The 64,764-nt window shown below is 40.2% G+C and overlaps 1 long non-coding RNA gene across 2 annotated transcripts; it reads left to right on the forward strand.

Annotated features, from left to right (window-relative positions):
- The first annotated feature begins 18,297 nt into the window (after positions 1–18,297).
- On the forward strand, positions 18,298–51,484 carry LOC120531396. Of its 2 annotated transcripts, none has more exons than XR_005634101.1 (7): positions 18,298–18,373; positions 31,232–31,313; positions 33,826–34,016; positions 36,224–36,402; positions 38,286–38,455; positions 38,591–38,709; positions 51,463–51,484. It is a non-coding gene; the product is annotated as an uncharacterized LOC120531396 (long non-coding RNA). The 2 variants fall into 2 exon arrangements; XR_005634100.1 differs by lacking the exon at positions 51,463–51,484 and adding an exon at positions 48,192–48,425.
- Positions 51,485–64,764: the final 13,280 nt, after the last annotated feature.

The raw sequence follows: 64,764 nt of genomic DNA on the forward strand, positions 1-64,764 counted from the left end.
GGTATCTTCTTAAAAAGCTGCAGAAAAGTGAATGCGATGTTTGTGCATGAACGATTTAGTGCTGTGTTGACACTGAAGGGAATTGGAATGAGTTGTGTCGAAGCATTGCTGGCAATGTTCACATGGCATAATTTGTTCAGTGGAGTGTGTTTTTAAATGCATGTTGAGAAATCTCTGCACTCGGAACGTTTTTGAACAAATCGTGCATTCAAAGATCTTTTTGGAATGCGTTCGTTCAGTGGAGTGGGTGTGTAAATGTGCTTTGAGATATTTCTGGTGTGTGAAGGTTTTGGAGCAGTGTTGACACTGAAAAGAATTCATCAGGGTATGTGTTTTGAGATGGTTAGTAAGGTATCTGCGTGCGTGAAAGTGTTTGTTGCAAATTTTGCATACAAATCTTTACGTTGAATGGATCTGCATATGGTTGTGGAGATCCATCTCACCTGTGAAGTCCTCGTTACAAAATGTGCAATTGAAGGTGAGAGTGGAATGAGTTTATAAGTGTTTTTTGAGAGCGCGAGTTGTCTCAAAGCATTGTTGGCAATGTTCACATTGCATCATTCGGTTAGTGTTGTGTTTTTTCAAATGTGCGTTCAGATATCTGTGCACTCTGAAGCTTTTGGAACAAAAGGTGCATTGAAAGTCCTGTGTGGAATGTGTGTGTTTAGGGGAAGGTGTCTTTAAATGTTTTTCAGGAAGAGGAGAGTGGGCAGGTGACATCACATTAGTGTGGCGAGCAAGTGGGTGTGCACTCTGTGTCACATACCGACAGAGTCAAAAGATGTCACCAGAAGGTAATCACATGGGTATTTGAGAGGCATGAGAACCTCGTAATGCCCATGATCCAAAGGACCGCAAAAGAGCAGGGATATGAAGAGACGCTGGACCGGATTGTAAACTCGATGAGAGGTATGAGGACGTTCTTGGAAGTAAATGCTGATAGTAGCTGGAAAGATTTGGGACATTGCCACAATTTCTGCCTCGCCACCATAGACTCCGGACGTATTCACGTAATCAGCGTATTGTTGAGCAGACTGTATAACAATGTCTCTGTGACTATGAACAACGGTCACCACGTCACCGAAGTTATCCCAATGTTGGCAAACAAAGCTAACAGCCATGTTACGAAGTTTGAGAGCAGCAGTTTCGTCAATGACATTTCTCCAAAAAAACCCGACTGACAGAAACAAACAGTTACCCGAAGCAGGAATTTCTGTAACATTGAAAGAAGTGTTGTTTCCATGAAATACATTTGAAGCGGTAGCCATGGAGGGCAAAAGAATAGTCAACGTGGCTCACAGCTGGGTTTGGACCGCGGCACAGACCAAAGTGAGTGAGTATGTGTTTGATGAGCTGTTTGATTTGGCGGGCAGTGGTCTGAGGTGCGTTCCTGAGCACGTGGGAGGAGGGGTAGAGTTTCTGGGCGGGGCCTCGTTCCTTTCGCATGGTTTTTCATGGTGGACGCGGTCGGGTGTCGAAACCGAAAAGAATAATGAAAAGTCAACGTGGCTTAGACGTGCATGTGGACTCCTAGCACAGACGAAAGGGGCTAACTGGGTGGTCGATGAGTTTTTGCGTCCGGGCACATGGGCAGGCAGTGTGAATGCCTAGAGAGCGAGGGTAGAAGCGGGCCGGTGAAAATGGAGTGTTAGTGGGCAGGGAAACGTCTTCCGTATTTCTGCAGGAGCATCTAAGAAGACGCATGTTTGTCGCAGATGCGAATTGCTGTATGTAGCATGTAAAACAGTTTGCTATGATGCACGCGGTCGTGCGTCGTAGCCAAAAACTTGTTTTTTTAAAGACTGCTTACTTCATAGTGTTTTAACCTCAGTTGTAAAGGATTGTTTTAAAGATCCCATGGGATACCCCTTGCAAACCATTTTACACGCTGCATATGGCGATTTACCTCCGCGAGAAACATGCCTCTATGAACAGTCAACGTGCAGGTGATTGTGGCCTCTACGACAGACGAATATAAATGATGCCGTTTCTTCTGTGTCGTTGCGTCCGAGATGGTGGTCGTGGCTCTGCGAGTTATCGTCGTATTCAATGGCCTTGGAGTTGGTGGGCGTGGCTCCTTCCTGCGTGCGCCATCGGTGTCTGTCTTGTCGGTGGCTTAGTGAATCCATGCCCCTTCCGGCGTGCTTTCCATGGTTGTCTTGCCTTAGTGAATTATATATATAGATGTTATTTCATGTATTATTTGAGCCGCAGTGCTTGCTTCTTCCATCCCAAAGACAAACTGCTCTTAAATATCTGCAGAAAAATGTTTACTACTTGTTTGTAGTCTCAATATATACGACTTGTGTAGCACAGACTGCCAATAGGACATCATGACTGGAGATTAAGAAAAAACAAATTGCTTTTCAACAACTTATGGAAACATGTGAATGGTAGTTCATGGTTAATTTTGTATTGCGTTATTAACAGTGCAGTGTCTTACAGCTGTGCACAGATCAACATCCCAATCTCAATTTGTGAATATACTGTAATATATATGATACATTTATTGTTTTTTTCATCATTTTTGTATTTGTTTACAAACAAGATGGTCACAAATAACTGCAATTGAAATCACAAGGAACAAATAATAAAAAAACAAGATGCTGTACTAGTAACTGTGAACAGTCTTGAAGAGGTATAAAACTTGTACCAGTATAATCAAATACAGTACTTTCAAACAGCCATCAGTACAATTTGGAAAAGCATGTAAAGGATACATTACCCTGGTGCAATCATTAAATATCTTATTAAATGGTGAAAACAAAATAGAATCATTGCACTTTTGGAAACAACACAATCTCTTCCAAAACTTAAACCAATATTCATAAATCTAACCTGCTTAACCAACATTGTTATTAATTAATATTTCTTTCATCTATTATTTAGCAACACAAGACCATCAAGATTTTTATGTGGACTTTATACAGTATATAAAATAAAGTCAATACGAGGTATAATTTGCTAATAGTAAGATGGTCGGACAATGCACAACTAAAATTTAAATAATGTTTGTTATTTTAATAAATAAATGTTAATTTCTAATTGGATATTTCATTTTGTTTCATCACATTTTGGACACAGCCAAAGGAAATTACCCTGATCATGACCACAAGCGCCATTTCTGAAGAGCTTAATGAAGGGACATTAATTACTTTAGTCTTTGTAAAAACAGTTCTAAAATATGATCAGATTTAGAGCAGATTATTTCAAATAAATGTTCAAGATTATATTACATGAAATAATCCATGTAATTATTTCTCCCGTTTCTTCCACTTAAAATTCTTGCAATGTGTGCCTGGAAATAGTAGAAAACCATGATCTTTCTGTACAGGACATCTTAGAACAGCTTTTGATGAACTGTGTGTTTACTTACCTCATTTCCTAACTGGCTGCAAAAACTTGTCAAGGATTCCAGATTAATTTTGTGAATAGTCAGCTGCATTACAAATGGGGGATGTGATCACACACACACACACAGTAAGGGTAGATAACGTTGTTGACTTTTGTCTACTGTGGTAATCTTGGTAAACACTGGCAGCATTTACCACTTCTTTTGTCTATCTGAAGGGTTTGCTGTGTGTCCTCTCTGTCAATAACATATCTATCATGTAAAGCTGATTTCTTAAGTCAAGTCTTGCAAATTCTGTTGTCACTGCTTACGAACTCCTTTTTCATGATGGGAATTCTTTGCCCAAAAAACCATACACACAACACTCTCTTCTTCAGACTTTGAAGCATGTTGTGTGACAAATGTATCTATTTGGATTTGACTCCTGAAATTTAGTTTACACTTTCCCATCACATCCTCAAATTCTGCCAAAGCAGCTTCAAGTTATTTTCAGATACACCCTGTGTGCGGTGGTTTAGCTGAATAAGAGACCAACTTGAAAAATGGTCATAATTATTAAGTTCTCTTGTGTTGTTGCAGTTCGATGTTTTTCCCATGTGTCTGTGATAAATATATTTTGTAATCAAAGTATTCTTCTCAAAAACAATATTACACATAAGCATTTATTTTTCTTTTGTCTATTGGTAATGCTGAATAACATACATTATATCAAGTAAATAACTCATTTAATCCAGTTCAAGGTCACTATGGTTTGGAACTTATCCCAGCAGTACTGGGCAGAAGCCAAGAATCTCAGTTGGCCATTGCAGTATACATTCTCATGCTCAGCTACACCATGAAATTTGCAGTCAGCCTAACCTACACATCCCTAAGATGTGAGAAGAAACATTATATCATAATAGAAGTTAAACTTTGTTGTTTCATTTCTAATAAAGCATATGAAAGAGTCATTTCAGGAAGACCTTTATTTATTCAGCAAATAGAGAAAGTGAAATCTGCTTATTTCCATATGTACTTTAAAAAAAAAAATCTGAATTACTGTATTCTTCAGTAATTTTGAAAGACATGAGCTGTATATTGAATGTATTTACAAAGCTCATTGCCTATATTACATTATAACAGTTGACATGGAAACCATAGAAAATGTTCAAAGCTATTGCTGTACTGGACAGATTTCTGGACAGGAGCAACTGGGACACCATGGCATGAATTTGTCACACAGTTCAGTACATATAGTTTTTGTCATTTTATGACTTAGAAAGCTTAACTAAATAGATGTTATATACTGTTCAATTCAATGTATCTGGTATTATGTGCATTAATAATATACAGTTGCACAGCGCCCCCCAGATTTTATGCATTTTGATTTTTCACCCACTAATAAGGAGGACTGTGCATAAACTAAGAAAGCCACCAAGGAGAAGCATACATGTGGTTCTTCCATGTCATGGAAAAAGCCAGCAGTGTGATACTCCTGTTTCAAAGAAGTGTTGAATAGGTATGTACTGTATGTCAAAAATATTTTTTTCAATTGTTTGATGGCCTTGTGCTGACCATCAGACACTGCCACTATAATTTTTATATTACTCAATAGTGGTAATATTAGTAGCAGTAATATTGCACTCTTTAATATCTTCCAAATACTGTACCTATCTATTCATTATATTTGTATCTGTTATAGGAAAAATAATAATAATTATCCATACATCTTCCCAACCTGCTATGCCAGAAAACGTAGGGTGCAAGGCAGGAACAACACCTGGATAATAATGTTCTAATAATAAAAATTGTAATTGTCTTCATAATCTTCTATCCATGAATATATTTACAGTACATAGTTTTCTGCTGTAGGCATAATAGTAACAATTATTTTTTTTATCTACCCATCTTTCTAGCCTGCTTTTCCAGGGCAGAGGGAGCCTGTTTCAGCAAGCATTGGATGCAATGCAGGAACAATTCCTGGACAGGGTGCTAGTCTATCACAGGGCGAACACACACACAGAAGGGCCCGATTTAGCAGTGCCATTTCACCTAAGTTTAACCAACGTGAAGTTTAGTAAGTCTTGTACAGATGTGTTAACATCGGCAGAGTGGGCCGTCGTTCCTGCCTTACAGCACCAGATATCCATGGAGTCTGAGTCATGTATTTACAGATGACTTGGCTTCAGTGTTAGTGAATTTACTCACTTAGAAACATTGTGCTCCATTCTTTTATGACCATGTCATCAGCAAGAGCAACTCATCATGCATTCTTAAAAACAAACTAATTGGTTTGTGGCACTTCCATCTACTCTGTCACACATTCTGCCTTTTCTGTTTTCTGAGTTTTTTTTTTTTCTTTTTTCCCAGATGCATGTATGTAAGGCACACCATGGAAACAGGTGCTTGGCTCTTTCCAAAATCTAGACTTTTATTAAAATATAATGCCATATCAGTTCAGTTCACATTTCTTCTTATTTGTGCCAAGTACAGTAAAACGTGTATGTTTTCTATTCACTGCACTGTAACTTGGTGCACATCTTGCTCTGTAGGCTGTGTAAAATAACACAAAATGTGGTGGGCTCTGTGGGGTTCGGTATTGGGTGGTCACAACTCCACCCACAATGGTTAGACAAGCAAGCAAGAAACCCTGAGAAAATAAGTACCAAGAATCTGTGATAAAATAATTATTTCTAGTTTCCTTTCATTATCACAGGGATGCCTCATGAACGTGGAAGGCATGTTTTCTTAAATCAAAACCTTTGCTACTTCAAAGTGGACGAATCTGGGAAATAGTAAGGCTTCACCTTTAGAGCCCTGTACCCCCATTGTAAACTGCAAGAACTATCTATAAGGTACTTTTAAAATCCATAAAGGAATGCTTAATTTCCAGTGGCAAATTAACATTTACCAGGACTGTAAACAAATAGAAATAAGAAACTTAATAAAGAGCATACTTTTTCTTTAAGTGTAGGTAAGGCACTGCACATCCAAAAACCCCCCCCCCCCATTCGCCAGTAGATGGCAATGTTGAATAAAAATTAAGTAGTACATTTGCCACAATACTTTAATGTAATGTTAAAATGTTTATGGCAAACTTAACATAGTTGTAATAATCATTTTTTCCCAATTATGGGCTCTATGCAATTTCTTGCCTAGAAAAATGTTTGTTTCTGTAGTAGGTGCAATTTTCTGTGCGTCTGCCACCTGATTTGCTGAGGTGTGTGCCTGGGCAGCTTGATACTGTAACCTCAAAAAGAACGGTAGGTTGTTTAAGCATAAGGTTGACATACTTTGGGCTATGTTACTTTAAATTATTTGTGTTTTGTGATTTAAGCATAGTAAAAGTCCTTCACTGTTACCTTACCAATAGCTTTAGATTGTGTGAAAAATAAGTAATAAAGCCTGTGTTTTTGCTGATATTTCTATTACTGAACATTTTCAGTGCAAGTTGTAGCTTGGGGAAAAAAGGGTTATGATTGTCAGCAGGAACTGTAAGCTGAGGCCAACTGCAATATACAGTCATATGAAAAAGTTTGGGAACCTGTCTTAATTCTTTCGATTTTTGTTTATCATTGGCTGAGCTTTCAAAGTAGCAACTTCCTTTTAATATATGACATGCCTAATGGAAACAGTATTTCAGCAGTGACATTAAGTTTATTGGATTAATTTGGGCACCCTAACAGTGATATTACATCAGTATTTAGTTGAACCTCCTTTTGCAAATATAACAGCCTCTAGATGCCTCCTATAGCTTTTGATGAGTGTCTGGATTCTGGATGGAGGTATTTTTGACCATTCTTCCATACGAAATCTCTCCAGTTAAATTTGATGGCTGCCAAACGTGGACAGCCTGCTTCAAATCATCCTATAGATTTTTGATGATATTCAAGTCAGGGAACTGTGACGGCCATTCCAGAACATTGTACTTCTCCCTCTGCATGAATGTCTTTGTAGATTTCGAACTGTTTTTGGGTCATAGTCTTTTTGGGATATCCAACCCCTGCATAACTTCAACTTTGTTACTGATGCTTGAACATTATCTTGGGTTGAATTCATCTGACCCTCGACTTTAACAAGGGCCCCCAGTCCCTGAACTAGCCACACAGCCCCACAGCATGATGGAACCTCCACCAAATTTGATAGTAGGTAGCAGGTGTTTTTCTTGGAATGCGCTGTTCTTCTTCTGCCATGCAAAGCGCTTTTTGTTATGACCAAATAACTCAGTTTTTGTCTCATCAGTCCAAAGCACTTTTTTGTTCCAAAATGAATCTGGCTTGTCTAAATTAGCATTTGCATACAACAAGCGACACTGTTTGTGGGGCGAGTGCAGAAAGGGCTTCTTTCTCATCACCCTGCCATACAGATGTTCTTTGTACAAATTTTGCTGAATTGTAGAACGATGTACAGATACACCATCTGCAGCAGGATGTTCTTGCAGGTCTTTGGAGGTGATCTGTGTGTTGTCTGTAACCATTCTAACAATCCTGCGCATATGCTGCTCCTATATTTTACTTGCCCTGCCAGACCTGGGTTTAACAGCAACTATGCCTGTGGCCTTCCACTTCCTGATTACATTCCTTACAATTGAAACAGACAGTTTAAACCTCTGAAATATCTTTTTGTAGCCTTCCCCTAAAAAATTAAACTGAACAATCTTTGTTTTCAGATCTTTTGGGAGTTGCTTTGAGGATCCCATGCTGTCACTTTTCAGAGGAGAGTCAAAGGGAAGCACAACTTGCAATTGACCACCTTAAATACCTTTTCTCATGATTGGACACACCTGTCTATGAAGTTCAAGGCTTAACGAGCTGACCCAACCAATTTGGTATTGCAAGTAATCCATATTGAGCAGTTACATGCACGCAAATCAGCAAAATTACAAGGGTACCCAAACTTTTGCGCAGCCACTTTTTCACATTTGATTTAATTTCATACAACTAAATACTGCTTCACTAAAAATATTTGTTCGGAAAACACCCCAGTACACACATGTTCCTATGAAATGAAAGACATACCACTAATATATTTTTTGTTGAAAGTAGAGTAAATTATTATGCAGGTTGAGAGGGGTTCTCAAACTTTTTCATATGACTGTAAAAATATAAAATGGAACATAGAAACGCTTGCATGATTTGAGCCTTGCAAACACCAAAGAGCTTCATTTATGTGATGTCTCCTGTTTTATGTATCATGATTGTGGCGGAATTTGCCATACCTTGAATGCATTTATGCAACAACAGAATGGTCAGAGTGCTCAGTATTGGCTGTCAGAAAATGGTGTGAGCTCACGATACTTTGGAAATGTGAAACCGGGCTGGTGGTCTGGGTCAGCACCACACTCTTGAACCTTCCTCTGTCTGTAACGTTACCGAGATGAGCCAGACAGATGAGGACACATCCATCCAGACAAGGGGTAGGTCTATCAAGTGATTAGTGCTTTTATTAAAATCAATCAAAATAAAGCAGTGTTCGAAAGTGCAATGTTGTCTTCCACATATAAATAAATAATCCACAAAAAACCAAGTGCAATCGTGGAGGTTAAAACAAGTCAAATAAATAATCGACACAAACGATGTTAAAACAAGGCAGTTGTCTCTTTAAAAATTCCAGTCCCCGGTGCTTCCCTTTACAACAGATGCAGCACGGAGACGCGTCAGCCAACAGGTGCAAATAGCCATGTTATATGTTCGCGTCTCCGCCACCAATCCCCTGGCGATCCACGAATCACTGCCAAGCCTCTACTCCCGCTGAACTCGCCAGAGTCCTCTGCGGTAATGCGTTATTCTTTCACCCGTGCTCAACAGGAGCAACCCTCAGCCCCCTCGAGCGCTGACCACACTCTCCTCGCCTGGGGCTCCTTTGTATCTGCCTGCTCCCTTCTTATTCCACTAGCTCTCCCACTCCTGCCCTTCGTTTCCGTCCTTTAACCTACAGAGTGTAATGACAGACTTCATGGGTTCAGGTGCGAGAAGCCCCACTGAGGTGCCTGAGTGGTCCGCAATTTCTGTTCCATTTTGGTTTGAATCAGTCGCTTACTTTGCATTGAATTTTAATTTCTCTGTGTTTTTTCTTACTTCAAAAAGAGCATAACGCTGGTTATTGAGTGGTATTGCGAACTTAATGGTGATGCAGTTGGACGGTTGTACATGTTGGCTTTTTCCAGTTTCGCAATCATTAAAAAGAGTAATCTAATAAGTTAATTTCAGATATATTGTCTCGTGACCTATCCATAATGAAATGAAGCGTATCACCGCGGCCCGAATCGCGTTTTGTAGATTATGGCAAATGGATCGTACATCATAAACAGTCATGCAGCAGCTGAGTCCACTTTACAATGCACGAGCTTTGCTTGCTTTGTTTTTTGAAAGAGAGCAAGAAACATCTGGCTAAGAATTTGGCAGCACTGCATAATTCACTTTTGAACCGACAAGTTTCTCAAGGAACGGTTCAGATTAAAATAGACTGGGAATATACATAGAAATAAAGTTATATTAATTATAAAACAAGTAGAAATTGGACGGAGTTGAGGACACCCGCCCTAGTAAGTACAGGAGGTAGCCAAGGTCGAGTGGTCTACGAGGAAATGCTCAGAAAGCAAACAATGTACGGTGCGGTTTTTTTTTTCTTTGCTGTACTGACGATGTTCTTGTAGTTAATTGGGTTTGAGTGTTTTATTAGAAGAAATGACCTAAACTGCAACGTTGTGATTCCAGAGTACAAGTCACTATAAACGTGCCTTTCGTAAATTTCGTAAAACACAGCTAAACACGAGCCACGACGAGACCTAAAGAATGATGTACGATAAAGGTTGTAATCCAGCGAGGCAATAAAATTTCTTTCCGAATGTTTTTGGGGGAATACGAATAATAACAATAATGAAACACTGTAGCGTCTGTCTTCAACAACACTCCGCATTTGACGAGGCAGCTATTTAAACTGTATTGCCATTGATCTAATTGTGTTGGCATTTCCACAAGGTTACAGATGAAATTAATATATTGGGAGTTCGAAGAGGAGGTTGGTATAAATTAAAAATCTTTCCTCTTAGATCAAGTGCGCGAATTTGACCAACTATGGATCTCTGCCGCCCGAAGCCTCCATTCTGGAGCTCCAAGTAGCGTTAATTCCAAGAGTGACTTTAGGGTGTAACTGGACGTCTATCTGTTTTTTCAGTGCGCACCAAACGAAGTCTAGCTCTAGCAAATTAAATTTTAATATTTCATACGCGATTGAGGGATTTAGATAAGTAAGGCCACGTTTGCGTTTTTTTCATGAAATGATGATCCCAGATATCCATCTTACATAATAAAGTTCCTAATATCCTCGATGGTCTGCTTGGATGTTCATGCACTGCGATCTTTTTGGCGAGTCAGGGTTTCTTTCATCCGACGATCTTTTACTCATCATTTTCTCAACCTTCCTGCTCTTTTTTTCACCATCTGCACCGGATAGTCCTCAAAACATGTGCCATCTCTCCATTATCCCCCATGTTATCTCATTCTCTTTTCAATTTTGCTTCAACATTTTTTCAATTAAAACCTTCTTCCACATGGCAGAAATAACCTTTTGCTGTATTTATTTCTATCAATGATAGGCTCCGTAAAATAAGTAATTATGAATAGATTTTAACAGATTTGTGAAATACCAATGTCTCATGACTTTAAAAAGACTCGTGCGGAATACACTAACACCGGTAATTCCATGTTTTATTAATCTTTTAAGCACGGGACACCTATTTCAATTATTCTTTTTGCAAAGTGAAATTCTAAGTTTTCCTGCGAATTCAGTTTCGATGTAATCGCCGGCACGTCACTTTGTGCTAAAAACAGCCCGTGCCTGTGAATCTAGTGGTCCCAAACCCAGTTTCCTCGCTCAGTGGCCTGGCTTGTGCCTTTCGTTATCAGCTGGCATCCTCGAATAGTGACACTTAACACTTGCGGAATGCCTGCTGCGTGGCTCTTTCCTACCCCCTTGTGGTCATTTTGGGAACTGCTGTATGAGACGTCAAGTCAAGTTCACAGACTATGTCGCCTTTTGAGTGCTGTGTGCCTCGGACGGTGAAACGTTTAAGAAACGCAGGTGCCATCATTCTGCTCTTCTCAGTCCGAGAAGTTGAAATGTCCTCAAGAATAGAACACAGTAGGGGAAAGCGAGGCCTTAAATGTGCCAAAACCTTGATGTTAGAATAACTGCAGTGTGGGTGAGCAGCTGAGGCGAAGAAGACACGGGTGATTAGAGTTTGGAAATGTGCTCGAGGGTTATATGCACCGATGGTAGTGTGCCGCAGTCAAGCCAGGTACAGTATTTCAGTAAGGATCTACTCTCCTCACAAGTACAGTTGGTCTTTGTACCCAAATCTGTAATATACTGTATGTATGGTTGTAATTATAATAATAGTATAATTATAACTATATAACGAACTCAGTCACTCACTTCACCAATTCACCTAATATAAAAGTGTCTGTAATGTGTGTGGGAATTTTGAGAAAACAAAAAGCGGTAAAACAAAGTGTAAAAATACTTTAAGTGAGCAGAAATAATCCAAATATTACTTTTTTTATATATCTACAACAAAATGTTGGAATTCGAATGGAGCCACCAAACCGTGGTTTGAGAACTGCGGAGTCTGCGGTGTCTGTTCGGCTGTCTTGTCCGGAAGCGGCCGCGTCTCATCTGGTCACGTGGTGCCAAAACTCAAGCGCATGAAAGGAGCCGTGGCAGTTTCAGTGTGGTCGCCGCAAAGGACACGTAAACAAATAATATATGCAAAGCAAAATCGGTAGTGCTGCAGATTAAAAGATATGAACAGGCTAATGAGGCCGTATAGCGCTTTTCTCATGTGAACAGCAGCCCAAAACGTTTTAGCGGAAGACAGCTTAGAATGTGAGAATGGGCACCTTAATTATGCTCTCTGCTGAATAGCAGCCATTTCCAACGACCCTCTTCTGCTTCACAGTTGCTGTTCTCTTCTTAAACTCAATGTTCGTTTGTTTGGCCTCCAACTTAAAATAATAAATAAAAACAAAGGGTAGCCCTTTTTTCTTATAATCTAATATTAGCCATTCATCATTTTCAGCATTCGTGTACTCTTCAGGAAAGAAGTGAGTTGCATTTTGTATATAGTGCCTTTCCTATCTATCTATAAACTTACACAAGAACAATTATTAGGGTAATTGTTTATATTAGTTACAGTCTCAGTTTCTAAGATTATATATTTTTAAAAAAGCAGATCACATATTTTTGTTAAAATAATTCTCATGTTATTTAAATCCAGCCTTAAGTCTTTAAAACCATAAGTTAAAACTGACTTTTGACTGGTAGAAAATGCTGTGATTTTGATTGACTAGCAGTGCATACCAATTGTTTATTTAATTGATGAGGCCTTTTTATCTAATTTAACATATTGTTTTAATTAAAAACAATGATTTAATACAATTTATTTTTTTCTTATAAAATTTAATGTCCTTTTATGGATAAAAAGGAAAAAATGTTTTTCCCCACCTGGAAATTGAACTTTGAACCCTGCATAACAGCAGTCTTGCTGTATTCTGATTGCCTAAGCATTGTGTGTCAGCTGTTCCCAGTTGTTCCCTGCCAGATACGAGCTGATTTGTCACAGAATCCCATCCAACTGATTCGTATTAAGTGGCCGACTGCCTGCTTAAACAGCATCATTGGCTGGATTATTAACCACTTGAGTTGCTTCAGTAGATTTATTGGTAGAACTGTAGACACCTGTCACATAAAGATAAATGCTGTCTTTAATGTCAAATGTGACACAGCTGATTTTATGTATTTATCTTATTTAGTATCTATCTGTCTATCTATGTGTCTATCTTATATAGTACTTTATGTATCTATCTATCTGACGTACTCCCAACTACTACTACTGATGATGAGAGTCTTTTCGTTACATGTGGTGTTTGACTCTTACAGGAGAGCTGCACAGATCTCGTTCTGCATTGAAGCTTGCAAACGTTTTGAAGATGAACAGGTGTGGAGTGCAAAGAGCATTTCTTAGGTTGGTGGCTGGGTGACTCGGGCCTGGTGAAGTCAGAGTGTGGTATGCTGCCAAATACAAGGGGAGAATTTTGCTCATTCTATTAGCAAGTAAAGCAACACTCATGGAATGCAGTCTAGTGATGTGTCAGAACCATGTAAGGGTCATTACAAATACACATGCTAAGTGGTGACAACCAGCATTGTGAGCTTCAGCCATGTCTCGCTTCCTCTATGCTTTCCACCCATATTCAAAAGATGTACATATGCCATGGGTCTTTCTTTCTTTCTTTCTTTCTTTCTTTCTTTCTTTCTTTCTTTCTTTCTTTCTCTTCAGCAAGAACACAGGGACACAGTTGGCAAATTTTTAAGGGCATATTTCATACAAATGTTAGAAAGTTTTTCTTCACACAGTGAAACATAGACATAATAATAAGTTACCAAGTAGGGTGGTGGAGAGTAGGGCTTTAGGGACCTTCAGATCGGAATTTGATGTTATTTTATGTGATTAGAATGGACAAGCTGGTTGTTCTCATCTTAATTGTTCTAATTTGTTAGGAAAACTAAAGTTCAGTGCCCATATTCATCAAGCATGTCAGAGTAGGTAAATGGTCCTAACCAGCTCAACATTCTTAAACTAATGCATATTTGGTCCCAATCTTAGAGGATTGAGGGGAACTCATGAGCTGCGACAAGATAGTGTTCACATAGAGATTGGCACACACGTCCCGGGAAAGGCAGAATGTTTTGTTAATTAGAACAATCTAGATGAGAGCAGGCCATTTAGCCCAACAAAGCTCTCCAGTCCTATCCACTTAATTCTTCTATTAAAACATCAAGTCTTACTGTCTACCACATTACTTGGTAGCTTATTCCAAGTGTCTATCCTTCTTTGTGTAAAGAAAAACATCCTAATGTTTGTGTGAAATTTACCCTTAACAAGTTTCCAACTGTGTCCATGTGTTCTTGATTAACTCATTTTAAAATAACAGTCTCGATCCACTGTACTAATTCCCTTCATAATTTTAAACACTTCAATCATGTCACCTCTTAATCTTCTTTTGCTTAAACTGTAAAGGCTCAGCTCTTTTAATCTTTCCTCATAATTCAACCCCTGTATCCCTGGAATCAGCCTAGCCGATCTTCTTTGGACCTTTTCTAGCGCTGCTATGTCCTTTTTGTAGCCTGGAGACTAAAACTGCACACAGTACTCAAGATGAGACCTCACCAGTGCATTATAAAGCTCGAGCATAATCTCCTTGGACTTGTACTCCACAATGAGAGACAATGAAGAACTAGTAAAAAGATATAATATTTGTAACAAATCTTATGCGTTACATGAATGATCCATTGAAAAAGGATTCCACACAACACAGAGAAAGGTGTGGAGGTAGCCGCCCATCAAAACGGAAGTTTATGGTTCAAAAATTGAAGCAGTCTTAACAGACTTCAGTCTAACACAGAATAATACAGACAGACAAACATGGTGGTTTTAAAGCTGAGCAGGGGAAGTGATGTTATGGATTCCAGGCAAAATTTCCCGTATTTGGTCTGCCAATGAAAAAGAGGAAGTATCAGTGCATTCTGCCACCCCCTGGTGTGGCATGGAATTATCCCTTTGTGAGCTCTTCAGCTGTCTCCTATGCGCATGTGTGTGACCCCTTCTACACTAGGAAGTCACAGGCTGTTAGCCAAAATTAATGTGTTTTATCAATGTTACTTTTTTTGGCCACAGCTTTGCAACAGCAACACTTTTGTATGTCAAAACTAACTATTCCTTGAACTTTGCACCAAGCTTTAAAAGCCTTTACAACGCATGAGGTAACATGCAGATTTACAATTTGCCCACGAGAACATGAGGTAATGTTAAAGCACGCTGCACTCATGCTAATTGCCTCGCATGTCAAGGTCATTGCCTCAAGTGTGGCTGAGCAGACATGTCAATCGCAAGCGATTTATCACACTATCAACACTCAGGTGGTCAAAAATCACACTATCAACACTCAGAATGCAAACCACACTGTAGTAACCAGCATATTACTCTGAAGATAAGCAGGACTGAGTGGGTGATCGACACTGAAATACCTCATAGGTACACTGAGTGCTGCACACTACAAACCCCTGGAACATTCGCTTTTCACATTACGAGTTTGGGAAGGTCTAAGAAGGCAGGCAGAAATATCCAGAGCATCGAATAAATAAGAACCTCGCAAAAGGTAGGTGGGGCGACACGGAGAGAAGCCGGGCACAGTAGAAGATGAAAGGAACGCTGAAAGAATGAGCATGAAACCGCTCAGGAAGAGCTGTGGCTTGTTTCAGGAACTGTTACTTTACAAGGTGTTTCCATGCCATAACAGCGGGAAGGTGATTAATGTGAAAGGTATGGTGGAGGGTGATCTGTCCATCTATTCTCTAAACCCACTTTATCCTGAGCAGAGTCGTGGGGAAGCTGGAGCCTTTCCTAGCGAGCATAGGGTGCAAGACAGTAAGAATCCCTGGAGCATTCAATGTTAAATAAATATACCTGTTATCGGGCTTTACTCTTATTTGGTGTGTGTGTGTCTCGATCATTCCATCTCTGTGTTCATTACAGTATTTGGTGTTGCGAAGGGGTAACAAGTACTTGCAGCTTAGCACACTATTCTACCTGATTTATGTTTTCTTTCTTCTTCTTCTACTAACTACTGCTACTCCTTCTTTGTAGGTGCAAAATGGGATGAATGGGCATCTCAACCAAGCGAGAGAGAAAGGTCCTTTATCCAGACAGGACACCCTAGGTGGATGGACAGGTGTCCCAGCCGGATGTGTTTTCAGTACCTTTCCTGGGCAGGATAAAATGGAAAGACAAAGAGGGATGGTCTCTGGGGACTGTTTATCGCCCCGGCACATTAGGTGGCAGCTTTCCTCGGGCAGAGCTTCCATTCATACTCCTGCAGGGCACCTTAGGACATGTAGTCTTGGAGAACAACCCTGTTGGGGTGTGTCGGTGCTGCCAGAGGGAGCTATAAGAAGGTGCACACCTTGAAGGAGATTTAGCCTGATCCAGAAGTGCTATGTGGCTGACATCATTTGACACCGGAAGAACTCCCAGGTCCTGAGATAAAAGGAGTCACCCTGCCTCACCCAGGTGAGCTGAGTTGGAGGAAGTGGACAATGCTTGCCTTAAGTAGAGGCAGATGATTTATTGTGGATTACAGAGGACCAGTATAAGGTATTGAATTTGATAGACCCATTTTATTGAAGCTTTTTGACTTCACTTGTGTTCTGAGTTTGAGGAGCTGCAGTGCCCTCTGTTGTGTCCACAAATGAAACCACACCATTATTCAGTGAGACAAAGACACTTTGTAATCATTTCTTATGTCCCACACTGAGGTAAGACAAATTCTTATCCTAGTGCAACTTTTAGTGCAGTTCCTAGGATTAATTCTGAAATGCTTGATGCATACAAAGTAAGGTTTAGAAACCCGCATAGACACTGAAGGACTCATGCAAACTGCACACAGAAGGTGAGGAGGAAAAATTTGAATCTAGCAGAGATGAGTGAGGCTCCGTGAATTGAGTGAATGGAAGCTAGAGAGCACCTACAGAGACAAATCAACAAGATCTTTGGGAAAGGTTCAAAAATGTAAGCCCCTCTGCTGTTATCATTTGTTGAGGCTGAACATTTAAAATTGTCTCTGAATTAACCTTTCAACACCAACATTTATGTAAACAGCATCACAGTGGTCTGCTGAGTAGTTTGCCACAGGAGCATGAGGGCACAGGTGCTGCCAGGGCGCTTCTGTATTAATTTGCTCCGGTTTTTGTCCAACTCCAGGTGGAAGTAGAGACTTCTTGCAATCTTACATATCAGTCAGTCAGTTATTATCCAACCCGCTATATCCCAACACAGGGTCACGGGGGTCTGCTGGAACCAATCCCAGTCAACACAGGTCACAAGGCAGGAACAACTTCCTAGGAAGAGTGCCAGCCCACTGCAGGGCACACACACACACACACACACACACCAAGCACACACTAGGGATAATTTAGGATCACCAATGCACCTGACCTGCATGTCTTTGGACAGGGGGAGGAAACCCATGCAGACACGTTAATACTCGTGAAACAGAAACGGCATGATGCGTTTATGTCGCTGTTACATTAGAAAATCTGTTATTGTTATTCTGCAATTAATCTGGCAACAGTTGTTCACAGACATAAAGATTCAGTTTTAAAAAGTCAATGGATGTGTGTTAATTTTATATAAGCAAGTTCATTCAAATGTAAAGGATCCCTAGTTGAGCAGGGTGGTTTAAAGTCTCGGATGTGGGTGATATGGTTTTGGGTATGTTTTTTTTTTTTTTTGTTTTGCATAGCCCGTCTCAATGCTGTATCAAACATCAACAGGTTTGGACAGAGGCAACCACATAAAAGGGTAGGCCTGCAGGTGGTGGTGTTGAAACCACACCAGCTAAAACACATCATTTATAAAACTTGTGTGGATTTTCTGCATACGCCAAAAATTCATCTGATTTATAAAACCTGGCACATGCACATTAGTATGCAATTTACCCTTCAGAAATCACAATCATCTTGCATACGTGACCATGCCTTTCTGCCCACCTGAAACTACCATATGTGAACCATGCCAGTGAAGTTCATACATGTGCCATCATGGTGCTGCCGACCTGCATTGGCTGGTAGAGTAGCCTCATGTACAGCATCAGCAGAAATTCGTCTGCCGACGCTACTAAATGAAATATGGTTAGGCCGCAGCCACTGATGCACAAAGATGACTTGTAGTTTAACAGAATGTAACTACGTACATTTAAGAAAAGTAGCTTCATTTTTGCTAGGTTCCCTTATTGCAATATAAGAGTTGTCAATTGCTCCAATTACATTTAGGAAACCCAGAACACTGCTACAAATTGTGTTTTTATGCCAGACTGTACAACCAAATCATATCATCATCGGTTGGTTTACAGCTTCCATCAGAGAAGGCATCCTGGAGCTGAAGCTTGGCTGAGATGTTCCTGACTTGTCAGGCAGATCCCTCTGGTAAGTGCCTGCTGCCAGAAAGCCATCCATTGTTAAAACCTGCATATGAACAGGTGTAGCCTAATTTCATGAACAAAAACATCTGCTCAGTGTCTAAAAACTTGTTCTCTTCATATATACAGTATGACCATTTGCTTTGTGTTTAAGAGCATCAAAGACACCATGTTGTGTCAAACCATTAGGCTATGACGAGGCTGTAGGACATGAGATTTAAGCTTTCTAAAAGCAGAGAGTAATTAATGTAATTAATCAATGTAATTATTGAGGATAAAGAATTGCGTTAGTTTCTAATCCTGAGAAGTGACATCAGGTAACCAAAATAAACTGAGGAAACCCCAAGTACGTTCTTCAGTGCAATTACGTGGCATCGGCCCCCTCAAAAGACAACTACAACAGAGTGTAAAGGTCATAGTCCTCTCTTGTGAGGTTTAGCATGTTTGTGAAGTCAACACACATTATAAAAATGACTTGATATGACGTGATATGAATGATTATACAAGCGAGTCGTCTTTTAGCTGGTTTGGCTGCATTTCTTTACTCGATCAAGGGTGTCACTGTGTCACACTTTCTACAAAATGTTGCGTACACATGGGTCATTGTTGCCATAAAAATGCACAGATTCTTCCCAAGTTGCGAAAGCACATTCTGTGCCTCTCTCTTTTTTTTTTTTTTTTAAGTATTTCGTCAAGTTTAAAAATCGAACCTCAGAAGCTTGGCCCCAAGAAGGACTTCAGCCTGATGGAGACTGCTTTTCAAGTAAGGTAGGATGCATACCTATTAAGAGACAGCATACATTGTCTTATTTCTTCATAAGACTTGATTTTTCTGTAGGAAATGTTCATCATCACAGCTCACAGCAAATAGACATAAAGTCATCAATGGGTCCAAATGTACCAGGGAAAGCAGTCTGTAGTCTTGTCTGGAAAATTTAACCAAGAATTGAAATTGAAGAATTGTAGCACAACTTGCAAAAGTCTATCTGGAGTGAACTGTCAACATGTTTGGTTAACAAACATGCTCAGCCTGAAATAACTTCTCTCACGCTAAATCTGAAATCGTGAACTAATCTGTAATTGAAATGGCACGAGTATCTCTCTACTTGTTTTAAGGATTGGTGACATGCAAGTTGTTTTGGACGGTCAGATTATATTATTTGGTAATCTGTCCAATCTCTGTCCCCGCTTCTCATGGGCAGGGAGCGGCTGGAGCCCCTCCCAGTAAGTGACGGGCACCAGGCAATCTCAGGGTGTGCACACACTTCAGGGGACTGTTTAGCATCGCTATTTCCCATACTCTGCTTGTCTTTGGAATGCAAACTCACATGGAGCCACAGGCAGACTTCATGCGGGAAATACCCAGGATGCAACCTTCACACTCCTTCACTTTGAGGCAGTAGTGCTTTGTATGCTTAATATATCGACTTAAGACATTTTTATTAACTGAGACCTTGAAAACTGAGAAAAGATACTCTTCATTTGAAACTTATTTTATTAAGAGAGTGATTATTGGACATGCCTTGCTGTCCACGCTTAAACTCCACTAAATGTCATGTTCACTGAAATTTCATTTTCTGTGCTCCCTATGGTTTCTAAAGTAAAGATGTTACTCAGGAACATGGCCCAGTTTATATAGTGATTAGGTCATGATTATTCAAAACTGTTTTTTACAGGGTTACTGGCGGGTGGTGATGGGGAGCAGCAAAAAGCATGTACACACAGGCACAGTTTTAAGTGGATTTGAGATTTTTACTGGAACGTGGCTTAGCACCTGGTGTACATATGGTTTAATAAATCCATTTTTTTTTGTGTGTATGTTATGTTTGCCTTTCTAGTGTAAGCAAAATTTTAATGTGGAATCTAAGTAAGATTTTTTACACGAGGCCCGAGACTTCTGTGGTCAGCCTCTGCTGTTTGATGATTTCAAATGCTGTAGGACCTTACCGCTCGAGAAGTAGTTATGGTCATACGCATACTTTTGCTATATCACAGCCATCGTATGCATTTACTCACTGCATTATTGATATTCTGTTCATTTGAGTTATTATTTTTCATTTTTGGTGTCATTTCAGTTTCATTTATTATTCATCGATTTTAATTTCTACCTCTTTAATTGTGCTGCCCTTCCATGTACTTTGCGGATTTAACCTCAGGAGGCAGGTCCACCCTGACGTCACTGCTGCTGGGTCTCCCCTCTGCCTTCAGAAGTCTTCCAGCAAGAAGGATCCCGTAGTCGTCTATTGAGTTTTGTAGTGGAGTTTACTGTCAGAATTGGTGTTTCTTGATTTGTTTGCGGTTTCTTCGAATTTTTGCTCAATTCTTGATTTTTCGATTGCTGAATTGTGCATTGGGACTTGGTTGCTGTAGATTGCCTTTTTAAAAATGATTTTTTTTTTTTTAGTTTCATTCTCTTTTTATAAAGATTTCTCGTTGCCTTTTTGGTTACAAACCAGTGCTTTTACGTTTTCTCTCCCTGCATTTTGAGATATGTATAACACAGTGGATTCAGAAATTCAAGACCTTTTCAGTTTCTGCACACTTTGTTTTGTTGTAGGTATAATTTTTAAAGGAAAAATTTGCCATTTCTACCCATCAATCTACATTCAATAACTCATAATGACAAAAGAAAAACATGTTTTCAGAAAAGTTTGCATATTTATTAAAAATCAGAAATGGAAATCTCTCATTTCTACGAAGCGAGACACAAAAATAATGGGATTGGGCCTGGGGCTTTCCTGGAAAACTGTCTGGAGGTCGGCCTAACGTGAATCATAGAACTATATCCACTCTTACACACACTCTCAAACCGCCGAACGGCTAGGTATATCCTGTGAATAGCCCAGTCAGTATTTGCACAACAATCGCTACACAAGTTGCCGCTATAATGTCAGGTGAAAAAATTGAACAGCAAATCAACATCAAATTTCTTGTGAAATTGAACAAATCGGCCACAGAAACTTATAAAATGTTAAAAACAGTGTACGGTAATAACAATTTGTCTTGCACACAAGTTTTTGAGTGGCACAAACGTTTCAAGGAAGGACAAGAAAATGTGGAGGATGTTCAACGCTCAGGTCGATTGCTTCACCAACACAATGCTCCCGCGCACAAAGCTTTTTCTGGAAAGCAATTTTTGACTGACAAAAGCATTGCTATCCTCGATCATCCTCCCTATTCGCCCTGTGGGTTTTACTTGTTCCTGAAAATCAAAAGTGACCTGAATGGAACACATTTTTCTTCAATGGATGAAGTGAATAACCGGAATAACCAATCCGTATACAGTAAATATTCAGACCCTTAATTCCGTATATTGTAGAAGCTCCTTTGGCAGCAATTACAACATGGAGTCTCTGCAGGCTTTGCACACCTGAGTTTGGGCAGTTTATGCTATTCTTCCTCTGACGCTCCATTTGATTGGATGGGAGGCATCTGTAAACTACCACCTTCAGGTGTCTCCACAGGTGGTCTATGAACTTTAGGTTTGGGATTTGGATGGTCCACTCATGGACATTCGAAGACTTGGCCCAAAGATACTTTGGTGTTGTCTTGGCTGTATGCTTTGGGTCATTGTCATAATGAAAGGTGTACCGTTGCCCCAGTCTGACTCAGTGTGCACAGAAACCTTACTGCATTTTTCAGACTTCATCTTTCCTTTGATTCTGACCAGTGTTCTTGGCCCTGCCTGTGAGGAGCACCCTTATAGCATGAGAATGCCATCGCCATGCTTCATTGTAGGGATGGTATTAGGCAGGTGATGAGTAGTACCTCGTCTTCATCAGACACAATGCTTTGAGTTCTGCCCAGAGAGTTCAATCTTTATCTCTTCAGACCCTACAATCTTTTTCCTCATGCTCTCATTTGGCAAACTCTCAAGTGGGAATTTGCCATTCCACCATAAAGGCCTGATTGAAGGAGTGCTGCTGAGATGCTCTTCCTTCCAATAGGTTCTTGCATCTCTGCAGAGGACATCTGTTGGAGTGAACACTAAGTTCTTGGACTAGGCCCTTCTTGCTTGCTTACTCTGTTTCACCAGATGGCCAACTCTAGGAAGAGTCCTGATGGTTCCATGCTTCTTCCATTTCACAATTATCAAGGCCACTCAATATTGAAATGGTTTTACACCCTTGTCTTGACCTTTGACTCACCACAATTTGATCACAGAGACCTACAGAAAGTTTCTTGGACTTCATGGCTTGTCTTTTTTTTTTTTTCCTGACGTGCAGCGTGAATTGTTGGACCTTTTATACACAAGTGTGTGCCTTTCTAAATGATGTCTAATCAATTCACCAATCAATGTGACGCCTCTCCAGGATAAATTGAAACAACCAGGATGCACCACCTGATAAAAAAAAACTTGAAGAGATGAGAGATTTCAGTTTTAATAAATTTGTAAATACTTCTGAAAACATGTGTTCACTTTGTCATTATGGGGTATTCAGTGTAGATTGATGGGCAAAAATGTCAAATGTATCCATTTAATATTAAATCTACAATACAATAAAGCGTGCAGAAAATGAACGGGTATGGAATTTCTCAATTTCCCTGCATTTTTAATTCTAAAAGCAAGCCCTCCATTGGTAGGCTTTAGGAATTTTCATCTTTGGGGTGAATCTCTTATGGGCTGACCGGTGAGGGTCATAGCCTGCTTTGGGGGCTTATTTTGGACGCTTCATACCCTTTCATCTTGTTCCAGCTTTCCTCATCTACTTTTAACTGAGTAAGAACATAACTAGGACATAATTACAATTCATTTTTTTTCCTGATTCAGAGTAATTTTTATTGTGACTCCTTGATAAACATTAAGAGAGGTTTGGCCCTCATTGTCTCAGCAGTTAAATCAAACCAAGAGGCTGCACCTTTCTGTTGTGTTTGTGCTCCAGAAGGTCACTGTGATATTGATTTAAATAAGTTCTTCCAATAAGGTATTTTGCGGCTTCCTGGAGCAGCTGTTGAAGCAAGCAACCAAAAGATGAAGCCGCCCATTGCCATTGTATTGTGACCAGCCAGGTCGCTTTGGGGACCTACGAAATGGCAGGGTTTCTGAGCACCATCTGTTTCCTCTCTGCTTGCACAAATCCATAGATGTGAACACCCCTCCTGCTTTGCTTGAAATCATTTCGTTCCCTGTGTTTCTGTAACTCTCACAGTCTGCCCATTGAACAATAACAAAATTAGTCACTCCATCATTTTGACAAATACAAGTTGGAGTTTTGAGTCTGTGCCAATTATGCAAAACCCGGGGTATGGTGCTGCAAGATCATTTTCACTGTCTGAATGCTCTTGTTCCTTGCAACATTACAGGCCGGAGCTGACATTTGAGCAGATTAATAGAAAGTGAGTTTCATTTTATTATGCCACTCATAGCTATGTAGGTGCTTGGCACCATGATAATGTTAACATTAAGCACTTAACCACCCACTGCTTGTGACTCATCTCTCTGTGAAAAGGAGAAAAATGACAGAGAGAGAGTAACGCAGCTCTGCAATTCTTGAATGGTTCTTCAATTCAAAACATTGCTTATTCTCAAAAAAAAAAAATATATAAAAATAATGTGCCAACTAATCACTATCAGTAGCAGCCCTCTGAACAGCTTGCAGGCTGTGAGGATTGGCTATGAGGTTTGTCTTCCAATTATACTTGCCTTCACAGTCCATCCAGTTCGTTTTCCAGCTGCCACATTCACCAGGAAAAAGTTGATACTGTCTGCCCCAGCAGGTTCATCTGCAGCTGTGGTTTCTTTTACTGCTGGAATTCTCCTTCCCCTGTGGTTTCTAATGTGATGTAACACACAATCAGTGTCTAAGGCTTATCAATCAGTGTGCAAGGAGCATCTCCTAGGCCTTGCAGCAGAAGCGTCCATTCATTCATTCATTATGTAGTTTGCTTAATCCAGTTCAGGGCCGTGGGACCAAAGCCTGCACACCATGGAGTGCAAGAAGGGAGCAAACTGTAGATGGGTACCTGGCTTTTGCACACACTCACACACACACACTCCTTCATCCCAAACCAGATCTTCTCAAATGTGCATTGGTAGGCAGGAAAAATGTGCAGATGAGGAAAGACGTTGCACACAGTTGGTGATCAAGTCAGGATTTGAACTCTGATTCCTGGACATGTGAAGTAGCCATGCTTAACTACTGCACTAATCTTCTATCTAAGCCCTCATGTCCACTTCTTGAAGCTAGGTTTGATGTTCTGCATTTTTAGACGTTCATGCTTTAAAGCTCTTAAGTCAATGAGAATTGTTCCTTCTCTTATTGTGCCCATTTTCCTTCTCTCCGGGTTTTGGGTGGCCTAAAAACAAATTGTGGAAGCACAATCAAAATGATGGATGGTTTGGGTGAAAATGGGTGGGCTTGTGGCAAATTCAGAGAAAAGCACGGAGGAAGCAAGACAAACAGGTGGACATTGATGGGTATTGAGAATTATAGGAGGAGAACGGGAGTCCATAAAAAACTGTTGGGAAACTAAAGAAAGGAGGAGGGATAACTCAAAGGGGAGGAGATGAAGGAGAAGATGTTTGAAATCATCAGAACATGCTAACCTGTGTGAAATAAACAGCCAGACACGCACAACATAGGTTTGGGGCAGCCACCCAATTGCTTTCCCTGGCTGCAAAAATGGTTGAAATTTTAGTACAAGTGTGTACAGGTTCGAGTCCAAAACAGAAGTGACCAGTGTAGAGAAAATGGCTGATTTTTAAGGTCAAACAAGGAAAGTTAGGTCATCAGAACCGCAAATGACGTCTTCAGAGCCAGGGCAGGAAGTGACGTCCTTGGATTCAGATAGAGTTTCCTATGTTGGGTCTGTAGAGAAAAAAGAGGGAGGTTTACCTGCCGTCCCTGGTCTGGCATTGAATTACCGTCTTTTTGTCCCTTTGGCAGACTCCCAAACGCACATGTGTGACACATGTTAATGTAGTTCTGCAGCATCGTTTAAGTTCTCCTTCTGCACGGAGAGTCTCCCCTCTTTTTCTTTTTGTGCTCCAGTTTTTTTCCATTAGTTTTGGATCCCATATGTTTCTGCCACGACTGCAATTCTGTTTGTCCTTCCTCTTCTGTTGCTGTTGCCTCTTAATCTCCATTTTCTTAAATTGAAAAGGTTCAGGTCCTTCAGTATCCCCTTGTAGATCATACTTCTCAGGCCTGAATCAGCCTAGTCACTCTTCTGTAGACTTTCTCTTATACTGATGAGTCTTTATTGAAATTTGGAGAACGAAACTGCATGCGGTACTTTTTGAAAAGGAAGGTCTAACCAGCGTGTTATACTGTAGAATGTAACTTAAGTATACCCTTCATAGAGTCGTGGCTCTGAGGCTAGAGACCTACACTGGTAATCAGAAGGTTGCCAGTTCAAATCCCATAAACGCCAGAAGTGACTCTACCTCGTTAGGCCCTTGAGCAAGGCCTTTACTTAACTTGCAATTGCTCCATCCTGGGTATGACGTTAATCTGCATCCAGCCCTACATTTAGGCCCTCCAACCTGCAGGGAGAACTTGGGGGTTGTGGCAGAATTTCCACTCCAGCCACCATAATAAACCTCACACTGGTTCCATTCCATCTGAACTAGTGTGGTGCTGAGGTGTGACCCATTGCATGGCTTCATTTGGGTCCTAATCTAGGATCCTGAACTGGTTTGTCATGTGGTAGGTGCAGCGATGTGCTGTGTAAGCGTGTGCTCCTAACCTCTCCTCTCTATCTCTCTGCATTGACTTGCCCTCCACACGTCGTGATAACATAACCTAACATTCCTTCTTGATCGCTTCTCTACACTGTCTTGCTGTAGATACTAATGAGTCCACTAAGGGGTACTTACGTGTTTCTGATTTCCCATTTGTTTATCCAAATCTAATATTTTTACTTTCTCCGCGTCATACTTTACATTTACTTACAGTACATTAAACATCTGCCCAAGCCCCTCTGTAATGATAAATCTGGTTGTAGATTATCTGCTGGTCTACTTACATTTGTGACTCAGCTTGTTATTTATATTTTTTATAAAGATCATTTAAAAAGAGCAGTGGGCCCCAAAACTTTTAATTCTGAAAAGCACCTTACATCTGATGTGTAAGCCATTCCTGCACTATACTGCATTTAATTGATTCATTTCAATTGAACTCTGTGGATTCTTATGAAGCTCACTAAGTTCCAGTTATGAGCTGTACAATAATTAGAAATATGTATGTAGAAAAAAAGAAGCACAAAATATGCACAACACATAACCCAGAAATAGAAAAGGAGAAATGTAAGAGTTCATACTCGGAAGCACTGTGCTTTTTTCCACTAATCAGTTTCACTAAAGTCCTCCTCTATAATTAACTGAAATGAAAGCAGCATTTTCTTTATTTAGCTCCTAGGCATTGTATTCTATAGGCCGTCATACTCCACTGCATTCATCCATTCATTTATCAATCCTCCCAATCAACTTCTAGATCACATCCAACAGGACAAAACGGGGGTACACCGAGGGGCATATGTCTAGTGCACAGGTGCTTAGCCCAGTCCAGCAGTCTTAACGCCTACGATGAAGCTGCACGGAATACACACAAATACAGACTGTGACAGGACCAAGAGTGGAGTCTGTGCAGTGTCCCCTCCATCATGTGGCCCCATTCATCTCCTCTTTCATCGACACTTGCGTGTTGTCTTTATCCATACTAGCAGACTTTAACTTTATTCTCTGCCTCAGCTTTGTTATTGCTCATGAGCTGCCAACAGCGTTGGTGAATGCCACGGGTACTTGGTACCCACAGAGGCTGTTTGTGTCCTCTGCAAAAAGAACCGGCAGAAAAGGCGGCAGCGTATTTGAACTGCAGAAATGTGACTGTTGTGTCCTCTTACTAATTGCGCCGGGTTGAATGTGAACATTGGAACAGGAGAATGGCTTATGCTGTACGCCTACATTTCACGGAGTGAGAACTGGCATGCTGGCTAGCCTCCGAGGTCTGACTCATCCTTTTGTGCTCTTCTTTCTGATTTTTATTTTAACAAATAAACAATACTGACTAACTTGAGATGCCAGAAACAGCAACCCATGGACCTAAGAGGCGTTCTGAAGCTGACAATTGATGATGAAAAGGACATCATTGTGACTTTTGTTGGTGGGTGCCAATGTGGTGAACTAGAAAGTCAAATAATTAGGCACTTGAAACAAAATGCAGGTTAGTGCAAACAAAATTAGGGTTTCACCGGCATGTGTTTTGATATTCTTCTCCTTGGACACAACAAAAAACAAAATGCATGTATACTACTATTTAACAGGTAGGCATATAAGAAACCCTCTTTGACCTTTAACTTATCCATATAATAATGTATGAGGGCTTTAGTGTTGGGGTGTGTAGACACTGTAAGTCACACTGAGTGATGACGGGGTGATGCAATGGTTGATACTGCTGCAACTTCAGGGCCCGGTGGTCTGGCGCCGTCCTGTTTTTAGTCTGTGTGGAGCTAGCATGTTCTCCCCATGTCCACATTCAATTTGCTCCACCAGTCCAAGAACTTGTGTGGGTTGTTAGTTAATGACTTTCAGCGGATTCGTTCTGTGTGAGCGGACTGATAGCCCATTTGGGGTTAGTGCTATTTTGATAGGCTGTGCATACACATAATAATCTGCAAACAAGTGGCACACAGTGATTAAGAGCTCTGGATGAACGCATGTGCTTAATTACAGCGTACCACTTGTTTGCAAACTATTATGAATATGCAGTAACCTGACAAATTACTCCTCTAGGAGAAAACAAAGCAAATGTTACTTCTCCTTCGTGCAGTTACAGTCGAAGCATTGCATCATGAACTCAAGGGATGAATTGTCTGCAGAGAATTATTTACAGTATACGTGATTGTCGTGCTTTGGTAGGTGGCCAGCATTATTATAGATGTGTCTGCTTGATCCAAGGTGACTTACATTTAAGTTATGCTGGGGTTCATTACAGCTGGTTACGTCTGTTTTTTAGGAGCACATGCAGCTTATGGGACTTGCTGCTCTTTGACTGCAGAACAAGTCAAAATGAGAAGGCTGTGGAGCCCTTCACGTTTACTTTAATAATTTAATTAAGCTTAGTGGATTAATTAAATACAAATATGAGACAAAAAAAGAATTAAAATGAAACAAAGGATAACTCTAAACAGCGTAAGTGGGGAAAAAAAATAAAATGTTTACAATATAAGCATAAATGTTGCATTGCAACTGACAAAGTTTTTTTTCCCCTGGTTTGTATTTATATTCTGTTTTCTGATTGTTTTTGTTTATTGTAAATTATTGTTTTCATGTATTTATGCTATTTCTGTTAAATTTGTTTATCATTTATTACTTGTATTCTGTCTCTTTAAATGTGGTGCTGTTTTCTGTGTTTTGTGAGTGGAGCCCCAGCAGCAGTGACACAAGGCTGGCTTTATAAGTCGGTATGTTCAGCAGAATGTGCTCTTTTAGAATTGCACCTCATACTTGAACCTGTGCATATCCCTTCCCAGTAGCCATGGCAGAGATATTAAGGCAAGAGAAATGAAGGGATGTATTTAACTTGTGTCAAAGTGCAGCTTTCACTCCTAATATAAGCTGCAGTATATTTATTAGGCAAACCTGTTCAACTGCTTGTTAACACAAATATCTAATCAGCCAATCACATGGCAGCTTTAGGCCTGTAGTCATTGTCAAGATGACCTGCTGAAGTTCAAACAGAGCATCAGTATGGGGAAGAAAATGTGACTTTGAATGTGGCATGGCTGTTGGTGCCAGATGGGATGGTCTGAGTATTTCAGAAACTGCTGATCTACTGGGTTTTTCACACACAACCAGATAATGATCCGAAAAAGGGAAAAATATCCAGTGAGTGGCAGTTCTCAAGGCAAAAATGCCTTGTTGATGCCAGAGGTCAGAGGAGAATGGCCCGACTGGTTTGAGCTGATAGAAAGGCAACAGTAACTCGAATAACCACTTGTTACAACTGAGGTGTGCAGAAGAGCATCTCTGAACACGCAACACATCACACCTTGAAGCGGATGGGCTACTGCAGCAGGAGACCACACTGGGTGCCTCTTCTATCAGCTAAGAACAGACAACTGAAGCTACAATTTGCACAGGCTCACCAAAATTGGACAAATGGAAAAACGTTGCCTGGTCTGATGAGTCTCAATTTCTTCTGTGACATTTGGATGTTAGGATCAGAATTTGGCATCAATAACATGAAAGCATGGATCCATCCTGCCTTGTATCAACGATTCAGGCTGCTGGTGGTGGTGTAATGGTGTTAAGGATATTTTCGTGGCACATTTTGGGCCCCTTAGTACCAACTAAGTATTGTTTAAATGCCACAACCTACCCGAGTACTGTTGATGACCCTGACCCTGACTATCCCTTTATGACCCATCTCCTAACACACCATGTCACAAAGCTCAAATTATTTCAAACTGGTTTCTTGAACATGACAATGAGTTCACTGTATTTAAATGGCCTCCACAGTCACCACATCTTAGTCCAATAGAGCGCCTTTGGGATGTGGTAGAATGGGAGATTCACATCATGGATTTGCAGCTAACAAATGTGCAGCAACTGCGTAATCATGTCAATATGGACCAAAATCCCTGAGGAATGTTTCCAGCACTTTGCTGAATCTATGCCACAAAGAATTACTGCAGTCCTGAAGGCACAAGAGGTTCCAATATGGTACTAGCATTGTGTACCTAATAAAGTGGCCGGTGAGTGTATAATATATAATGTACATTGACACACAGCTGAAGACAAGTCATTAGAAAAATACAATTATCTTACATGTCCATCATTTGGAGGAGTCGGAGGCATTTCTCATGTTCTTGAACCACAGGGCGGTGAAGTCGTGCAAAACAATTGTGTAACTCTGAGACATGCTCGATGATGTTACAGGAGTGGGATGTAACTTCCTCTTCCTAGCACTTTTGGACAAGGTCAGGTACCCCCCGGGGCTGTCTGCCATGTAGCAGCTCAAAAGGGGAAAACCCATTTGAGGCCTGCAGTAGCTCCCAGAAGGCAAACAAGACGAGAGGCAGAAGTTGGTCCCAGTCCTACCTGTCTGTCCAAACCACCTTCCTCAATATCTGTTTGAGCCTGAGGAGTATGGCCTCTGGGTACTGGGTGGCATAGTTCAATAGGACGAGGATGAATTTGTTTCCCATAGCAGTGGAGAATTGAGTTTATTTATGAATTGTATGAGTATTGTCTGTCTTTGGTTTATTTCCAGTTATTGAATTTCTTCCTTTGTTTCTTGGTTTTGATCTTTAGATTGTGGATTGGGACTAGTTTGCCTTGGATTGCCCTTTGAAACAAATCATTTTTTGCCTTACTTTTTCCCTTTTCTGATTTTTGTTCTTTCCCAATAAATATAATCATTTATATAGAATCTTTGAAACTTGTCTGTGCATCTCAGAGTTTCACGCTTGTTCTCTCTTTTGTGATGTATTTTGGGACTGTCTGGTATTTTGAACTTTCAAAGCCAGCTCTCCATTTCTGAGGCCTGCTTAGGCTGAAACCTCTAGGTGGTAGATGGAAATGGACTTACTCAGGGTGAACTTCTGCTTTGTGGGTTTTTTTTGGAGGCCTCATACACCATCTCACCATAGTTGAGAGTAATAAACACAACAATAAAGGGAATAACCCAAAACAAAATTTGGAACTGAAATGTTTTTATTTCAAGAAGAAATATTTTCTTAAAAAAACCCTCGGAATAGATATAAAACTAAGGGCAAACTCAAACTAATCAAAGAAGCTGTATTTCTGTTAATAAGGGAAGCATTACACTAAGAGTAATAAGAAACTTACATCTCTGCTCCGTTACTGTGGCCCTCTGATTTTGTTTTTTTCTTAATGTTCTTTTTCTTTTTGCTTGTGCAGTCGGATCATGGTCCCTTTATTCTCCTTTCCTCTGAGAACTGGATTATTTCATAATATCTCTCTTGGCTCAGATCTGGATAAGGTGGGTTGTTTTACCTTTTTTAGTCGCTTCTTTTTATAATTCCTGTTGTTATTCTGCTTTCAATGCAATATAAAATTAATTATAACGAGATGAGACCTACTTACAGGCTCAATGTCCCAGCGTTTAGACCTGGAAAACCATTAAATACACAAGCTATAGGTGACTGGCCTAACAACAGTAGACCTGAGTGGCTCCACCACATCGATGGAGTGGAACTGGGGGTTTTAACAAGGAAAAACTCAAAAATTAAATTAAAGACGGCTGATGACAAACTATTAACACAATCAACTGCTTGAGCAAAAGGGTAAAGTAATTTACAAAGAAAAAGAAAACCAATCAAAAATAATGAACTGTTCTGTCATCCAACCTGCGTATTGTATGCAATGTAAGAGTTATGTTTTGTTGGAAGAGTTCATTTTTGGGAGATCATGGTGTCTGTCTGTCTGTACCCACCCAAGGTTTGCTGTTCTTTCAATGATTCTCATTGAATTCAGATCTGGATGAGTGTGGATTTACTGGACGTAACGCAATGGACTGTTTAAACTGCCCTTTTTCCTGGGTGTTAAGTAAAATTCCTTGAAGATTTGGTGTTTTGAATGACACCATATTCAGTTTAGATTAGGTGTGTTTGGAAGTGTAACCAGTTGTAGACATTAGTAGCACCTTTAGATCTTTGCTATAACTCACGGGTGGGCAGATTCAGTCCCAGAGGGCCGCAGTGGTTGCAGGTTTTTGTTCCAACCCAGTTGCTTAATTAAAAACCAATCCTTGTCAATTATTTAATTTCATGGCTTGAGAGTGCTTTAACTCTGCTATGTCAGGTCATTCTCATATCCTAGATTTTCTTTTTCCTTTCTAAGGATATCATCCAAATAATTTGAAGTCTAAAACAGATGAGTAATTCTCAGTGCTTCACTTTTTCTCTTCACTTTCCTTCCAAGTATTTAATTAAACCCAATAGTGCATGATAAATACACACTGGTGTAAATGGTAACAAGCTAAATGGAGAAATGCTGGTCTCTTTTGTCATTTGCATGTTATTGTTAATTAGGAGCAATTAAAAACCAAGAATACAGCTATAAGCAATAAAGGTTCAAAATCTTAACGAAGGAGACAACTAAAGTGAAGTAGAAGTGTAACTTGAGCAATAAGTGCTTCTTATTAAGCAATTGGGGTAGAACAAAAACCTGCAGCCACTGCGGCCCTCCAGGACTGAATCTGCCCACCCCTGCTATAAAGAATCAAAATTCAGCCTGGGCTTGCATAAATGAAGCAGCAGCTATTATTACATCCTGTCCTTAGAGCAGTGGCTTCCACAACCCAATTTTGCCTTTGAGACCCAGAATCCCCATGGACATTCCTCACATCCCCTTGAAGAATCACCACGGACAGTCATCTCCACCCTCTTGAAGAATCACCACCAGCAATGGGTCGGGTGTCCTCCTTGTAGGTCATAGCAGAGCAATGGTGTTTGCTTAAACTGCCCACAGTGACCCAATTGCAAGACCCTTTCCCATTCATTAGAATTGTGAATCATGTCTCGCGACCCATAATTCACTTTGGTAAAGTGATAAGCAATGTGGCAAAGTCTCCGTCTTCATCCATTTATCATTCAATACAAAGCTTCTACTGATGTATGTAAGAGGACAGAGCTCCAACTCTTACAGTATGTCCTGCTGTGGCACCATACAGATGATAAGCACATCCATATTCTGCTCTTCTATATCAGGATCATATGGAACTGGAGCTTCAGCTTTTGGAGTAAGTAGCTCAGAAACCAACCGTGATGAGAATGACAGTCCATCACAGTGTCAATTTCATGGTTCCAATTAACTACATGAAAAAAATCATTTTGATATACAGAGAACACTCAGACTGCATACGATGGTATAGTCCACTTCTCTTTGTGATGTCTTGGCTGGGAGCCAGATACTTCGATAGATACTTAGATGCCATAAAGGATGTTTTCGTTATTTTCTCCCAGAAGGACTAGAAGCCGAAATTAATTGGTCACACACTACTGTGTCTCCTTCATACTAACCAATACGCCTGCATTAATGCCTCATTGGGATGGCCAAGGCAGAAATTTACATTCTTTATAATTTTTCTTTAGTCATTCTGGTGTGTGTTCAGACCATAGTGTGTGTGTATTTATTTATCTCTCAGTTTATGTATTTATTTACTTAAAAGCGTCTGTTAAAAGCCAAATGTCCCTAAATAACTTTCTGTCTATCTACAGTGAAATTCTTACTTGCCTGTGCTAGTCACCAGCTCTTCCTCCTTAGCTTAAACCTCAAAACGTCTGTCTTCCTTACCTGACAGAATCTCTGAACACAATTGTCAAAACCAAGGAGCATAACAAAATGCAGAGAAATATTTCATTCTGCGCATCAATAATCAACCGTTTTGCTGCATTAGTAAGAAGTAAGACTTGAATATAAATTATTGTTTTGTACTATTTTGGGAGTATAATAGAATTTCTTTTTTTTTTTTTTTTGAAAACTATGAAAAGGTTCTGGCAAGAGACCTCTTCCCAGTGTTGGATCGCCCCACAGAGGCCACGACAGATGATGATCAAGCAGGACTTTGAGCCTGGGCTTCTGGAAATGTGAGGCAGTGTACCTGCAAGGCCAAGCCGGTGTCCAATATTTAAGGGAATGACTCACAAGAGAAACAAACACTGGAAAAATATGTTAATTTTAGGTAATATTTCATAGGAAAGGCCAAGTTACAGCTTGATTTTACTTTTTCCTGCCTTACTTTGATAAGATTACCTCTTTAAAATTCATCTACATGATTCATAATGTAGAATATTCCACGAGCAAAGCCCAAAGCCCAGCACTAGATAAGGGCCTCTGTTCCAACATGACAGCAAAAGTAAGTTGGCGCTAAATCCCATTCAGCTTTGTAATCTATGGAAAAGAAAGCCCTCCACAAGCAGATGTGAGGTTCACGCCAGTTTGGAAAGGAGGCGTCCGGTTTCAATGGAAACTAATACTCTGGAAAAAGCTGCAGCATTTGTAACTATGCAAAGGTATTCAAATCCAACATGAACCTGAAAGTTTAGGCAAAACGAGAAGCCTTGTTTGCTTTTTTTTTTTTTTTTTTTCATTTATTGTGTGAAGTTTGAGCTGCTTCAGATTCATTAAAAGTAGTTCTCACCACCATTTCCTGAGAGACCATAAGGTCCCTTAGGAGTGGAGTGTTATGTGGTCCTTCAACCGCAGCGTATACGTCAAGCATACTTTACAATTACTGGCATTTAGGGACTGAAATTAGGCTGCATAGTCTAAAACAGACAAGGTCGTGCAGATGAGCGCTGGCACCATTATGCATGGAATCATTCTAAATCAAGAATGAAAAGCGGATGAATCATACACAACAAGCAGAACAAAAATATCACAACAGCATTGCCTTAATCCTTAAAAGTATGAATCAGAGTGTGCGTCTCCCTGATACATACAGTAGGCTGCCCAGTAGTTATGCTTTACAAATGGCAGATGCTGGAGAGCACCAGTAACTGCTAACTAACTGCTTACTGGTAAAATTAATTCTTTCACTCTTTTCACTGACTCTGCAGTAACATCTGCAACCATCTTTTTTTTGTTTGCTATTGTAAGCATTGCAATATTGTGCAGCCATGAGGCGTATTTAAATTATAATATAATGTGACATTTTCAAACCTGCTTATTCCAATTCAGAGGCAAGAAAGGAACCAGCCATGGGAAAGATAGCAGTCCATTGCAGGGCTCACTCACACATCCTGGGCCAGTTAGCTGAACACACGTCTTTGGAGATTTGTGGGCAAAACGCAATTACCCAGAGGAAAATTTACATACTGGCACAGAACCGACATGGGGTTCAAACCCGGGCTGGTTCAATCCATAAGATTGCAGCAGTAATCATTACAGCATCAACCCTTCAATTACAGCAATTATCTCTGAAAATATACTATATGTTGTATCAGATAATTCCATGGAAACTGTCAACTCCAGCATGCATTGGGACTGTTTGCAACCAAATGTGAAGTGGGAAGGATGAGGATCAGCACTTCCAAATTTGAGGTCTTCAGTATGAAAAAAGTGGGCTATCCTCTCCTCGTTGGTGGTGAATTACTGCCTCAAGTGGAGGAGTTTTAGTACCTCAGGGTCTTGTCCACAAGTAAAGGGAAAAAGGGATGATGAGATCAAGAGATGGATTGGGGGCGGTGAGTGCAGTTATGTGGCTGTGTAATGATCTGTAGTGGTGAAGGAGGAGGTGAGCCAGTAGGCCAGGCTCTTTTTTACCAGTTGATCTACGTCCCTACCCTCACCTATGGTCATGAGTTTTGGGCAATGACCGAAAGGATGAGATCAGGGTTACAAGCGGCCAAAATGAACTTTCCACATAGGGTGGTTGGACTCTCCCTTAGAGACAGGGTGAGAAGCACAGACATCCAGGAATGGCTTGGAGTAGAGCCGCTGATCCTCTGCATCGTAAGGAGCCAATTGTGATGGTTTGGGAATCTGATTCAGTTGCCTCCTTGTGAAGGTTTTATGGGCACAACCAGCTATGAGGAGACCACAAGAAAGACCAAAGTCTCTCCAGGAGGATTATGCCTCCTAAATGGCCTTGGAATGCCTTGGGATCCCATTGCATAAGTTGATAAGTGTGGCTGGGCAAAGGGATGTATGGGCCTCACTGCTAAGACTGTTTTTTCTGTGACCCTGTCCCATGTAAACAGTGAAAAATGAATCAACGAATGAATGTGTTCCATGGGAAATCTGACAGCAATGGTTGTGTTATTTAATGCTAATCGCACGTTACACTAAGATACAGTACAAAGTACAGTAAGTGTAGTCAAAGGATACCTGCTGAGGTGTTCCATTGATCTTTTCTTTTGGGATAACTGTTATAAGCTTTATTTGCAGTGGTGTGGAAGTCTTTCCAGTCTTCTAGAATTTTCCCTACATACTTGCCAGTATTACAAGTTGAATGACTTGAGTTTGGAAAGAAGCGGCCTGTGCTGGCATAGACCTGGATCACATTTACTGTGCCATAGCTCAGGCGAAGCCAAGCACATTGCTTGAAATCTACTTATAGACGACAGGTGAGTGGACGTGTTTGTTTAACAAACATTATGTCTTTTTATGCTTAACAGCATGCATTTCAATATTTTGTTGCTTAATACTTTTGGAAAAACAGTTATTAAGTAAATGAGAAGAGTTAACACGGTAGCGCAGTTTTTAATGCTATTTCTTCTCCGAGCCAGGGTTCTGGGTTTGATCCCACGGCTGGTCAGTGTCTGTGTGGTGTTGGAAAATTCTTTTATGTGTGTGTGGAGTTTTTCACAGGCTGCTCCAGTGTTTGTTCCTTCTCCTACATCCCAATAATATATCTTCTAGGTTAAATGACAGATTCTTAATTAAATACTAGGGGGCTTTACCCACTGCTCGCATCACTCAAGGGTGCGCTACGCACCAGCCACTTTGCAGCTCGCGTTGTGAAGGAGGGTGCTGAACGCACACTAAGGAGATGCGGTCGGATCAGCTGCTGTCTTGCTGCTGCCGAGCTGCGTGTTCTGCTTGTCGCACTGCGCATCGATCATTTAAAAGCCTGTGCAGCAGCTGTCCTTTTGTCTCACTGCCTTGTCTCACGAGACGTTAAAGTGTCTCAGAGAAAATCACGTATCATAATAGTAACAGAGAGATATGAGTGTGTGCATCACCGGGAATTGTGATGGCTTCTGTCTTGCCCCTGATGCTGCTGGGATGGATCTGGCCATCTTTTACTCTAAATGGGATTAAGCACATTTGACCATCTTGTGTTATGTTATCTGTGTAAATGAGAAAGTAAGCCAACAGTGACCACTGGGTGCAAAGAACTCCTCGAGTGTCTGTCCAGCGGATTTTGACGCCTGCACTCCAATGAAGTAACCCACCGCAGACTGGATATTTCATACCTCTTTATTTGCATGTGACTGGGAAAAGTTCAAACTAGTAATGCAAAAACACAATTTGGATAAAACAACAGCAGGTAGTCCTTATTTTATTGTGGATGGTGACCTTCGGGCTCCTTCACTAAAGTGAAGGTTGCAAACGTACAACCGAGGATACCGAGGACACTGCAGGGCCTATTGGCCCAGCTCCTCAGGCTCGCAGCATTTGACACAAGGACAATTTCACACACTGTAAGAAGCGATATGTTACTAGATAATGCTTGAGTGCTAAAAAAGACAAAGACGAGGATTATAAATATTTTATTACTAGGTAAAATATCTGACAGAAGCTTATTACTTATTCTACACAATGTTTGGTAAGGCTGTGGCCCACTGGCCCTTACTGCAGAAACACTAACTGGTCACGTCAAAGCATGAAGGAAAGTCCAGACATCACAGTGTTGTCTTTGTGCCATTTATAGGCTACTTTCTGTTTGGAGGGCTGGCTACTCTTTATGGCTTTGTTTCTGAGTGTGGCACCACAAACAAAGATGGCAACATTCAATCAAGCTTTCACATGTCAAATGTCAGCCACATTATAAAGAGGGTCAACGCCTCCTGTTCTAGTCTTATTTATGTTGCCAATTGAATATGTTTTAAAGTACAGATCTATGGTATGTTTATAGATTTAGCAAGGTTTTGCTGCCATTCTGGTAAAGTGGAGGGCCCGTTATATTCTCCTCATGACCAAGAAAAATAAATAAAAAACACACGCAGACAGAAGGAGAACATGCCAAATCCACACAGACTGGGACTGAGCTGGGGTTTTTGGTGAATCTGCTCCCACAAATTTGTACTTAGCCAGCTGTCAGAGCAGTTAAGAGCGACAAAATGGCTTGCGGCTGGGCTGCTTACTGTAGCAAAGTAAAAAATGTCACAACTTATTAATAATTTAAATAAGAGTATTGTAACATGATGTTGTCTCACACACTGGGCTAACACATTTAAATGAAACAATCTTTTTATTTTCAGTTTTTTTTCTTCCTTTTGAACAGGCAATTGACCCTTAACAGTAATTAAATAATAAATCCCATGCCTGCAGTGATTCCAAAACACTGGCTTTTTACCTTCTTGCCTTGGATTTCTCCAAATGGCACCCTGTCCATTGGCGGTTCTTGTGCTTCAAGTGTTTGTACTAAAATGAGGTCCAACTTCTCATGAGCAGGTACTGATTTAAAGAGTTTCACAACCTAAATGGATTCAAGCAGGAATGCTTTGTGAATCTGATATCACTGAGTTTCTGTTCTTCTTGGAAACCGCATTCAGATTCTCATTCCAGGCATTCACTTTTGATCAACAGGATTTAAGTTAGCACCTGACAGGGACTACATGAAAAGATGCACAGAATCCTCTATTTGAAGAAAAATCGAAAGCACTGCTGGGAAAGAAAAGAAAATCATCATAACTGAAATTTCCGAGGTAAGCAGAGTTTTCAAAATTGTTACTAAAGGGCATCGAACCATATTCCTTTGTTCAGCCCCTGCTTTACAATGCCAGAGTACTAAATTTAACACTCCTCTACCCCCAAAAAGTTGTGTCAGATTCAGAACAGTCATTAAGAAATTATACCTAAAATAGACCTTAAACAAGTAATTGTGAAAAAAATGGTGTTGGTCATGTTTGTAATTATAATTATGTTTATACAGAGTAAGTAGAACCTAAAATAATCCATCCATTTTCCAACCCGCTGAATCCGAATACAGGGTCACGGGGGTCTGCTGGAGCCAATCCCAGCCAACACAGGGCACAAGGCAGGAACCAATCCTGGGCAGGATGCCAACCCACCGCAGGACACACACAAACACACCCAGCACACACTAGGGCCAATTTAGAATCGCCAATCCACCTAACCTGCATGTCTTTGGACTGTGGGAGGAAACCGGAGCACCCGGAGGAAACCCACGCAGACACGGGGAGAACATGCAAACTCCACACAGGGAGGACCAACCTAAAATAATACCATATTATATTAATTGTAGATATTATTTTTTATATGCGCTTTTGGAGGTCCACTGCTTCTGCTCAACTGTGCTTGAGCAAAGCCTTTAAATCCATGAACAGCAAGTCAAATGACTGCTGTGGCTGACGCCTCCAGCAGGCAGGTGGCACCACCTACAACATCGTGAGGAAGTGGACATCACTGTGGCTAACATCAGAGAGTGTTTATGGGTACCCACAGGGCAAATGCACACTCACCATCCTATGACTGTGCATGACTGCTGCAGACTGAATAGTTAAACATTATCTGATTCAAAGAGTATGTTAACTGAATTTTACCTGGAGAGTTGTGGGCTGGACACTGGCTTAGCTGAGTTTTTGTATTAGAGTCGATCTCTTTGGATATTTTAATCATGTAATATTTAGTAAATAATCCTAATAATAATATTAATGATAATAATAATAACTTAAGTGTTTCTCAAAGAAATCTAATCTAGCTGTGCAGATACCCCTTGGAAATTGTCACTGTTCTGGTCACATGACCATTTCTATTATATTTTGTTGCATATAATTAAATTTTTTGTCTGTTAATTCAAACATGTACATATATATGCAATGGCGTTTGCCCTGCTTACTTGACAGGGTGTTGATCAGACTCTTACATTCATAGGCCTAATCACAATCTAATATGTGGATGGTTACCTTACCAGGTAATGCTTATGGTGGGTCGGCCAGTCGGCGGACATCTGCCACATCCTCTCAGTTGTGAGAAGCAGCTTCTCATGCGCATGTTTCTAGAGTACCTGCCAAAAAATACAAAGAGTACATGCCACATGTTTTACCCTTTGTGGGGCTCATCAGGTGTACGCACCTTTGCTTCCCCTTGCGGGAATTGAACCTCGGATGTGGTGTTTGTCTCACCAAAACACAAGTGTTTCCTGGCAGATAACCACCCAAATATCAGATTGTGATCAGACCTATGAATGTAAGACTGTTATCTACACCCTGTCAAGTAAGCACTCCAGGTGCCATGGCGCAACGCTGATGTCCAAGGTTTGATCCCCGTAAGGAGAAGCAAAGGTGCCCCAATTAGAGTGAAACATGTCTCGTGTACTCGCAGTAGAGAGTGGGGCCAAATTGCAAGATGGAAGCCTCTAGTGGAAATTTGGATTAATGAGCCAGACCTTTTTGTCCTGTCATAGATAGGGGCTGCACTTCTCCAGCAGTCTGCAAACTGTTCAACAGCAATTCCAATTCTGACTATATATATATATATATATATATATATATATATATATATATATATAGTGGCCTGTACACTATAGAGATGCAGGACACAAGTTCAATACACACACTTTTATTTATTTATTTATTTTTTCCCTCATGGGAAACGCCTTACCCTGTTTCCTGCCTGTACAGCACGGTTCAAGCACAGTACACAACACTGCACTAAGCAGTCTTTTCTTCTTCCTTGATAAGTGCCTTTCATGTCTATCTAGCTATTCAATAGTGCCTTTCATGTCTGTCTATTATATAGTGCCTTTCATGTCTATCTAGCTATCATATAGTGCCTTTCATGTCTATCTTGCTATCTATTATATAGTGCCTTTCATGTCTATCTTGCTATCTATTATATAGTGCCTTTCATGTTTATCTATCTAGCTATCTGTGTATTATATAGTGCCTTTCATGTCTGTCTGTCATCAGTCTTTTTTGTCTTGCTCTTTACATTCCTTTGCACAATGAATAAAATGCATGTATGCAGAAATAAATGAATAGATGGATAACTATATTCAAGAATAATATAATAATATATAATAATAACTTATAAAAGATATAGATACAAATACGAAATATGAGTTCTTATTTGTTTTTACTGTTAACAACAGGAAAAGGGAAGAATGACCAAAATGCCCCCCAAAAGATCAACTTTACTTTAGAACAAGGCCATACAGTCATTGACACGGAGTTGCCTGATGGTGGTGCTGAGGTCACAGTGCTTTCATGGAGCTTTGCCTCCAAACCCCTTGGCCTTGGGTTAGGGTGGCTTTAGACTTCAGACCAGTCCCCTGGAGAATTAAAAAAAAAAACCAAATATCTGCAGCGCTATATCACTGGAGTCTGCCAGAGTCAAAATGCAGGGAAGTCATCCCTGGGAAGATGGCACATCTTTCACCTTGTGTTCACTTTGAATTATTTTTAATGCCAAGCTCCTCCTATTTAATCCAAGAGAGAGTTTAGATGGTGACATGTTATAAAAAGGGAAAAAAATTAAATGACAGCAGTCGTGCTTCTCATTAAAGTAATTGCTTCAAACCTCCTGTACAGTTTTCATTTATTAATCTGAAAACCTTAAATCCATCAAGGTTTTATTTAGCCCTCTTTCAGACTTCACATGCCAATCTGAGGAAAAGATAAGTGTATCCTGTAGACATGCGGGAAGTTATTTAGTATAACATTCAAGTGATCAATATTAAGTGGCGTGTCTTGATGTGAGAACACACTGTACTGGCATAGATGAATGATAGCTGCCATAGAGTTGCATCAGCTCTGCCCTGGGTGACTAATTTAGAAGCAGCACACATTCTGCAGATAAAAAGCCTAAATTTATTATGGGCAGAGCATCCTTTTCACACAGTAGCTTATACTGATTCACCTTCTGCAGAGGTTACCTTCCTGTCCTTTACCGAAGACACGATGTCTACTCTTGGGAATTATTTAAAAATTCTCATCACAATCCCTTGAATATGTTTCTTAGGATATCTTTTACACTAGAAGATCAAGAACCTGGGTTATTTTAAATGTAGCCAAAGTGGGAGAAGTAGATCCCTGAAAATATGTTTACCTGAATATCAATTTTTGTCACATTCTGGAGGAGTACAAACACTAATGCATTAAGCACTCCAGCTCAATGGGGTCTGTGGGCGAGGTGGAAAATGAACAGCATTTCTGCCCACATGTTGCCAAGGCTTTTAATTACAGGACATGGCTAGTTTTGATTCACACAAGAGTGCAGTGAAGAAGCAACGTATTGTACCACCTCAAAATAGTCTGAAAATTCCAAAGCGCATCAGTAATTTCTCAATAAGATTCACAATCCTCTTATTTAAAAACATTATTTGACAATGATTAAATCATTTACTGTTTAGGTACAATAAAAGTCAATTATTGAAGAGGGAGGCAAATATGCTGTGAGGGGTGTTTCATATTTCTGCTTAATGATTCATAAAACATTTCAGCGAAAGAAGCCTGACTAATACATAATATTAAACCCGCTCTATCCTTTGTGATTGAGCAGAATCAGTTTTAATGAAAAAAGTACAAAGACTAAATGCAGCTTTCATTAGCTATTTGTTGTGCACAGAAAAATAATCCTCTGTCAGGCAGTAACCACTGAGACAACATCCTCTCATGTGCCTTGAACTACAGGTCAGTAAAGGGCTATGTCATCGTTCATTTTCTGTTCTTTCGGCAGCAGTGGACATAATGATGTGCGTGTTGTGTTACTGGAGAAAGTTTGTGATTCCAGTTGATTTGACAGTTTGTCCACAGAGCAGAACACGAGCAAATAATTCAAACGTCGCATAGGCTTAGGACCCCAGCAGTGTCACGCTGTTGTGCTGCTTGCTTGGTCATCAATCACCTAAATGCAAAATGGACATACTGAAAGGAATGCCACAATGTATAAAATAAAGAGGAAATAATTCTGTTTCTTTTCATGTCCTACCCATGGTTATTAAAGCTATGAGGTTTCTGTCTCATTCAACTAACGTTCATCTTTAGTGTTTTTCCTGTACTCTTCCCACACGTGAAGATATCCAACAGGCCAGGATCTGAGCATCTTGTCAGTCAGTCCTTTTTCAGTCGATCCATCCCTAGAATACCAACCACAGTGAAAAGCTGTCCTGTTTCCAGCAGATTGTTCAAACAAATTTAAGGAATTGTTTGTCAATTACCAGGAAATGAAAAATGAAATTGTTTGTGAATGAGAACAAAATGTCAGACTCCCTAGAAATTTTCTGTTGTTAAATAAGAAATAACATGTTACATGGCTGTATATATTTAAGTGGTCAGTGTCAGCAGGAATTCGAGTTTCTGTTTCTATACAAATATTGTATTTGTAATACTCTTTGAATGAATCTAAAATCGAAGCAACATCCTTCACATCATCTAAAACTCTTGAGATGGCCAGTGTGATTTTCTATGCTGTGGTGTTGTGCACTGGTAACTTCTCTTCAAGAGAGGCCCACCGAATTAACAAACTGATTAAAAAGGTAGGCTCAGTTATAGGATAACAAAGCTGAGTGCCATTATGAACAATGCTGCACTTTCTCTCTCTGACACACTAACACTGAGGACATTGAGCTAAAAAATCATTCAGCAGAAGTGTGGCAAGGAACACTATGGGGGGGCTCCTTTATACAAACGGCAATATGCGTGTATAATGCCACACTGGGACTGGCACTGCCAAGTCAGAAGTTTTCTTTCTTTTTAATTTCTTTTTTATGAGTTTGTCCTGACTAGTTATTTATTTGAAACAGTCCTTTTGCGGACAAATAAAGTTCTATCTATCTATCTATCTATCTATCTATCTATCTATCTATCTATCTATCTATCTATCTATCTATCTATCTATCTATCTATCTATCTATCTATCTATCTATCTATCTATCTATCTATCTATGATAAAACTAAATAAATAAATATTGAATACATTTTAAAATTGCATATACCAGTCAAACTTTCCTCTATTCTGTGTGTTAATGTTAATGATAAAAAATATGCAAGTAGGATTGTACAGTAGATGAAGCCAAGTTAACAAATTGAACAAACTGCACACATCCAAGTCTGTACATGAAATGAGGCTTCACTGTACTTGCTGCTATCCACTGTTGTTGGCCACTGCTCTAGTTAGCTGTTGTCAAAGCTCCACAAGAAGTGGAAGCCATGTTAAACATTCTAGCTTGATGACATCACTTCTACTCGGGATCTTGACTTTGGTAAATTTGGCCAGAGTCCTTAGATCATTCGGCATCAAAAGGAGACAAGAGGAGAAGAGCTGTCAGTGATGCCGCCAAACCGGCTGAGAGAACTTCTAGATGGTTATGGCTCAGCAGAAGGGAGCCACGCTGCTGTAGTAACCTATTGGCTATCTGTACACAAGTCGAGGACTGATCAGCCTCAGGAGGAGAGTGTACGAAGTTGAAAGTCCCAAAACACTTGGCGAAACCAGGAACGTCGCCAAAGGTGTGGTCAGAAGCATCACAAGATGTATATACTCAGTCAGGATTATCATCGGTCAGTTGAGAAAGATGTCTGCAATGTACAATTTTCAGCTGAGTTAGTTTGTGTCTCTTGAAAGCATTGGCATAGCTTGCAGATACTAATTATATTTTTTTATCACAGTTACAAAGTATATTTTCTACAGCAGATATTGAGGGAGTCTTAGGAAAGCTGACCAAGTTTCTTTTAGCAAAGTCAGCATCTTGCATTATTTTTCAGGCACCGTTGTCCAAAGGATACAAACATATTATTAATATACATATCTCTAAATGTTATGATACAGCGCCTATTTTTAACATTAAATATTATACTTGAAAAATGAAGGTAACATGGTTGGTTTGTAAGGCTGAACTTGACAGTAACATCTTGGCCATAAAGTGCCTCTTGCAAATAAGTGTGGAACCATTGGATTTCTGCTTAGTTCCTGGTAGTTAATGGTAACTGATGCACGAAGCAAAGCATTCTGGGGAAATTTGGGTGTAATGTCCTCTGTGCGACGATACAAAGTTGTACGAGTTTGTTTCTTTCTAAAGCCTTCCATGATCTCATGATTTGTGTATTCATTCCTTCTAGTACTAGAATTATAAAATAGACAGTCCTGTGCTTCTCTCTCTTTTAGCAATGCAAAAAATTCCAATTCCAAATACATGTACAAATTCATCCCTTTTTTTTAAAGAAGGATTTGTTACATTTGGGAATGCACTAAAATGTGTGTATATATATATATATATATATATATATATATATATATATATATATATATATATATATATATATATATATATATCAATTTGGGAAGAATATTTACTTTAACAATATTATTTTTTCCACTACTGTGAGAATGTGACTAGTTGATTTTGTTTAGTACAGTCCATCAGATTGATAAAATTAAATTTGCATAGATCTTTAAATAATTGTGTAATAAAGATGTGTAAGTTTTTCAACTGTGATAATCGGCTAATGTGTATGGTTATTTACAGGAAATATTATGCTTGGACAAAACTTTTCATATACCCCATTTACTGTACATCTCCTAACTCATTTATGGACATTTATGCCTCTGAAATGAGGTGTCTCCTGTCACACATGTGGGTCTGTAGACCACTGTCTGAGCTCAACTGAGGTATATACTACCACCACAGACTGAGAGGGGGTGCTGGTGCTAAGCTTCTCCACTTTAGTCCCCTCCAATGCCCAGTGAGGGCAACTGACTCCATCCCTTCTTGTCCCTTGCCTATAGATACCGCAGCTGTCGGAAGGAGGAGCTACTTTTGAACCGAATGCACTGCAGGATGGATCTCCCTTCCAAGCTTAATCAAGCTTGATGACTTTCTTGCTGTTGATCAGTGTTCTTGTATTGGCACACATAGTGGCCCATTTTTGTTATTTTTTGCATTTGATACACACTAGAATTAAACAGGCATGAGCACGTTGGTGCTCCGACATTTTTCTGTGGTACCCTGCAGTTCCTTACTCGAACCACACTCCACCAGGCTGGCAGGCTTACTCTCTTGACTTCTACTAATCAACTCAATAATACTGGAGGTCCTCTGAGTAGAGTCGCTGTATCTTTCAATTAAAAAGAGTCCGTGTGAGCTTGTAGTTAAGTTACATGTGGGTGCCTCCCACAAGCAGTGTACAAATTACGGCCCACATGGAGAGCACCTTAAAAAAAATCTGAAAAAAATAGTTTTCTTGATTGGCTGGATGCATCTTTGGAATTCTCTAGGAAGAGAAATGGTTATTATTGATGGGGTTGCTTGGTCTGTCCAGCTAGTTATTTTGCAGTCATACAGTGTTCACCAAAATGAGTGGAGTGACAGTGAAGTGGAAAGAACAAACAAAGAGAGTGTATGAGAAAGATGGAATCAGTTTATTCGAGCAATGACTGTGCTCCTGTAAAATGAAAACATGTTATCCAGCTGATAAGTATAAGATAGTCCTCCTAATTCTGAGATTCTGTCTGACAGGACTGAATTTGAGAAGTGCACTGCACCTGAATTAATCATCCAGGAGTCACAACTGAATGAAGTACTCCACCTGCATGAGTCACAAATGGCCCACAGTGACGCAGTTTGTTAAATGGCCTGTTACAGTATGGTGAAAATAAAGAGTAATGAGCAGCCAGAGCCTACTAACTGTAATTCATAAAAGGGTAAAAAGAAAATTAGTTTCCTACTCATTACCCATTTTAATATTTCCATGAAAGTAAGCTGGTATGAACTATACTCAGTATAATACAATATATATATATATATATATATATATATATATATATATATATACACACACACACACGTGTTTAGGAGACAACTAAAGGGCTTGAATACATGTAATTCCACGGCGGACCGGGGGGTCGCTCTCTTGCAGACCATTCTAGGGAAATCCCACCCGGCTCTGGGGCAGCCAACGACATCACTTCCGGTTCCGGTCCTGATGACATCATTTCCCTTACTGGCCTTTAAAGCCATCATCTTGTCGATAATAGATCAGTTCTGTTTTTGACTCTGCTGTATGAACACGTCTGTCCTTTGGCATCAATTTTGCAGCCGGGAAAAATTATACGGGTGGCTGCCCCAAACCTTTGCAATGTCTTATGGTCATTCTTCTTACAGTAGCGTAGTCAGCAGGATAATAAAAGCCCAGAAGAAAACGGGACAGGACCTAAATCATGACCAGGTGGGAGAATAACAGGGCCGAGCTTCTGGGTGGGGGTTTTGCCTCGGAGTTCGGAAAGAACTGGCGCAGACTGCTCCCTTTGACTAATTCCGGGACCCATAAATTAAATAGGGAGAGTGTTGATGGGACACACAGATGTGGGCTTGTCTCTATGGGGGAAGTGATGGGGACTTGTTATGCTCTCTCGGAGGAGAGGGCTGTCCTTCCCACAGGGGCCAAGGCCCCAGAGCAAAGTGGGGATTCCTCAGACCAGCAGGTGAAGTCTCTGCAAACATGGAGGTTAGGTCCTGAGTGGTCTACTCAAGAGCAGCTTGATGCTCTATGGGAAATGGTGGCCAAGTGGTTAAAGCCCTCTGAGTGCTCCACCTATCAAACAGTAAAAAAGGTAGCCTGTTTTATATTAATCGGCAATCTTCCCGACTATTTCACCCAGCCGATCTGGGGAGACTTTTCCAATGTAAATGAGCTCATTGAGCTCATAGAAACATCTAAGACAGCCTCGCAATTTGGGAGAGCAGAACGGTCCTTTAGTGGATGCTATGGAGATTATGTCCCTCCTCATCTGCCCCCTCGTGCAGCCCTCCCTTGGGAGCAAGGCAGAATGTAAGTGGAGAGAGGGGGGTGGATTGTCTGCACTTTCAAACCCCTTGTCAATGGCTCATTTGGGAGAGATCATTGTTAATGGATTTAAAGTGGAAGCCCTTTTTGATTCCGGCAGCTACATTTCAATTGTTGATCGCCGGTATGTACTACCGCGACAGCGGATAAAAACAAAGACCAGTATAACCTGTGTACACAGGGATATCCGGTTCTATAAATCCACCCGATGTTTCATCAGCCAGGGAGGATCAGTTAAAAAAAAAATAAATCACCATAGCGGTCCTTCCAAATCCACCTTTCGCTGTGATTCTCGAGCGGGACTGGTCTGATATTAAAAGTGGTGAAGTACTGGCCCCTCCTAAATTGAATTTGGGCATTCAGACGGGAATTTTTCATCGTAGGTTGTCTCCACAGCATGTACTCAGCTAGGCAGAGGGAGATATGGAAGGCCAAGAGGAGGATGAGGAGCTTCCTGGGCCATCGCAGACCGTTGCGTCATCTGTCCGTGTCTCGGCGGAACGGGATGACTCTCTGCCCCTTGAGGTAAGACCAGACCCTCTCTCAGAGTTTAGCTTCCAATTAAGACAAACACTGGCCTTGTTTAAAAGGGAACAATGGAATGATGATTCCCTTAAATTTGCTAAGAATGCAGTCACACTAGTCAACGGCCAACGCACCCATCAGCCCATGCCACAGGGGCCCCACTTTGTTATTGAAAATGATTTATTATATCGGGTTAGTGAGCACGAGGGGTGGGGTGCAGAAGTTTTTGCTAATCCCACAGACTTTCCAGTGGCAGGTTTGTGAGTTAGTGCACGCCCACCTCTTAGAAGGCCACCTGGGAACCGAGAAAACATTAGAGCATATCAAGCTCCAACTTTATTGGCTGGTTATTAACGAGGAGGTTCGCCACTTCTGTTTCTCTTGTCCTGAGTGTCAGCTGTGGCAAATTCCTAGGAGGGACTGTGCTCCTATTTTTCCCCTTCTCATAATAGATGTCCCGTTCGAAAGAATAGGGGTCAATATAGTGGGACCCCTGGAACCCACAGCCCGAGGACATAATTATATACAGTGATCCCTCGCTATATCGCGCTTCAACTTTCGCGGCTTCACTCTATCGCAATTTTTTTCTCATACATGCTTACGTCACTACGCATGCGCTTTCTGAGAACATTTATCTAAGCCCCTCGATGGCTTCTAAACGTGCTGCTTTTTCTAAGCCTTCTGACAATAAAACTAAGCGCCAGAGGAAGATGCTTACTATCCAGGAGCAGGTGAAACTCTTGGATATGATCAAAGAGGGCAATACCCTACAAAAGCTTCCTCACGCATATGAAAAGACAGCGCCAGCAACTGCCTATCAAGATATTCTTCAGCCGTGCACCCAGACACCCACTGCCTACTCCTAGTACTCCTTCAGCGGAAGAAGACAACGATGCACCTGCTGAAGATACTGCACCACCTGAAGACTCTCCTACTGAGGTCGTGCCTTCATAGGTTGGTGGTTGTGTGTAAGAACTGTGTGTGTGTGTAATTAAATGTACAGTAGAATAATCTACTATATAAAAGCAGTCGGGATTGTCCTTCCATCCCGTGAGTGCAAAGCGTAGCGGTATTCTTACTTTGTCAAATATATTGACTAAAGGGTGTTATTTCATGTCTAGAGGGCTCTAATAATGTTAAAAAACGTATTTAGAAGGTCGTAAAACAGGTTTTCTATACTCTAACTGCGAAAATATTTGATTTATAAATAAAGAATCCTATTTTGCGAAAATTCATTTATCACGGTCGAGTCTGGAAAGGATTAACCGTGATAAACGAGGGTTCACTGTATTAGTCCTCGAGGAATATGCAACCCAATATCCAGAAGCTGTTCTGTTGCGCTCAGCTAATTCTAAAGCCATCACACGGGAACTGGTAGGGGTCTTTGCACGAATTTGCATTCCTAAAGAAGTCCTTACGGACCAAGGAACGCCATTTACCTCGGAGATGTTCAGGGAAATGGCTAAGTTAATTAAAATAAAGCACTTAAAGACTGTGGTGTATCATCCTCAAACAGATGGTCTAGTGGGGAGGTTTAATCAGACTCTCAAACAGATGCTTCGCAAGGTGGTCAGTGGGGATGGAAGGAATTCGGATCAACTCCTCCCCCTCGTACTCTTTGCCTACAGGGAAGTCCCACAAGCCTCGACTGGGTTCTCACCCTTTGAGTTATTATATGAATGTCAACCCCAGGGCATATTGGACATTTAAAAGAAGGTTGGGAAGGAAAGGCTCTTCCCTTGACTAATATTTTGGAAGTTACGTGATAGATTTGAGAAAATTCGACCCATATTAAAAAGTCACATGGAAGAGGTGCAGGTAGCACAGGCCCACTATTATGACCATGGCACGACACTTCGGGAGTTCCAACTGGGGGATCAGGCCATGGAGCTGGTTCCCACCTCCCATTCTAAACTACTTGCCCATTGGCAGAGACCACATGAAGTTGAGAGGAGAGGGCTCGTTGACTGTTTGGTGAAACAGTCCAATCATCGGCCGAGCGAGCGGATATATCATGTGAATCTGCTGAAACCGTGGAAGGAAAGGGACCCTGATCCCTCCTCCAGCCAGCCCCGCTCAATCTTTGCTCAGACCAACACACTTAGCTTCAGCTCTAATCTGAATATCCAACAGAAGTGAGAGCTCGAAGCAGTTATCTCGTTCGTCCCGGAGGTGGTAGATGAAAAACCCGAAAGGACCTCTATGATTGCCCACGACATTGTGATCGAACCCGGGGTTATAATCCGAAAGCGCCCCTATCATCTTCCCGAGGCAAAGAAGGCTGAAGTGGAACTTGAAATCAAGCTCATGCTGGACTTAGGAGTCATAGAGGAAAGTTATAGTCCCTGGTCCAGCCCAATAGTCTTGGTTAGGAAGCCTGACGGAAGTTGAAGGTTTTGCAATGACTTCCGTCGACTTAATCAGGTCTCACAATTTAATGGTTATCCTATGCCTGTAGTGGACAACCCCCTTGAGAGGCTTAGACAGGCAGAATATCTAACCACACTTGACATTACCAAGGGGTACTGGCAGGTTCCTTTAACGGACTGCGCAAAGGTTAAGACCATGTTTAGCACCCCTAGTGGGCACTGGCAGTATCGTGTTCTTCCATTCGCGCTACCTGGGGCTCCTGCGACTTTCCAGCGTCTGGTGGATAAAGTGCTCCGGCCCCATAACACATATAGGGCTGCCTACCTTCTTGGATGACGCTGTCATCTATTCCAGCACCTGGAAGGAACACCTGCAGCACCTCCGAGTGGTATTATGGATGCTGGGTGAAGCTGATCTTCGGATCAATCCAAAAAAATGTTTTTTGGGTTGAAAGAAGCCAAATACTTGGGCTACCTAGTGGGTTGTGGTACTGTGAAGCCACAGTGCTCTAAAATAGATGCCATTTTGAAATGGCCCCATGCACAAACCAAGCGGCATGTCCAAGCATTTCTCGGTTTAGCCAGGTACTACTGTCGGTTTGTACCACACTTTTTGGAGAGAGCTACACCCTTGAGTGATTTAACAAAGAAGAGGGCTCCCAACATGGTGGTATGGACCGATATGACGCAAGCTACATTCAGTGACTTAAAAAGGACCCTGACATCAGCACCTGACTTTTCGCTTCCTTTTATCCTTCAGACGGATGCTTCGGACACAGGCCTAGGAGCAGTGCTGAGCCAAAGCATCGATGGAGCTGAACAACCCATCATGTTCCTGAGCCGGAAACTGCTGGATAGGGAGACCAGGTATGCGTCGGTGGAAAGAGAGGCCCTTGCAATTAAGTGGGCGATTACACAGTTGAGCTACTACCTCTTGGGTCGGGAGTTTACACCTGTCATGTACCATGCATCTTTACAGTGGATGGGCCTGCATAAAGAGTCCAACCCTCAAGTCACTAGGTGGTTCCTTGATCTGCAACCTTATAAGCTCTCACTCGTTTATTGGAAGGGTTCTCTCCACACCAACACAAATGCTCTCTCGCGCATTCACAACCTCTCAGTGTAGGACACCCGACCCGATGGGTCTGGGCTGTGAGGGGTGCCCTGGGGTGGGCCCAGTCACACATGCGTGTTTAGGAGACAACTAAAGGGATTACATGTAATTCCATGCCGGACCAGGAGGTGGCAAAGTGCACTAATTCTCCCTCTCTCAATCTCTTGCAGACCATTCTCGGGAAATCCCGCCTGGGCAGGCAACGACATTACTTCCAGTTCTGGTCCTGATGACATCACTTCCCTTACTGGCCTTTAAAGCTGCCATCTTGTTGATAATATACAGTTCTGTTTTGGACTCTGTTGTATAAACATGTCTGTGCTTTGGCATCAATTTTGCAGCCGGGAAAATTATACAGGTGGCTGCCCCAAACCTTTTCAATGTCTTATGGTCATTCTTCTTACTATATATATATATATATATATTTCATTCTTGGGGATGAGACGTGATCTTTTGAAAAAAGACAGAGAGACACTTTCACTTCCTGCGAGATGGACAAGTCAAGTCATGCTTACAACTTTCAGACGCAAGTCTCGTGATACATCTGCAGAGGGTGACAGGTTAGAGATAATGGGGGTAGATGAGTGCATGGCAGATCACACGCAGCAGCAGCAGGCAAGAAGCTGCTCAAGCAAATAGGAGTTAAAAAAAACAATATATTTGTTTCCCATTGTATCACCATTTAAGAGGGGTTTCGGTGAGGCGACTGTTGGAAGGAGGGGAAAGGCCCCTAGTATATATATATATGTATGTATGTATGTGTATATGTGTGTGTGTATGTATATATATGTGTGTATATGTATGTATGTGTGTATATATATATATATATATATATATATATGTGTGTATATATATATATATATATATATATATATATATATATATATATATATAGCATCAACAAGGCATTTTTATCCCACAGGACTGCCGCATACTGGATGTTTTTCCCTTTTCACACCATTCTTTGTAAACCCTAGAAATGTTTGTGCGTGAAATCCCAGTAAATGAGCAGATTGTGAAATACTCAGACCGGCCCGTCTGGCACCAACAACCATGCCACGCTCAAAATTGCTTAAATCACCTTTCTTTCCCATTCTGACATTCAGTTTGGAGTTCAGGAGATTGTCTTGACCTGGACCACACCCCTAAATGCATTGAAGAAACTGCCATGTGATTGGTGGATTAGATAATTGCATTAATGAGAAATTGAACAGGTGTTCCTAATAATCCTTTAGGTGAGTGTATATATATATATATATATATATATGTATATGTATGTATATATATATATATATATATATGTATGTATATATATGTGTGTGTGTATATGTGTATATATATATATATATATGTATGTATATATATATATATATATATATATATATATATATATATATATATATATATATATACTGGTCGCTTCTGGTGCTCCCTGTGTGGAGTTTCATGTTCTCCTGTGTCTGCGTGGGTTTCACACTCAATCATCTGCAAACTTAACCATCTTATTATTTATATTCCTATCCAAATCATTTATTTATATATATATATATATATATATATATATATATATATATATATATATCTATCTATACTAATAAACGGCAAAGCCCTCACTCACTCACTCACTCATCACTAATTCTCCAACTTCCCGTGTAGGTAGAAGGCTGAAATTTGGCAGGTTCATTCCTTACAGCTTCCTTACAAAAGTTGGGCAGGTTTCATTTCGAAATTCTACGCATAATGGTCATAACTAGAAGCTATTTTTCTCCATTTACTGTAATGGAGTTGAGCTCGAAAGCCGTGGGGAGGAGTTTCGTGTGACATCATCACGCCTCCCACGTAATCACGCAGTACGTAGAAAACCAGGAAGAGTTCCAAAAAGTGCTTAAGAAATCATGCATTATATAATTGAGAAGGCAGCGAAACAATAAGAAGCGAGCGAGTGACATATACAACCATATTCATGAGTTCTGCTACTTCAGAAACAAAGCACGATGTAAACCTACACTTTAAATTAAGTTCATAGACAGGCTGCCGCTGGCGTTTGTAATTTAGTGCCTACCCATATAAGGCCGTCCGTCAGCGGCAATCCAATAGCAAACTTCCACGGGTAAATATTCACGGGTGAAGGACTGTGCTTATGGAGAGGAAGATGAGATGGTCAGGGTGGTGTTTGGCACAAACTCAGCGAAACTGCGAGAGAAAGTTTTAAGTGCCGGGACTTCGGTAACATTAGATACAGCCATGGACATAGCAACAGTTCCAAAGAGCGCTGAACAAAAAACGAATTACACAATTGAAAAGGCAGCAAAAAAATATGAAGCGTCTGATACATACAAGCATATTCATAAATGCAGCTACTGTGGAAACAAAGCACACGTGGAAAAAGTCAATGTCCCGCTAAAGGAAGACAGTGTAAAAACCCGTGCATGCAGTGTGTCAGGTCTCAGATAAAGAAGAAGACGAGCTGTTTATTGATGCAGTAAGAAACGAATCGATGAATGAAACCTGTCATCTTTACAACAATTGACAAACACGGAATGTAACTTGAATACAACACATCCTACAAATACGAACCTGATTGAAAGAAATAATGATAATCAAATCCTTGATGACAGCAACACTCAGTAACACTCACAAAACAAATACTGTATATTGACAGTCATGTTACGTTATTTTTAAAATGTTCCCTTTTCTTTTCTAGCTTTTTAACACACTACTTCTCCGCTGCGATACGCGGGTATATATATATGTATATATATACACCCCGATCTACATACTCGAATAATGGATACTTTATTCGCCATCAATGATTGTTTTGGTAAAGCCATACTCAGTGTATTCATTAGATGAACGGTAAAAAAGTAAGAGCGAGGGAGGATGACTTATTGAGGCATGCAGGCTGTAGTGTGCGTCAACTCTATCTGAATTGCGCGATCACATTTGAAAAAATATATCTTTTCAAGTTCTATTTAGTCCATATGTGTCAAACTCAAGGGCAGGCCACATCCGCCAGTGTAATTATATCCGCCCGAGATCATTTTATATACTGTATTATTGTTATTAATGGCCGGGTATATGAAGCGCTGGTAACACAATAAACTACAGATCCCATAATGCAGCGCTTCAGCTGCCTTGCCAACACTTACGCGTTAATCAAGTCTACCTTATGATGCTGCAAGTTATTGCGAAGCTAGCTCACACGATGCTGAAGAGAAAAGTTGATTCTGAAAATCGAGCCTTTAAGAACCGATGGGAGGCTGAGTATATGTTTACTGAACCCGTGTGTCTCATTTGTGGAGCTAATGTGGCTGTAATTACAGAATTTAATCTAAGACGGCACTATGAGACAAAACATCAGGGTAACCTGAAAGACCTGAATGCAATGCAGAAGATACAGAAAGCAGAAGAATTAAATAAGAATCTGACACTTCAGCGGACGTTTTACCGTGCACAATCACAAAGTGATTTCAAGTGAAGCTGCTTTTATGGGAGACACAAATGCACCAGTGCAACTTGCCCCACTTTCCCTGTTGCCAAGTAATGTTAAACCAAGTCGTCACTACGGTGTTCCCAAATCGCACTTTGCTGATAAACTGAGCGACTGAGTTTGCACGGCGCTTTGGTGACTTTGAAGAACAAAAAGTCCGTCTACATGCGGCTCGAACCTTGTGCATGTTTGGTAGCACATATCTGTGTGAGAAGCTCTTCTCAGTGATAAAGACTAACAAAACAGCACACAGGAGTCGCCTCACTGATGAGCACCTGCAATCCATCCTGAGAATCTCCACAACACAGAACCTCACACCAAACATAAACGAACCTGTGGCCAAAAAAGATGCCAGGCGTCCAGCTCTAAAATGACATATGAGCAAAGACAACTGAATGATTTGATTTGTTATTGCTGAAAGGAACACATTTTATTTATATTTCTAGGTTTTGTTATGCAGCATGTTCATATTTGAATTTGTATAATTTTGACAGGATATATTTTTATGGAGAGCAAAATCTTTTGGGATATTTAAAATCTAAGTTTATTTTTATATAAAATTACATAAGAGTAAAGAAATTTGAATGTTTGTTCTTTTAATGTTTACTTTATTTCTAACTTGTATAATTTAGACAGGATATATTTTTATGGAGAGCAAAATATTATAAGTTGTTTAAGGTTTGAGTTGATTTATTCACGAATAATATTCCTGTCTGTTTTTACCATTCCTACCAAAGATATTTCTGTCGACTAAATAAAAATTCCTTCTATTTAAAATTTAAATAGAACTTGAACAAAAACGATAGTTCATAATATCCACGCAGACTTGCACGTAAGAGCGGGAGTCATCCGTTTTAACAAACAGCGTATTGCACTGATACTGAAATAGCTGTGTGTGTATATATGTAGATATGTATGTATATGTATATATATGTTTATATATGTGTGTGTGTATGTATATATATATATATGTATTTGTGTGTATATATGTAGATATATATATATGTATGTATATATGTGTGTGTGTATATTTATGTGTATATGATATGGTGGTATGATGCCACTGTCGGCCGACATATTGAACTTTTCACCAGTCTTTGTTACTTATGGGCCCATCTTCAAGAAATTTGGTACATGGGTTCCCAACACTAACTGAATCCTACTTACGTACATATATACGTCCATAGCCTGCAGCTTGGTCACCGTGTGAGGTGGCGTTGGGTCCCCCATCCAAACGCCTCCCACGTTATTGGCTGCCTGCCTATATAAGACCGTCCGTCGCTCCGGTCTCTACATTCCCTTCCTTGCTTCGCCACGGATTCACGTCTCCTACTGATAACTACAGCTTTTTGTTTAATCCACGGCTTCTCCGCTGTTTTATTGTTTATTACAATTATAGTTATTGTATAGGTATTTTAGACTTACTTTACATTGCTCAGGTACCCATTTCCTTTATCATTCCAACCCCCATTACCATGTCTATCGAGATGATCACCATCGATCAAAGAACTGTCACTTACCGAGTGGTTTCCATGCCCGGAGATGACACCTACCTTTTCCATTCTCTTTGTTACATATTGCACGGCCATATCGACTCACTCTTGATATCCGGAGGAACATTGTGTCTTAGGTATTGAATGACTGGGACAGGTTCAAGGTGTGGACTGATGATGGTACAGGAGATGATTATACTACACAGGAGCACTATAAGAGTGAAATGCTTAAGCCCTTCACCTATGGATCTGCATGTGAGTTGATGGCTGCCGCTGAATTGTTCGGTTGTCGCTTTCAAGTGTACAGAAATGGCCAAATATTTTACACCTTTCAACAACCGCCAATGCCTCTTAAACATCTTAGATTCACAGGTGACGATTTCAGTAGTGGACACTTTGATGTTTATGAATGTTTAAACTCTCAAAAGCTGGATGTGAAGTTATCGATGAAACTGGTTGTGTGCTTACAACGCTTGACAGATGCCGAATGTCACTTAAACACAAGTCCTACAAATACTGTCGTAATTGAAACAAACCATGAAACTCAAACCGATTATGACAGCAGCAATCCAAGCTGCGAGATTTGAAACAAGATTACTGTTCACATGGCCAACTGTACTTTGCATGCTCAAGAGTAATCTCAGTGCACAGCTTGGTCATATTACAACCGGAAGGCCGAACTGACAATGTGGTATACAAAGAGATCCTTAACAAATAATTATTGGCATATTTTCCCTTAGTTTAAAAAGGTTAAATTTTCTTCTTAATAAAAATTTTAATGCAGTACCTCGCCACTGCGAAGCACGGGTATTTTGCTAGTATATATATATAAAATATCAGCGGCCCTAGAACTGACCGTAGTCGAACCCCACTCTTAACATCTGCCAATTTTGTAACTTGCTGATAGGATTCCTTGCACTATAAGCCTGTACTTCCTGTGTTTGCATAGGCCTGTAAGACCAATTTTCTTATTTTTAGACCATTATATGGTATTTTGATTATTTTGATTTTTTTTTTTCCTTTCTTCTAAATTTTTTACCTGTTTTAAATTTTTGCATCCTAACCCTAGCGACTGGATGGACACACAAATACATAGATAGTCATCTTTTTATTAAGGTGAATATTTTAACTTAGAAATAACTACACAGCTTTTTAGCAATAATTGTAGTGGTTTTGACAGAGAAAAAAAAATTCCGAGCAATTTCACTAAGGAACATATTGACCTTTTGGTGCCATTTAGTGGATATGTAGTGGCTATTAAGCTAGTTTTATTTCGGATGATCATGGCAACTTTTAGTGAGTTTGTTTCAGTTTTTATATTTTGTAGATATTTATATATCCCCACACCTCTGCTCAGGATTAAATTAGAAACTCATATCAAATGATATGGAAGATTTATATATAGAAAATCTAATGTTTTATTAGTGTATATTCTTATTTAATTTTCACATGATACCCTAACAGGCAAAAATTAATTATACAGTATATACGAGTATGCTGGTCTTTTTAGAACATTAGAACACTCTAGACGAGAACTGGCCATTCTGCCCAACAAAGCTTGCCAGTTCTATCCACTTATTTCTTCCAAAAAAACATCAAGTCGAGTTTTGAAAGTCCCTAACGTCTTCCTGTCTACCACACTACTTGGTAGCTTATTCCAAGTGTCTATCGTTCTTTGTGTAAAGAAAAACTTCCTAATGTTTGTGTGAAATTTACCCTTAACAAGTTTCCAACTGTGTCCCCGTGTTCTTGATGAACTCATTTTAAAATAACAGTCTCAACCCACTGTACTAATTCCCTTCATAATTTTAAACACTTCAATCATGTCACCTCTTAATCTTCTTTTATTTAAACTGAAAAGGCTCAGCTCTTTTAATCTTTCCTCATAATTCAACCCCTGTAGCCTTGGAATCAGCCTAGTCATCTTGAAAGAAAAGAGTATCTTCTCTAGTGATTCTCTAAGCAATTGGCTGCTAATCGACACGATTTTAAAACTGCTTTTCTAAGTTTTACGCTAATTTAGTTGTGTGCTCCTTGAAGGGCTTGCACGTGTCGTTTTGTTGCCAAATTTCCTGTAAACAGAGAGCCGCCAGTGCGACTTCAGGACAGAGTCAAGACACGAATATTGACTTTTACAGTAAAGAAATTGAAGTAGCACACTGAGAAAAGGGAATCTGTGGAGTTGTGCTGTGCATGGAGAGAAAAACGGCAGAGTGGAAGTAAGGAGAGCCTCGTCTGCAGTAGGAAATACCAGCGAATGCGTTCAGACCTTTTTCATTTTGTCCTATAATTAAAGCAGAGATTCCTTTCTTGATTGTGGACGTTGTGAGGTTGTGTTTAGTTCAACAGCTCAGAACTTTTATTCAGAAAAAGAACAGATGAAGAAGAATTTGCCTTGGCTGTTTAGTAAACAATAGGCTTGTTAGCTTAAGAGCCAAATGTGTTTATTTTACTTGTAAACTTGTTAAGCGTGTTAGCCTTACGTGTTCTTCATAAACATGAACATTTTATTAGAATTGTGGCTTGTAATTATGACATGGATTTTTATATTCTTTCACAGCACGTGTATAAATATTCTTGTTCCTATTTTACTATTGTAAAAGATATTTTTAAAGGGATTTTATTAATTAAAATTAATTAATTAATTTTAGTATTTTTTATGGTCACTGAACAATAAGCTCATAGAGTTTCTTTTCTGTTAATAAAAAATGAACAGGTAAAACCAGTTGTCTGCAGTTTAATTATAAAAATATCACTTTAGTTTAGAACATAATGTTTGCACTTGGCTGGTTATGCAGGAGCTTAGTGTAAAAAAATAAATAAAACAAACAAACCCTAGTAACTTGACATTGGTATCAACTGTAAAACTACCTGATGAGAGCTTTCCTAGTCTTCTTCTTAAACTGGCTTGTAAATGCTTGAGAAAAACTTGGATGTCTCTCCGTGTAACTTAAAAAAAAAGCTAACAAAGTCTGTGTAGCCTCCCCGCTTGATAGAAAATGAATAGAGAAACAGATGGACAGATAAACCACAAACAGCTCTGAAAGATGAAAATGAAATACAAGAGAGACACATATAAAGCTAGTGCATTTAAATTTCATTTTAATGTAATACAATTGGCAGTAAAACTGAGTTTTGCATTTGATGCACATTAAAAGGCAGGCAGGGTAAGTGATTTGTCGTGTGTCGTATAGTAAAATGACAATAAATCTATAGCACAGAGGTTTAATGTCCATATTGTCATCTAGCTAAAGGCCATGTAGAACATTTGAAACACAATAGAGTACATTTCATTTGTTTTTTCAATTGTAGCACAGGCAGGTGAAGTGACTTGCTAATGGCCACCATGTGTTATCACCGGGATTTGATCTTAACCAGTATGCCAGCCTGTCTAATCTTTAGTCCCTATGCTATACCAAATGCCTTGGCAGTTGTGGAAAGCAAGATTTGTACAACGTGACAATTGATAATGTGTAGTGCATGGGTGCCCACACTTTTTCGGCTTGCGAACTACTTTTAAAATGACTAGGTCAAAATGATCTACCTACATTAAAATGCTATACACAATATTTATATATATATATATATATATATATATATATATATATATATATATATATACAGGTGCCGGTCATAAAATTAGAATATCATGACAAAGTTGATTTTTTTTAGTAATTCCATTCAAAAAGTGAAACTTGTATATTAGATTCATTCATTACACACAGACTGATGTATTTCAAATGTTTATTTCTTTTAATTTTGATGATTATAACTGACAACTAATGAAAGTACCAAATTCAGTATCTCGGAAAATTAGAATATCAATTAAGACCAATGCATAAAAAGGATTTTTAGAAATGTTGGCCAACTGAAAGGTATGAACATGAAAAGTATGAGCATGTACAGCACTCAATATTTAGTTGGGGGTCCTTTGGCCTGGATTACTGCAGCAATGCGGCGTGGCATGGAGTCCATCAGTCTGTGGCACTGCTCAGGTGTTATGAGAGCCCATGTCGCTCTGATAGTGGCCTTCAGCTCTTCTGAATTGTTGGGTCTGGCGTATTGCATCTTCTTCTTCACAATACCCCATAGATCTTCTATGGGGTTAAGGTTAGGCGAGTTTGCTGGCCAATCAAGAACAGGGATACCATGGTCCTTAAACCAGGTACTGGTAGCTTTGGCACTTTGTGCAGGTGCCAGGTCCTGTTGGAAAATGAAACCTGCATCTCCATAAAGTTCGTCAGCAGCAGGAAGCATGAAGTGCTCTAAAACTTCCTGGTAGACGGCTGCGTTGACCTTGGACCTCAGAAAACACAATGGACCAACACCAGCAGATGACATGGCACCCCAAACCATCACTGACTGTGGAAACTTTACACTGGACCTCAAGCAACGTGGATTATGTGCCCCTCCTCTCTTCCTCCAGACTCTGGGACCTTGATTTCAAAAGGAAATGCAAAATTTACTTTCACCAGAGAACATAACTTTGGACCACACAGCAGCAGTCCATTCGAGACGCTTCTGACGCTGTCTCTTGTTCAAGAGTGGCTTGACACAAGGAATGCGACAGCTGAAACCCATGTCTTGCATACTTCTGTGCGTGGTGGTTCTTGAAGCACTGACTCCAGCTGCAGTCCACTCTTTGTGAATCTCCCCCACAGTTTTGAATGGGTATTGTTTCACAATCCTCTCCAGAGTGCGGTTATCCCTATTGCTTGTACACTTTTTTCTACCACATCTTGTCCTTCCCTTCGCCTCTCTATTAATATGCTTGGACACAGAGCTCTGTGAACAGCCAGCCTCTTTAGCAATGACCTTTTGTGTCTTGCCCTCCTTGTGCAAGGTGTCAATGGTCGTCTTTTGGACAACTGTCAAGTCAGCAGTCTTCCCCATGATTGTGTAGCCTACAGAACTAGACTGAGAGACCATTTAAAGGCTTTTGCAGGTGTTTTGAGTTAATTAGCTGATTAGAGTGTGGCGCCAGGTGGCACTTTGTCATGATATTCTAATTTTATGACCGGCACCTGTATATACTGAGTATCAGAGGTGGGTAGTAATGAGTTACATTTACTCCGTTACATTTACTTGAGTAACTTTTTTTGTTTTACGGCACCATACTTTTTACTTTTATTTCAGTACATTTGTGAAGAAGAAACGCTACTCTTACTCCGCTACATTGGGCAACACTTAATCCGTTACCTTTTTTCCATTAGATAAAGTCTGACAGACAATTTTCAATCTGCTCTGTGTAGCGTATGCTGTCAAGTTGCACACACGCCTTCCAATGCGTCTCCAGCTCCGATGCGAGGTTTTGGATGTTCCCCAAATCAAGGCACTGCAGCTTTGAGGACAGATGTTGCATTTTTCGTTTGAAAGCATTAACTGAGCTAATCATATTGACCATGGAGTTCTCTTTTCCTTGCAGCTGTAAATTAAGCTCATTCAACATGTTGGTCAGATCGAAAAAAAAATGCAAAGTCTAGCGGCCATTGATCGTTATTAAGTTGCCTGTATTCTGCATGTTTAATGACAAGGAGAAACTCCCTTTTCTACGGTCAGGGGTCTTGAAATCTCAGCAGGAATTTTTTACAATAGCCATCTGCCTCAGCGAAGGCATCTTTTATCATCTCTCCATCTTGGAAGGACTTCTTATGCTTAACGATCGAGTGACTCACCCGGAACGATGATTCGGTGTGTCTGCCTTTGCTTTTGAATTCAGCCGAGTGAAAAATGACGGCTGTCCGATTAACTGCGATTTTAGTTCCCTCTCCTTTCTCTTTCTCAGATCACTTTTTGGAGGAAGTCAGTTTTGTGGTTTTTATGAACAGTTCAAAAGTGCCCTTCCACATTTTCCTTCTTTGGAATAGCAATGATAGATTGACAGATCAGACAAACACACTTCGATTGTGACATTGTGAGAGAAAAAAATCCTCTTCCAATTCCACATCCAGCCCATAACCAACAATTTTTTTTTAATCCCTTCTTTTGTCGATATAATTTGAAAGGCTAACTAGATCACTTAGATAGCCGGAGTTTTGCAGTAGTTCGTGCGTTTGATCGTGCATGCGGGATGACCAGTGTGTTAGAAGAAAAGAGATCTCAGACTGACCGCCCTGTATGTCAATCAAGTGGCAAATGCCATAGGGAGGATATATGATAGAGTAACATGTAAAAAAAAAAAATGTTTTGAGTGCAACGCGATCTACCAGTCGATCGTGATCAACGCATTGGGCATCCCTGGTGTAGATGTTATCTGTTTGTGTTAATTACACTAGTTTACTGTGTGGGTTTTTGTCTCATAGTTATCATCTGTTGAGGCAGAAGACGCATAAAATATGTCCCTAAAGTAATTCAAGTCCTCAGTCTGGGTTTTGTCGAGTTTGCTTACTACTCACTTGACTTTAAGCTATGCAAGCATTCTCCCATAATCCAGACTAGCTATTATGATGTTGTGTGTCAAAGGAATTCACGGTTATCCTGTGGTTTCAGTTTATCCACCTCTCTGGATTAACAAAGATGGGTACGCAGGGAACGGTCCTAGGTAGGTCCCTGAGAATGTGATACTACAGTGAACTTAAAGTGAACTGGCCTGTTTGAAGGATGTGTTTTAAGGAACCTCTATTCCTTTAATTAATTTGTGTTCACAATCGTTTGACACAGTGGGGGCCCAAACATCCAGTGCACTTAGTTTAAATCCCAGGCCTGCACCTCTCTGTGTGGGTTCTGCGTAGTGTTCCTGTGTCTCTGTGAGATTTTCCTTGGGGACTCCATTTTTCTTCCCAGATTATATTTATTTGTGATTTTTTAATTGATCTCTAGCACACTTGTGTGAGAGTGTGTTCTGCTATCATCTGCCATGGTTTCTATTTTGCACCCAGTGCTGGTAGGATTGACTCTTATCTCCCTGATAACCCTGTGATAGTGAAATCCTGTTCAGAAATAAGGATGGATAAACTGCAGTAAGTATTTGATAATCCTCCAAAAGTAAGGATATTAGAGCTTTTTATTCATGTTCAAAACAGCTTTGCAACTGAGCAGCCATCTTTCCACTACAAGCCTGCCCTATCCGCCTACAGAGCACTTCCATGCCCACGTCTATCCATTGTCTGAATATTGCCTTGTTTCAAAAGACCAATGTATCTTTCTGGGAGGGAGATGGTAACAAGTCAACAGCAGTGTTGTTTTATTTGGATTGCAAAAAAGAGCAAAGCTCAACACATGCCTGAACAGAAGACCAATGTCAGCAGGGTAGAACTAGAGATAAAGTGATCAAAAACTTATGAATTAATGACTCAAAAATGTGCAGAAAATGGGCAAGACAAGCTTCCTTAATTCACCAGCAAGTGAGCATCATCCCAGTCATTGCTTGGCAGTGAGAGGTGCATGGCCATTAGAGAGCATTGGCCAACAGTTTTGGGGAACATTACTGTTAAAAGTAACTTAGTTGCATTACTTGTTACTCAAAAAGTAACTAAATATGTCATATAGATAGATAGATAGATAGATACTTTATTAATCCCAAGGGGAAATTCACAGCTGGAAAGGCTGCCACTCGGATGCGGCGCCGGAAATAGAAATATAGTTACCTATTATAAAATGTAACACATTACAAACTGTGTGTTACCTTTGCGTTACTTTGTCTTATTTTGTTTGAAAAACTGCAAATTTTGCTGGCCAACATTTGTTATTAAATCCTGAACCCAAAGGTAGCTTTGCCAATATTTTGCTGTGTGCAAGGGAAAACAATTTTGCCTTGATATGCTTCAAGAAAGAAAAATATATATATATTTTTTTTACATTGCTGAGGGATGAGTTGCCCATATTATGAGCTGGGATTCCATCAGGCAAATAAGTGGCATCAGTGCCAGCTGTACAGGAGCCGATACAAACTGCAAGCCTGTCAAAGTCGCATAAAAATGTGAAAATGTTCTGCAGGAATAGCGAGTGAGCTATCTAAAAGACCAG

Source organism: Polypterus senegalus, chromosome 6 (genome assembly GCF_016835505.1).
Source record: "Polypterus senegalus isolate Bchr_013 chromosome 6, ASM1683550v1, whole genome shotgun sequence".
NCBI classification, from domain to species: domain Eukaryota; kingdom Metazoa; phylum Chordata; class Cladistia; order Polypteriformes; family Polypteridae; genus Polypterus; species Polypterus senegalus.